This window comes from Cupressus sempervirens, chromosome 6, assembly GCF_028749045.1.
Source record: "Cupressus sempervirens isolate cs-2001-9-10 chromosome 6, ASM2874904v1, whole genome shotgun sequence".
NCBI classification, from domain to species: domain Eukaryota; kingdom Viridiplantae; phylum Streptophyta; class Pinopsida; order Cupressales; family Cupressaceae; genus Cupressus; species Cupressus sempervirens.
The window spans coordinates 531,141,009-531,213,097 of record NC_143123.1 but is presented as its reverse complement, the minus strand read 5'-3'; positions in this window follow the sequence as shown (position 1 = coordinate 531,213,097).

The following is a 72,089-nucleotide window of genomic DNA, read 5'->3' as shown; positions in this document are numbered from 1 at the left end:
TAAGGACACATTTTAGAGGGAACTACAACAGATGGTTGAGTCAAACCATATGTTTTATTTGCTTGAAGACTATTCATATCAACAAGAATTTCCCAATGAGGTCAAAGGCATCCAACTCAAAGAATGACAAAAGAGAAGGTAGGTGTTCAACACATAAAAAGAGAAATGAACAAGACATGGAAGAAGAAATATGAGAGTAGTACATCAAATGAAGAGATCACTTCACCTAACAAGTCAAGTGTTCACACTTCATCAAACTAAGCAAGAGAAGACATAAGGGACTGATTTACAAAGTTTTAACATACATCAATTCCTAGACAAGAAAGTACTAAAAAAGAATAGATCAGCATGATCAAAGATGCAAAGTTAAAAGTTCAAGATTTCACAAATGTTGTTCAGTTTCCCTCAAATGCTGAGTAAAAAATCTAGTACAAGCCAAGTTGGTAGAAGAAACCAAGTAAAGAAGAAATCTTAGTTGAAGCTGAGTAAGTAATACTCCTATGGAAGTTGAGTGGTGAAAAGACAATGGAAGCCAAGTAATGTTGAATCCTTTAGAAGTTGAGTGGATAGCTATAAATGCACTAAGCATTAAATGCAATGAAAATAGGGTATATTATCATATTTTCAATCATTTTTCTTCATCATGAATGAAGAGTAAAGATGAGAAAGAGTGTGGAGTGAATCAAAAGTAGAGAATCCAGTGCATAAGAAGATTTCAACAACATTCTAGCATAAGTCCATTGATTTCAAGGTATTTATGACTGTGTCAAGCTATGTAGTTTTGTGTTTTCTTCATGTTAAAACTCTAGGATTATAAAAATGGCCTCTAACTCTAGAAAAACATAGGAAAAGGAATCATTTGAAGTCCAGCTAGTGTTAAAAGAGGTCAGACAACTTGATTTTCATCCAATACCTAAAGTTATATATAAGAAATATCCAACTAGAGCCCTATCCATCATACCTCCTAAAGTTGTAATGGTTCACGATGTTAGGAAATTACTATAATTGCAAGATTGGAGCCATAGTTGACATGGAAATGAGGGAGGCATATGAGAAATTGTGTGAAAATGGAGTGTTGAAAGAAGAATACAAAATTGTTGAAAACAAGGGTTTAACATGTGCACTAGAATTCCCTATAGTATTCAAGATAGAATGGATTAGGCTAATGTTGAGCAGAATACATGATGGAAGCTTATGATTGGAGGATGGCCCTATAAAAATTACAAAGAGAATTGTACATAGAGTAATAGGGTACCCAACCCTAGATCAGTCGAAGACCCTTAGGAGTGATTCTAAGGAGGCAATTGAGAAAAACATAGGTGCTAAGTGGAATAAGAGAGGGATGACAATTGACACTATCGAAGATCCTCTAGTTGACTTTGTTGTTAGGGTCATTGCACACAAATTCTACCAATCCAGCAGACTCAACAGTGTGCCCTGCATTGTAGTAGATGTAGGATACAAATTGGTGAAGGATCACACATATGATCTTACAAAACTACAACTGCAATAGATCAATGAAAATCTAGTAGCAATCAGGAGAACAAAGGGAGCCCAATGCAAATTCGGTGTCATTGTGACATGTATTTTCTTTTATGTTCAGAATGAATTTCCTTGATTTTGAAAAATTACATGGAAAACTAATAGGACAATCATAGTTCAAGTCAATGAATACATAGAGTAGATGGGAGCTAATTTTGAGACCTTGATGACTAGTTATTTTGAGGACTTTAGGAAGACAGTGAAGAAAAGGCTCAAAATTCTAGTGTCATTAGTGGAGAAACATGTAAATGATGTTGAACAAATAAGTAAGATTGACAATTCAGTGTCAACACACTTACCATTTTCACTACACATGTTGAGTTATAGATAGTGCCGAGCAAACCAAAAGATGGTATGTGTCGAGCAAGTCATTGTAGGTGCCAAGCAGATGAGATCAATATGTGTCGAGTAACTCAGGATCCAACAGGTGTCGAGAAATGAAGAAAACTAATAGGTGTTGAGTAACACAGTAATTCTACTGGAGCCGAGTAATGTAAAAACATAGTGGATGTCAAGAAATCCAGAATAGATGATGTCGAGCATCAGTATTACTTCATGTGCCGAGCAATGCCAGATTAGCATAAGAGTTTGTGCCAATACAAACCATGATGTGAAATTGTTATGCATGACTCATGATAGGACAAAAGGATAAGATCAAATCATCACAACCACCTATGCAATCATCATGCATCCAATCAAAAAATTGGAGATTGCATGCAACCAATGGGTAAATTTTTAGGATTTGAGTAGGAACATTTTATCCAAGGATGCATAACGAACCACTAATCTTTATAAAGGAGTCTTGACACCATTGAATAGAGAAATGAGAAGTGCAAAAAGAAGAAGGAAAAGTAGAGCCTATTATTAAGGTCATTGCAGAACTTTTGGTGTCAAAGGTTAAGTGGAAAGGACAACATTTACACATCTATTTGATCATAACAGAACAAGGAACACAATCAACAGATCAGATCTAACAGAGATCAGTTATAGAAGAGCAAATCAAGAGCCTGAGATCAGCACTAGAGAGTGCATTAGATCAGGTGTATTATTCTAGTACTCTCTTACAATTGTATTAGGAATTTTGAAATCCTATTTAGTTAGGTGGGTTTAACAACCTTATGAAGATCCTTTAACAGGGTGGCATTCTAAGTTGAATGTTCTTTAGTCCTCTAACAAGGCACACTCCTAACAGGGTGTAGAAATCCTTTAATAGGGTCACATTTTACAGTGTGTAAAGCCTTTAACAGGGCAGGCCTTTAATAGGGCAAACAATCAAAAGTGGTTGAAATCAATTGCTGTAGTAATTTCATGGGTATCATCCCCACCCTAGTTTTACCGTCTTATTCCTGGAGGGTTTTTGGGTCACCAAATTCTCAAGTGTTATGTGGTGATGCATGTTTATTTCTCATGATTGTTTAATATTTATATGCATGCATGTTAATTTTAGTTATATGTTATTAAGGGTTTAAAAAGTAGTCAAAAGGCTAGTACTTCTAATTCACCCCCCCTCTAAGAAGCATTGTTCCCATTAAGACATTTCAACAATTGGTATAAGAGAGAAGTTCTCTCAAGAAGAAGCCTAATAGCTTGGAGGAAAAGATCTGAAGATGGAAGTCTTCAAGCTTGGGAAGGTCATTGAGAACCAAGTGATAGATGTGCATCTCGCTCTATACAAGGTAGAGGAAGCTAGAGAGGAATTAAGAAAATCCTTAAAAAGAAGGAAGGAAATAGCTATAGCCAAAAATGATATTCACTACAAGGAGATTGACACCACACAAGTATTTTCCAAAGGAGATTCCAAAGAATTTGATGCAGCAATAGTAGAACTGATGGAGAAAAATAGAGTTCAAGTAGAAGAGATAAGAACTCTTAAGATAGAGCATGAATCATAGGCCATGATGCTATGTGAAATCACTGAGCAAAAAAAAAGAGCAGTTGAGGATAGAGTCATGATGGAAGATGACAAAAGAAATCTTGCAAATAGACTTGAAGAAAAATGTACTGAATTAACAAGGATCTCAAACATGCAGATGGATACACTTGCCCAACTGATGATCCTTCATCATGAACTCAATATGAAAGATATTGAGATCTCTACTTTGAGGATGCAGAATGAATTAAAGAGAGAAAAAGAAATAGCTAAGAATCTCAACAAGTCAAGTGAATCCATCAAGTACTTCAACTAGTTGCTAAAATCCCCAAGACCAGCCAATGATACATCAGGACTTGGATACATCAGCACTGAAGTTGGGGAATCATCAAAGAGTGTTGAGAAAAGAAGTGACAAAGGTAAGGACTCTAAACCCACTTGTCATTACTATAATAAAAAGGGACATACTACTAATGTTTGTAGGAGTAGAAGGATCAATCAGCCAAACACACCCAAAAGAAAGGGTTACTGTCACAAGTGCAACATGCAAGGACATATGACACAAGACTACAGGTCTAAAGTCACAAGGACACAAAGATTTGATGGACACTGCCACAATTGCAAGAAGTATGGACATAAAGCCTTTGAATGCAGATCAAAGCCTATGTGGACACCAAATCAACATGTAAGAAGGGACAACTATGTACATCATTACAATTGGGACTACAATACAAGGAAAAGCTATCACTATTGTCAAGAATATGGACATATACCCCAAAACTGCATAAGAACACATTTCAAGGGGAACTATAAAAGATGGTTGAACCAAACTACTTGCTTTAGTTGCTTTAGTTGCTTGAAAACTAGACATGTTAGTAAGAATTGTCCAACAAAGGCCAAAGCATCCAAGACTGAAGTAAATAAAGGCAAAGAAAAAGTTGAGGAGGCACACATTAGAGCAGACATAAAGAAGACATGGCAGAAAAAGGATGGATCAGGTACATCCAATGGAGGGGTCACTTCACCCAAGAGCTCAAGTGATCATACCTCATCCAACTAATCACAAGATGAGCCTATGGGGCTAATACATATAAGGAAGTATCATACATTAGCCCTAAACCATGATGAAGCACTGTAAAGTACAAATTTGCATGAGATAAGATGCTAAGACAAAACTTGAATGATAATGCTGAGCTATCTTTAGTTGCTAAGTAAAACTACTTTGGATGTCGAGTTAAGAAGTTTAGTGGAAGCCAAGTAAAACTGTAGTGGTTGTCGAGTTACTACCAAAATTAGTAAATATCGAGTGAGAATAGCTGCCAAGTGAAATAGAACAGATGTTGAGTTGAAATTTTTTTGAAGCCAAGTGACTAGTGAATGTACAAAATGCATTAAATGCAAGGTTTTTAAGTTGCTTAAAAGTAAATATTGATTCATTTTGATCCATTCAAATGAAGAGCGATTACCAGGAGCACGACTAAGCAATTTTCAAGCATTCAACCAGTGATTTGCAGTGATTCAGCATCTACCCAAGCAATCTAAGTAGTTAACTAGGTATTTTCCTTCAGGTGTCGATTTGTATAGTTTGAGAAATTTATTTTAAATCGTAAAACCCTAGTTCATTTTAAAATGGCATCTAGTTCAAAGTTGACCCAAAGAAAAGAGAGCCATGAAATTCAACTTGTCAGCAATGAGGTTAAGCAACCCAAATTCAGGCCAATCCCAGAAGTTGCATATAAAAATGATCTAGGTAGTGCCCTATCTGCCATCCCTAAAAAAGTTGTTATGGTTCAGGATGTGTGAAAGTGTTATCACTGCAAGATTGGAGCCATAGGAGAAATGGAAATCTTTAATGCCTTTGACAAACTCTATAACAACAGTATATTGAAGGATGAGTTTTCAATCATAGAAAAGAAAGGTTTAACCAAAGCCCTAGTTTTTCCAATCATATTCAAAACTAAGTGGATATGCATAATACTTAGTAGAATTCATGATCGATCATTTTGGTTAGAGAAAGGACCAGTTAAAATTACCAAGAAAATGGTTCATAGGGTCACAGGTTTTCCAACTCTAGATCGGCCCAAGACTCTAAGAAGTGAAAAGAAGGAAACAATAGAGAAGAACACAGGTGCAAAATGGAATAATAGGGGAATGACAATTGACACATTAAAAGACCCCCTATTAGATTTTTCTATGAGGATCATATCACACAAATTTTATCAGTCTACCAAATTGAATAGCATGCCTTGTATAGCTATTGATGTTGCATACAAACTGATGAAGAAGGATCATACATATGACCTTGCAGAGCTCATGTTGCAACAAATTAATGAAAATCTTGGAGCTATTAGAAAGTCCAAGGGAGCACAATGTAAATTTGGGTCAGTACTAGTTTGTATATTCTTCTATGTCATGAAGGAATTCCCTTCATTTAGCAAAGTCAACTAGAGTCAGAACAAAACAATTGGTTATCAAATAAATGATTTCATTGCACAAATGGGAGATAGCTTTGATGATCAAATGTCTATCTATTTTGATGATTTCAAGAATGCAATGAAGAAAAGAATGAGGATACCAATTTCACTAGTAGAAAAGCATGTAAATGACATATGCTTTCTTTTTGAAATTGACTATACTTATATCCAAGTAATCCTTCCAAGAGTAAGATGGCATAGACCATTGGGATATGAGCTTGATGTTGACCAAGCTTCAGCAGCCATTACAACACTACTTGTAGAGGAAATGGAAAAAATTGCAAAGGCATTTGGAACCTATGATGTTGTCAAATCAAGGGTGGTAATAGACCTCAAGACTGCCATAGCAGTGAAGAAGAAGGACAAGTTGGTGAAGAAGATAAGGAAGAAATTTGGTGTTGAAGAAACAAGTGTTGCAAGAGAAGCAGAGGAGATTAGTGATGATGAAGAGGAAGGGAATGATGAGAAAGATGAAGATGAGCAAAAACAAGGGCCACTTGAATTGTCACAAGGCCAAGGTGAAGACAAAGATGAGAGTGCCAAGGAAGAAGGAGCCAAGGAAGCACCCATCAAAGGCAAAGTCATCAAAAGGAAAGCAAAAACATCTCCTGCTTCTCAGCCTACATCAAAGAAGCCAACAACCAGAGCTACAACAAGGGACACCACACAAAAAGCCAAAGAGGAAGCTACAAAGAAGAAGAAGATAGTCAAGAAGGCACAGGAAGAGCCAAGGAAAAGGAAAAGATATGTGGCTCAACCTGATACTAATGAGGAAGATCGGTCTGAAAAGGTAAGTCATCCTCCTAAGTCTTTAGTTGATATATTATGTGAAAAGATTAGAAATGGAGACTTAAGTGAAATGAAAAAGATTGATTTCAATAAGTTCACCAAAGAGGAACAAAACAAAATAGAAGAATCAGTTTATGCATTAATGTGATAGTTCAAGTATACACCTCTTGAACTAGATGGATAATTGCCAAAGGAATTGTCTAAAATTGTAGAAGATAGATGGCATTTCTATTTGAAAATGGAAAAGGAGATGAGAGAATCAACCCTAGCAAGCATACTACCTAATTTGACAAGGGAACAGATAACTAAAGTAGTCAAAAGGAATAACACTAGGTTTACACCTAAGTATAGGGTATTCTCCATTCTCCAAAACAAAATTGAAGAAGTTGTACAGAAAACCACAAGATTGTGGAAGAATTTGTATAAGAAAATTGAAGATGTCCTTGAAGAGGAATACAAAGAAGAAGCCACAGCTAAATCAAAAGAGAAAAGAAAGAGGAGAGAAGAGAAGACAGAAGTAGAGAAAAAGGTTGAAGAGGAAGAAAGCAAAGATATTGATGAGCAATAAAGTGTGAAAGACACACAACTTCCACCTCCTAGCCCTCTTCACTCTACTATCACACCTGTAGAAATCATAAAGATTAAGGATGTTGTTGACACCTCAAGTCAAAACATCAATCCACTAACTGCAGAGGATCTCACTAAGATCCTTGACCAAACAACTCTTCAAGCACAATTGTGTACGAGTCCCATATTGGTCAGTGTAGATGAGCTTCAAAAGTCAATAGATAAACTCAAAGAATCCAAGGTGTCACCACAAGAACCATCTCAGATCATTCAAACTATTGGACTTCTATTTCTACTATCTCCATCACCACCAAGAATAGCCATGCCAGCTCATCAGGAGCCGAGTGCAAAAGTAGGAGAAGTCATAGGTACATCAGTATAGATAACAAGTACACCCCCAGCCATAGTGATACAAGAAGAGGATAAGGAAAAAACACAGGATAAGGAGGAGTCTACAATAAAAACTTTGGTTGAACTACCAAAAATAGGAACTCCTACCAAACCTGTTCAGCATTCGAGTACTGAAAAGATGACCTTACACATTAGTACACCAAGCTCAAGTTCTACTAGGGTAGCCAGGACCATTCATTATGGTATTCCTAAGCTTGATGAAGAAATTAAAATACCTTATTATGATTCAAGAACTTTAACTGAAGAAAAGATGAATGAAATATAGAGTGCATTGGATAAGAGAAGGAGGCAAGAGGCATTGAGGAAAGACTACAAATACAAGCAAACAATGAATGAGATCAAACATATATTCATGGATGCATTCAACCTACAACCTCCATATTCAAGCAGGCCAATCCTTGAGAAACTATTTGATACAGTTGACCAAGTGAATAATGAAAACCATGATACAAATTTAAAATTCATGGAATGGTCAAAAAAGAAGTTTGTAGGCAAGGTCATCCAAAAGATAGTCAATAACATAATTTTAGGACAAGTTGACCTAGCCACAAAATTGGATAAGGTAAAGGTTGTACTAGGGAATATCTTTTCCCTTGATAGTAAATTGTGTATTTTTATAGGTTCACACAAGTAATAAATCCAAAAATTTTGAACCTTGATAGCAAACTAAAGCTCTCCAGCATGCAACTACCTTGAAATCCTGCACACAGTGAGAAGCATTTTACTCAAATGTTTCACACTTAGAGGGAATTAGCAGCATTATCAGTAGAAGAGGCCACTATTAAAGAAAATTTGATGCAAATAAAAGCCTCTATTACTCCTCATTTGGAGATATTGTACATAAGGAGAAAATGTATGCAGAAATAGTCCTAAATAAGGATCCAAATATTTCTACACATGAAGGACTTGTTGATCTAGCAGCAAAGCTTGCAATCCAAAACAAGTCATTGGATATTGTATTGAATAACTGGGATGTAGCTCTCAAAATACTCCTTATTTGGAGATGCAAATACAAGCCTCTATTACTCCTCATTTGGAGATATTAAATAAGGAGAAAATGTATGCAAAAATAGTACTAAAGAAGGATCCAAATATTTCTACACGTGAAGGACTTGTTGATCTAGCAGTAGAGCTTGCAATCCAACACAAGTCATTGGATATTGCATTGAATAACTAGGATGTAGCTCTCAAAATAAAATATTTTTAACCAAGCATGGCATTACTAGTTAGGACCCTTTGACATAAGTGTCAAAAAGGGGGAGAAAATATTCAAAAGGGGAGATAATGTAGGAGATTATATTCAAAGGGGCAGATATATTAAAAGAGGAGAAATGCATATAGTAAAATAAGGAGATAATAGGATTAGAAGGCAAGAACAAGTCAGAAATAGGTCAAAGAATAAAGTACACCAGGCATAATGGCATAAGACATCAGAATTCATGACATAATCAACTCAGGGGGAGTCATAAGGTATATTGTTGTTCACAATATATTTTCTTAATTTTTGCAAGAAAAGAATGTACATATAATGGTTGGATCATGAATGATCAATTAAGTGTATTTGACACTCATATCAAAGGGGGAGATTGTTGATCAAATAAATAAGATTGACAATTGTGTGTCAACACACTTAACCATTTTCACTACACATGCTGAGTTACAGATAGTGCCAAGTAGACCAGAAGATGGTATGTGTCGAGCAAGTCACAGTAGGTGTCGAGCAGATGAAACCAATATGTTCTGAGTAACTCAAGATCCAACAAGTTCCAAGCAATGAAGAAAACTAACAGGTGCCAAGTAACACAGTAATTCTATAGGAGCCGAGTAACGCAAAAACACAATGGATGCCGAGCAATCTAGAATAGATGATGTCGAGCATCAGTATTACTTCATGTGCCGAGCAATGCCAGATTAGCATAAGAGTTTGTGCCAATACAAACCATGATGTGAAACAGTTATGCATGACTCATGACAGGATAAAAGGATAAGATCAAATCCTCACAACCACCTCTACAATCCCCATGCAGCCAATCAAAAAATTGGAGATTGCATGCAGCCAATGGGTGAATTTTTAGGATTTGAGTAGGAACATTTTATCCAAGGATGCATAACGAACCACTAATCTTTATAAGGGATTCTTGACACCATTGAATAGAGAAATGAGAAGTGCAAAAAGAAGAAGGAAAAGCAGGGCCTATTATTAAGGTCATTACAGAACTTTTGGTGTCAAAGGTTAAGTGGAAAGGACAACATTTACACATCTATTTGATCATAACAGAATAAGGAACACAATCAACAGATCAGATCTAGCAGAGATCAGTTATAGAAGAGCAAATCAAGAGCCTGAGATCAGCACTAGAGAGTGCATTAGATCAGGTGTATTATTCTAGTACTCTCTTACAATTGTATTAGGAATTTTGAAATCTTATTTAGTTAGGTGGGTTTAATAGCTTTATGAAAATCCTTTAACAAGGTGGCATTCTAAGTTGAATGTTCTTAAGCCCTCTAACAAGGCACACTCCTAATAGGGTGTTGAAATCCTTTAACAAGGTCACATTTTACAGTGTGTAAAGCCTTTAATAGGGCAGGTCTTTAACAGGGCAAACCATCAGAAGTGGTTGAAATCAATTACTGCAGTAATTTTTTGGGTATCATCCCCACCCCAGTTTTACCTTCTTATTCTTGGAGGGTTTTTGGGTCACCAAAATCTCAAGTGTTATGTGGTGATGCATGTTTGTTTCTCATGATTTTTTAATGTTTATATGCATGCATGTTAATTTTAGTTATATGTTATTAAGGGTTTAAAAAATAGTCAAAAGGCTAGTACTTTTGATTCACCCCCTTCCCCCCCTCTCAGAAGCACTCTTCCCATTAACACATTCCAACAAATGATGTATGTTTTTGTGTAGATATAGACTATACATACATACAAGTTGCCATACCAAGAGTGAGATGGTTAAGACCTCTTGGGTATGAAATAAACATAGATGAAGCATCAACAACAATAACTGTATTATTAGTACAGGAAATTGATAAGGATGCACCACATTTTGTAACTTATGACATGGTGAGATCAAAAGTGGATATGGAGTCAAGAAGACTACCTCCACTTTGAAAAAGAAGGACAAGCTAGTTAAAAAGCTAAATGCTAAATTTTTGGAAGGTACTATAGAAGAAGAAGGTGAACATGACAAGGGTGATGAAGAAGAACAATATCAAGGGCCACTTGCCTTAACCCAAGGTATGGGAGAAGATGCAGATAAGGAGGCAAGTGTCGAGTAGGAAGCACCAAAGGCTGAGCCAAAGAAGAGAAGAGCTCAAAAATAGCCAACTACACAACCCAGAGGAAAGAAGAAACCAACAAAGCCAAGTCCAACTAAGCCAACTACAAGAGCTGACACCAAGGCTACAACTAAAAGGGAAAAAGAGTAGGATAAAAAGAAGGCAACAAAATAAGGAGGACCTATAGAGCAAAAGAAAAGGAGAATATATGTTGCACCTCCTAAATCAGACAAAGAAAGAATAGAGTCTGATGAAGATCAATTTAGATTGGTAAGCCATTCTACCACATCCAAATTGTAAGGAATTTGTAATAATATTAGAGATAATGTTGATTTAACTGGTCTATAGACCATTGAATTCAATAAGTTGTCAAAGGAACTACAAAATATAGTGGAAGAGTCCATCTACACTATGATGGAAAAGTTCATGACCACTCCACTTGAACTAGATAATTGAATGCGTAAGGAGCTAAGCTCATTAGTTGAGAATAAATGGCATTATTGTCTCAAAATGGAGAAAGAAATAAGGGAGTCTACATTGGCTCATGTAATGCCAGACCTTACTAAAGGTCAAATAACAAAGGCTAGTAAGAAGCATGGGAGCAAATTTGCACCCAAATACAAAGCCTTCAATATTTTGCAAAATAAAATAGATTTTGCGCAAAATTCCACGCAAATGTGGAAATTAATATATGGATTGGCAACTATGAAGGAAGGATAGGAAGACCCATTTGAGGGTAGAAATAATGGATAAGAAGAAAAGAATGAGAATGAAGAAGAAAGAGAGAAAGAAAAAGATGAAGGAGAGAAAGAAAAAGATGAGGTAGAGGAAAAAGAGACAGAAAAAGAGATAGTGGAGAAAACACATGGTGAAGAGGCAATAGCTGAAGAGCAGTAGACTGAACAGAGTGTCCAAGACACCCGACTACCTCCATTAAGCCCTCCACACATAAAACATGTAGATATAGTAATTGTAAAGGATGTTCTTGACACTTTAAGTCAAAAAATCAATCCTTTAACTACAAAGGATCTCAAAAGGATCCTTCACCAATCTACATTGCAAGCACAACTTTGTGCAAATCTAGTTTTGGTGAGTGTTGATGAGTTGTAGAGAGCTATAGTAGAGATAATAATGGAGAAAGAAAGCACACAAGAACAATCTACACAACCTCCCATAGCTATAGTAGATCAACCCAAAGAGCAAGAAGAACAAGACAAAATTGCTAAGGTTGATAGAGTTACAACAAAAACAAAAACTACTGAGGAGCAAGCAAAGGAACAAACAGGGCAAGATGTTCCTACTACATAAAGCCAAGGTGCACCGCCTCAAATTATCATTATAGATCAAGGTAGTAGAGAAGAGGAGAAAGAAGTAGAGAAAACTCATAAAGAGCAAGAGGCAATACAAACATTGGTGAACTTGCCTACCTTGAAGACTCCTAATAAGAAGTCGAGCACTAATGTAGTACCATTGTAGATTTCAACACCAAGCTCAAGCTCCACCAAGGTTGTAAGGGTACTTCACTATGGAGACCCTACACTTGATGAAGAAATAGTCATACCCAATTATGACTCAAAAAATATGAACCTACAATAGATAAATGAAGTGCAAGAGGTAATAGAAAGGAGGAAGAGACAAGAGATACTAAAAAATGAGTATAGACAAAAGAAAGCCCTAGTGGAAACCAAAGCAATATTTCTTGATGCATTCAGCTTGCAGGTACCTGATGAAACCCAGCCCATCATCGACCAATTGTCCAACATTGTGGACCAAGTATAGAATGAGGACCTAGAAACTAATGTTAAATTATTAGAATGGTCAGAAAAGAAGTTTTAGATGAAAGTGAATGAGAAAATATCAAGTGAAATAGCTCTTTCACAAGTTGAATTGGTGAAGAAGATTGAAAAATTGAGGAAAGTACTTGAGAATGTATTCTCATTGTATGCCAAGTTGTGTGATTCATCATATTTCACATAGGAAACTAGCCAAAGGATACTGAGCTTGGAACAAAATCTAAAGATTTCTAGCACTCAACTACCCAAAGATCTAGCTTAGAGTGAGAAGCATTTTTCAACTACAATCCACACACATAAAGAGTTAGTTGTGTTGACAACAGAAGAGACAAATATCAAGGCCAAATTGATCCAAATTCAATCTTCCATTACCCCACATCTAGAAGTACTCCATAAGGAATAGGCCTATGCAAAAAATGTTCTAAAGAAAGATCCTAATCTTTCTATTTTAGAAGGTCTTGTACATCTTGTAGCAGAGATAGCTATCTAGTACAAGTCATCGGAGATTGCTTTAGATAATTGGGATGCTTCTCTCAAGAGTGTTATGGAGGTAAATAAAACATTTTTGGCAAAGTATTCTATTCACCCTTAGGACCCTTTGACATAAGTGTCAAAAAAGGGGGAGATATAATGTTTTGGGGGAGATGTGAATAAAAATGGTTACATAATCCATTTTTTTATGGAAGCAATAAAGAAATGGGGAGATATTCACATTCACATTTTTTATGGAAGTAATAAAGCCAAAAGGATGTAAAACTACAAGAAGATGTGATAGGGAACAGATATAGAGTACAAGAAGAAAAAACATGGTACAAACAGATACAGAGTGTAGACAAGACAAAAAGTATTAGATATATTAGCATGAGACACATTCAGCATAAGAATTTTGGTTACAGGAATGGAAATGGTACATCATCTTAGGGGGAGTTACAAGACTTTGAGGTATACAAAATTTTGAATAATTTTTTGAAGTCTTGTACATATGCTGAATAGAATATGTAGTATACCCATAGAGATCAGATTTATAATGTTTAGTTAAGTATTTTTTCCACTCATGTCAAAGAGGGAGATTGTTGGTTTGAGATTGGTTTTGACAATTGAGTGTCAATGCACTGAACCAATTCTTCAATTGATGTTGAGTATAATATAGAAGCTGAGCTATACTGTATGTTGAGCCAAAAAATTCAATAGGTGTTGAGTGAACTTTAGGTGCCGAGAAAAGTTCAAGTGCATAGCAAAGTATAGATGTTGAGTCACTATAGATGTCAAGTGAAACATAATAGCTATAGGAGCTGAGTGAGGTAGTTTTCCTATATGTGTTGAGCATCAACAACTAGTATGTGCCAAGTAACACAGAATCAGCATATGAGTTTGTGCCTTCACAAACTTAGATGTAAACCATTTTTGGAGCCGACATGGAATGAATCTCAAAGGATCTTGAAGATAACATTGTATCTTTTGCATTACCTATGTAATCAGCATGTAGCCAATAAGAAAAATGGATAAGACATCCAACCAATAGGAATAGTGCAAAGAATGAGTGGTAAATGAAGATTTAATATTGATCATAGATTCATACCTAACCCTAAGTCTTCAAAATCTTTAAAAGGAGGACGAAACCCCATTATATGTGTGGATGAAAGAAGTGTATGGGTGAACTATAGAAAAATTTAGAAGGGAGTTTAAAAGACTTAGTGAAGAATAGTGCAACATAGCATAATTTAGTTGATCAAGAATAAAGTATCAAAACTTTGAAGAGTGACATATTAGATCAAGAAAGGATCAGAGCTAGTAGAGTAGAACAAGGATCTAGAATTAGCAATTGAAGATTGCAGAGCTATCAGGTCAAAGACTTTCTAATACTCTCTAGAAATTGTATTAGACAATGGAAATTCTATGGACTTAGGTTGGCCTAGCAGCCATTTGTAAATCCTTTAACAGGGTGGCATTCCAAGTGAATGTACAAAAGTCCTTTAACCAGGCTTACTTTTAGTAGAGTAGTGAAATCCTTTAACTAGGTGACTTTTAATAGGGTGTAAAGTCTTTAATAGGATAGGCCTTTCACAAGGCAGACCATTGGAAGTGGTCAAACATTGTAACCTTGAATAGTTACACGTTGTTGTAGTGATATTACCTTCTCATTTCAAAGGGTTTCTGGGTTACCAAATTTGTATGTTGTCTATTTTCATGCATGTCTTTACTTTCTTATTTATTAGATGAAATAGATGCATGTAAATGGTTTCAGTTAAAAGGATTTGAAAAGGATAAAGTTAGTTACTTCTGATTCACCCCCCCTCTCAGAAGTAAATATTCCCACTTGGTAATTCCAACATATATAAGCATGAATGATGATGATATTCCTATAGGGGAGTATCTTAACATTGCTAGAGAATTCAACAAACTGATATCATGACTATGTGTTGCATTCATGACTATGTTTTTCATTGATGTCAACATACTATGAATATTGGTAGAGTGTAAGATAGTATTTGAGATTGTATGAATCAAGGATTGAAGACGAGGTCAAATATAGAGGACATATTTTATTGTACGAATCAAGGATTGAAGATGAGGTCAAAATTCAAGACTGGTAAGACTTATGTGAGCTTTATAGAAGAAAAATTATAGATAGAGTTTGTGAGAAGTGGTTTATGGTATCTGCATTATATTTCCTCATAGGGATAGAATCTAGATGAGTGTAGTCAGATAGACCAAGAAGATATTATGATGATTACACCAAAAAGTGCATAAAGTCCAAGATCATACATATGAGAAGTTTTAATTATTGTGAGCCAACAATACTATGTAATTATGAAAATCAATATTTCAGTGTGTTATGTTAATGAGGCCCTATGGTAATTGATTGGGAAAGCCTCAAGGTAGACTCAATGAATTATTTTGAGGATTTGGTTTAAAGGAAATTTATTTTCCTTGTGATAAGGTGTGTAAGTGTGAATTGTGAAAGTTATATGTGAATTAAGTAAATGTGAGTAAGAAATCAAAGGGATCATCATGATGTGGGTTTATAGATTTGATTTTGAGATATGGGATGTGTTTTATACAAAAGAGGCATGGTAAGAGGTGAGAGAAAGAGTTGAGTTGCTGATATTAGTTGCACTTATATTATTCTAAAGAAATAATATAGAGGCCAGTTGGACAATAGTTTGATGGTGTTTCCCCTAAATTTGTTTGGAAAATTTGTTCTTCTACCTTCTATAACTCCTAATTGTTGGAAACTACAATTGTAAAAATTGTTATGTAGTCATTGATGTCAAACCTACTAAAGAGACATGTTTATATCTGATCTAAATGTCATATCTATTTTATTGATGAAGAGGATTTGAGAATTTTCTCATAACAAAAGAGCCTAAAGGAAGGGTTGAGCTATGAAAAGGAAGCTTTAATGGATGATTGATTAGTTAGACTTCAACAAGATAATTTAATTGTTTATATTATGAAGACATGAGAAGAGACTGATAGATTGTATAAACTTGACCAAGGAATATAACTAAAGATTGAGAAACTTTAAGTTCATATCGAGGGATGCTACTATCGACCGAGTGCTAGAACGAGGAAAGTCAAGTGACAGTACAAGCTAAGTGAAACTTAATGTTGACTAAGCATCAATTTCGAATGAGTAATCCAATGATGACCAAGTGCTAGAACCAAGTAATGATCGAGTGTTAGAATCAAGTGATAACATTTTTAATGAGTATAATAAATCATGATTTCTACCCAACTCAACTGATTTCTTGGGATATGGAATGCATGTTATTGACATATTGGATCATTTAATTCCAAGAGAGGATTAGGTAAATAATCTAAGAGATAAATTAAAGGATAATTTTCTAGAAGAGAAAAATAGATTTAAAAAATGACGATTAGATGCGATGAATATGTTGGATCAGATTGCAAACCCTAAGATCTACAGTGATTGTGAGAAATAAAAAAAGATTAGAACTGCATATTGAAGGAGGCACAATAGTTAACTTTGAAGAGGAGACGGAGGGACAGAGGTAAGGACAAAGAGAGAGAGAGAGAGAGAGAGAGAGAGAGAGAGAGAGAGAGAGAGAGAGAGAGAGGAGGGGGGGGTGTGTTCTTATTTACAGAGCATGATCAAGGAGTGTTCAATAATATCCAAGTGCAAAGATTGTATGCAAATGAGAATAATTTCTAATGAGATGAAATAAAGATATTGAGGACAATAAGTGAATCTAAGAAGAGGTCTTAAGTTTATTGTGAAGATAATGGTGTTTTCCTCAAGAGTTTCCAAGAAAATCAAGGAAAGAGGTGACAAGGAAGACTTACTAAGGAATCAACACATGAATTGAATAGAGATCTAAAATTGTAAAGTGAATTGTAATGATACAAATCAAACCCTATTATTTTCTTTCTAATCACTAAAAATAGTTTGTATTTAAATTCTTTTAATCAAGGTTGACCTAATCGTCATTAAGGACTTAATAGTTTATGTAAATCCTTTAACCAAGTGGCATTCTTAACGAATGTTCTAAAGTCCTCTGACAAGGCCACTTCCAACATGGTGATTAAATTATTTAACTAGGTCACATTTAACAATGTGTATTATAAGGTCTTTAATGGGGTTGGGTCCTAACAAGGCTCACTTCAAAATAGAGAAAAAGTGGTGACATGTTGATGGTGGTTTTTCCCAAATTGCATTTCCACATTAAATCTTAGTGTCAAATTTGTGTTGAATGTTTTTATGGTATTTTTCATTTTCATGTTTACATTTTGCAAGTCTATTATATTAGGAAAAGTGAGCTACTAGTTAATATTGTTATTCAAATTATAGTAGAGAATGAGAAACAAGATAAGCATAACATAAAAGTGTTTAATTGTTTGATTGTTCAATTGGTACATATGGACCTTCAGTAACTAACTCACCCTTCCCTCCCTCCCCCCCTCCTAGTTATTCTAAAAATTATAACAATTGGTATGAAAGAATTGGTGTTTATAAAGAGATGTTTGAATGTACTCAAATGTAAAGATCATGACTCACAAAAGGGAGGTACCAAAGTTGAACAAGGAGAACTTTCCTACATGGAAATTTTTGATGAGGTTATATCTATCAAATATTGGTGATGCTACAATAAATTTTATGGACAATGAATATGTGAAGATAAAAATTTTCCATCTAAATGTGCTCAACAACTGAAAGAAAATCAATAACATAATCAGGCAATGTTGGAGATTACTTCAGCCCTAAGCTATGCCAAGTTTGATGACATAAAAGATTGTGATAGTGCAAATATATGTGGAAAAAACTAAACACCATATATGGAGGAGATGACAATGTTGTAAGAGCCAAATCTGATAGCTTAAGAGGAAATTTTGAAGATATGAGAATGATAGGTGAGAACATAGTGTAGTATTGCACAAGAATCAAGGGAGTTGTCAATGTTATTTGAGGTGCAAATAGAATGATTAAGGATCAAATAGTGATAAGAAAGGTATTGAGGACTCTACATCTTGTATATTCCATTAGATTTTCTATAATACAAGAGATGAGATGCACTCCAAGTAACAATCTGACTATAGAAGGTGTAATTGCTAGACTTACTACCTTTGAGATGTCTAATTTTAATAACTAAACACCTACTACCATTGAATATTCTTTAATTCACAATTTCTTCTTCGCAAAATAAAAGGCAGACATGTGAAGAGTGATAGTGACACTTCTAATGATGAACTTGATGAACTTGAAGTACTTTTTAAAAAAATATTTGGAAGAGGTAAAGATAAATTCAAAGGTAAATTAGCCATAATTTATTTTTCATGCAACAAGGTTGGCCATATTGCTGCAATATGTCGTGACATAGAAGACAAGGATGAGAGAAAGGAAAGCAAGTACAAAGGAAGGATAGATGACCAAGATTTAAAAAATAAAAAGCATGAAAAGATAAGAACTTTTGTTATAATCTTGAAGAAGAAATTAACACTAAATCATAAAGTAATGATAATGAAGTTCTCTATTTTTTTATGATTAAAGAAGATTCTGATGAAGATGAGAAAATTGACTTAATTTCATATGTGAACAAAATTTATAGATGGATAATTGATAATGGTTGCTCTAATCATATGACTAGTGATAGAAATAAATTTGTGGACATTGGGCCATACAAAGGTGGTTATGTTAAATTTTCTAATGATATCCCATGTATTGTGAAAGGTAAAGTGACTATTCAATTGATTCAAAAAATCAAGTGTGACAATGTTTACTAGGTGGAAGGACTTAACTATAATTTGTTGAGATTTTAATATTAAAAAAAAAAAAGGGTATAGAGTTGAATTCCATTACAAAAAGGCCAAGATATATGATGTTGATGGAAAGCTTATTGGAAGTGGTGACCAGACAAGAGATAACTTGTTTTATCTGGATCTATCTGATGAGACATGCTTTTTTGCACATCAAGAAGATATCTGGTTATGGAACAAAAGGTTATGTCATGTTAACTTTGAAAATTTGGATAACATTAGTAAAATGAAGAAAGTAAGAGGGTTGCAAAAACTAAAGAAGCCTAACAATGCTATATATAAACAATGTCAATTGGGAAAAATGACAAAATCTAGTTTCAAGAGGAAAAAATAAATATCTAGTGATATTTTGGAATTGGTTCATACTGACCTATGTGCACCTATTGATGTTCAAAACTATTGTAGAGATAAGTATTTCATTTTATTTTTTGATAACTACTCTAGGATGATGATCATGATGTTTCTCAAAGCTAAATCTAATGATTTTCAATTATTTAAGTTGTATTTGCAAGAGTGGAAAAGGAAACAAGGAAGAGTCAAAAGTGTTTGAGATTTGATAGAGGTGGTGAATTAATTTCCAATGAGTTCAACACATTTTGCAATGATAGATGAATTAAAAGATAGATGATTGCACCAAGGAACCCTCCTCAAAAAGGGATGGTTGAAAGGAGAAACAGATCAATAATGGACTATGCTAGAACATTAATGATGGAGAAGAATGTATCTTAGAAATATGGGAGAGAAGATATTAGTATTGTTGTCTACACCTTGAAAAAAGTGAGAGTCAAGAAAGGTGCAAATGCTACACCTTTTGAACTATGGTGTGGTTATGATCCTAATGTGAAATATTTCAAAATATTTGGAAGTAAATGCTACATATTTAAAGATAACATGAAAGGAAAAATTGATTCTAAGAGTGATGAAGTATATTTCTAGGATATTCCACCTAGATTAAAGCTTACAAGTGTTTAAACTTTAACACTAACAAAGTTGTGGAAAATTCAAATATGAAATTTAATGAATTTGTAGAAAGAAATGATGTTGAATGTAAGAAAGAACCTGGAGATTATAGTACATTTGTATATGTGGATGATAGTGCTCCCAACACTCCTACTAAACAAGAGAACAAAGATGAAATTTTTGAGTAGACATAGAATTCCAAGGGGCAACAATAGGTTGGGAGAGCAATAAACATTAGGTATTGAACAACAGGTAGAAGATGTCAAGTCATAGATAGATAATGTTAATGATTAGGTAGACAATGTCTAGCATGCAAAACTAGAACTAGAACCTAAACAAGAAAGAGATAAGGAGCCTAAGATTATTTTCCAAGATGAAGCTATTGACAAATAGAGAAAGATAACACCTATACTTAGGATTTTTCAAAATTGTGTTAACCCTCATAAAAATCCTAAGGAAATTTTTTATGTGTTATATCAATTGAAGTTCATTCAAAAATTGACTTGCATTTTAAATTAAGGATATATGAAATTTATTTTCTTATATCTTTATATCCCTAAGTTTTGGAGCCAATGTCACTTTATACTTCATGATCTTTTATATTCTTTAAGTTGCGACATCGTAAAATCTCTTTAATCACAACATCGTCACCCTTTGATCAATAACCTTGTTGAAGGTTGCAAAGGAGTGAAGTTGGATTTTCTCAACTCAATGTAGTTTCATAGAAATTATTGGTAATATTCATGTTAAAGGTGTGAAGGGGGAAAAAAGAAGTGCAAGATTACAAGTTAGTGGAGGTTTAAGGTGTTTCAAGTCATGTTGCTACAAATCAAAGGAAACAATTAAGTTCTACAGTTTTCGCATGATCATGGGCTATTCATGACTTAAAGGTTTTTAAGTTGTAATGGCGCACATTGAAAGAAAATAGTCAATTTTATGGACATTGCAACATCACTGGGTCAAAGGGCATATTAGACTTTGCAAATATGAGACTATGAAATGAGGAAAAGGGTTAACTTCAAATAGTCATCAAAAGGTTGCAGGTAGTCAAAAAAACTATGAAGATAGAGCTATGAGGATGTGAAGAGGTAGTAGTGGTTAATTTTTAAGACTAGCACACCTTCAAAAGTGGTTAAAGGAAACCTCATCTTGAAGTAGCAAAGCTAAAAAAGCTTGTGATCATTCCTTTGCAGGGTTACTAGTTGAGTTAAGAATCTAAGTTGTGAAGTGGCGATTGGAAGAACACAGTCAAGTTAAGGGGTTATTGCCTGATCTCATGGTTAATCCATGAAGAAGTATTATGATTTGTGAACCTATAAAAGACATTAAATAGTCAGAAGAAATTCTTATTACTCTCTTGCAATGGTTTGAAGCAAACTAGTGATAGATTAAGTTGCAACATGGAGTGATCAAATGATTAAGAAGTTAAGTTTTAGACCGTACAAACCTTGCAAGGAGTAAAGATTAAATCAGAGTCAAGGCTATGAAGTGGTGAATGCTTTAGATCACATTATTGCAAGGGCTAGTTGTAGTTATAATGTTAAAGTTGTGAGCTTGTGAATAGCCAAGGGTTATAGTTAAAGATAGAAATCACATCTTTGCATGGTTTTGTTAGTTGTTAATGTCTTGAGTTGTAAAGTGGTGAAAGAATGATAATTTCACGTTCACAAGTTTTCAAAGGAAGTTTGAATATTGAGTTGTGATGTTTCAAAGGATGAAGTGATGGTTAATTGAAATGATTAGTGCAACATGACATGATTAAAAATTTTATCATACCTGGAAGTTATGAGGGAGTGATAAGGTAAAAATATAAAGCATCACAACATTGCAAGTAGGAAAGATGTTAGGAGTCAAACCATGATGAAGGTGTGAAGTAATGAATAAAGTGTTGGAATTACAAGTAGGAAAGTAGTAAACTTTTGAGGGGGTGGGGGGTGTGAATTAGGAGTTTAAACTTGGACCCATAAAACTTTCACCATTCATACCTCACATGCATTAATTTAATGAAATATCATATAAAGCATATGCATTAATCATGTAAACAAACACACACACTTAACACCAAATATGATTACCCAGAAACCCTCCAAATGAGAAGTAAAACTAGGGTGGGGATGACACCCACAAATCTTTACTACTGCAATTGTAAAGTGTAGCCAATTAAGGTTACAGTGGTTTGACCATGAATCATGATTTGCCCTATGAATGGCCTACCTTGTTAAAGGCTTAAAAAGGATATTAAATCCCTCTTTGTTAGAGGATTTCAACACCCGATTATAAGTGTGCCTAGTTAGAAGAATTTAGGTCATTCACATGCAATGCCACCCTATTAAAGGATTTGGTAAAGCTTGTTAGGACTACTCCATACAGGAGATTTAACTAAAATCACCTACTAGAATGTTTTAGCATAGATCTTGTGATTGGCACTTACTTGCTTGATAACATATCAACTTTACACAATGTCCTTCTTGATCCTATATGATCAAATGTATCAATGTCATATCCTCTATCCTCTGTTCTTCACTTAACTAATTTTGCAATTCACTCTTGCTGCTAAGTCACCTTGAATGCTTTGCAAACTATTTTGTTCGCTCTTCCAATTCAATCACCTTTGCAATGCTCTCAACATTGTTAAAAATTTAGGGCTTTGTCCTCCTTAAGAAGACTTAGGTGGCTTAGGGTTAGGTATGAACCTACGGCTAAGATTCATCCATTTTGTTGCTTAAACCTTCCCATTTTCTAATTGGTTGCATGTAATTACATAGGGAATCTGCATATAGATTCATCCTTATCGTCAAAAGATCGTAATCTATCCTTACGTTGACTAAAAAACATTTTGCATAGTTGTTTGTGCCATTACAAACAAATATGTCCAATCTTTGTTACTCAACATATGAAGTTACTAATGCTTGGCATACACTATAATTCTACTTCTAACTCAGCACCTAAAATTCTCAGCATCTACTATTTACTCAGAACTTGAATCACTCAACATGGTCTATTTGCTCGACCCTTGAGTGACTTGACACATGAGTGACTCAACACTCATTTCAACTCAACATGGTCTAATATTTACATGTTGTACTCAATATGCATTACTAGTTTAGCATGAACTAAGTAAATCACTTAAGTATGTTGATGCTTACTTGTCAAAACTAATCTAAGATCATTAATCTCCCCCTTTGACATGAGTGTCAGAAACACTTGAATATACGTAATCAAACTAATCTTCTTGAGTATAACATATCCATGACTCGACTTATTTACAAAACTTCAAAATTCCAAAATTTTGCAATAACTTATGTACCTCAAAATTTATAACTCCCCATGAGTTAATATGTTTGTTCTGTATCCAAAATTTGTTCTCCATTCTAAGTAGATTTGTCTCTATTGATACTCTTTGACTTCAATGCACTTATACTCTTTGTGCCACTCTATTTCTATCTCTACATTTTATTGCTCTCCAATTTTTTAATCTTTCCCTCCATTTCTTTAATCCTTCCCTTTTTGCTATCTCCCCCTTTTCTATCTCCCCCATAGGATATTCTCCCCCTTATATTCTATCCCTTATATTCTATCTCTCCCTTTTTGACACTTATGTGAAATGGGCTATACATAGATAGTATGTTTGTCCAAAATTGATTTATGGACCCGCATTATGATTTTTAGAGTGGCATCCCAGTTGTCACATTCAACATCTAGTGAGTTGATTTGGATAGCAAGCTTGGTAGCAAGGTGTATTAGGCCATCTAGAGTAGAAATATTGGGGTATTTCTTCAGTAGAGTTTCTACATAGCCTAATTCCTTGTACAATATTTCTATGTGAGGGGTGAGAGAAACTTGTATATTTTTTAATTTGGCTCTTATGTTAGCCTCTTCTATAATTAACACAACTAATTGACTTTGTGTTTGAAGCAATATATGAAAGTGCTTCTTACTCTTAGCTAGGTTTAGAGGTAGCCTGGTACTTGATATGTTGAGATTTCTCTCCAGGCTCAAAATATGATGTTTGGTCTCTTGGGTGAAGAGTGTAGGGTCACACAATTTAGTGTACAATGAGAATATATTCTCAAGTACCTTCTTCACATCCTTAACATTTTTTTCCAATGCAACTTGAGTTAGTGTTATCTAACAAGATATCTTCTCATTGACCTTGCTCTATAATTTCTTTTCTAACCACTCTAAAAGTTTTGCACTTATATCAATGTCTTCATTGTTGACCTTTTCCACTATGTTTGAAAATTGTTCTAGTAGTGGCTTGGTCTCTTTAGGAGTAGGCAAGCTAAATGCATCTAAAAGGATGTCTTTAATTTCTTGCAATGCTTGCTTTTTCCTATATTCTTTCCTTAGCATTTCATGATTCTTCTTCTTCTCTAAAGCTTGTTGTAAAATGCTTATTTGATCTGTTGTCATTGTATCATAGTCAAATTTAGGAATAACTATCTCTTCATCTAAAGTGATATCACCATAGTGAATTACCTTTTCAGCTTTTGAAGAGCTTGAGCCTGGCACTAAGATCTGTAATGAAATAGCTTATGTGCTCAGCTTCTAAAGAAATTTTGTAGGAGAAGTGTCAGATGTTGGTGGTGTTATGAGTACTTGGATAGCTTCTTGCTCCTTTACCTTAGGTGTTTTTTTACATTCTTTAGATTGGCTCTTGTCTAATCCAATGACTTGAATAGCACTTTCTCCTTGTGTTTCAGGTATAGATGAATCTATCTATCCTATTTCCTATTGAACATTTGTATTTTTTTCTTCTTCCTACTTCTTGTCAAGAGTAACAACTTTCACAAGTGTATCAACCTTAGTAGGTGTATCTATTGTAGTTTGAAACAAAGGTTGCACTTGAGTAACTAAAGGGATAGCAAAAGGTGGTTCTTGTGGTTTCACCTTGTCCCTTTTGATGTTAGTTAATACCTTTTGGAGATCATCTACACTAACCAAAATTGGATTTTGACATAATTTTTGCTCGTAGTGTAGATTGGTCCAATATTTTCTTCAAGTCATCTGTAGTGAATGGATTGATGTTTTGAGCTAATGCATCAAGAACATCCTTGACAATAATAGCTTTTTTTGACTTGACTATGTCATGTGGGGGACTAATACTCAACACTTGTGTGTCATGTACAGTCTGTTCATCTTGCTATTGTTTAGTTGTAGCCATGTCATCATATTTCTTTTGTATTTCTTCCCCAACTGTATTATCTTTATCCTTGTCTTCCTTATCATCTTCTTGTTTGTCATCATCTTCTTTTTCATCTTCATCTTTGTTATCATCTTTACCCTCAAAGGGGTCCTCTTTTCCTTGTTTCATAGTTACCAATCTATAGATAAGCTTCCACATTTGGGTTGACTTCTTCACAACATCTTTAATATTGCTTTGAAGAATGCTGAAAGCTCTATACATAGGTGTAAACCTAACTCCATATTTCTTGTTTTCCTTAGCAATCTGCCCTTTTGTTAGTTCTAGCATTACCTAGGCTAGAGTTGATTCTCTAATCTATTTTTCCAAATTTAAATAGTAATGGCACTTATGTTCCACAAAGTTATATAAGATTTTTGGTATAGCATTATAAATTTCTAGTGGAGTACTTTTGAATTTAAACATTGTAGCACACAATGCTTCTTCTACTAGAATCTTTTCTTCTTTTCCAACTTTCTCAAAATCAATATTCTTCCAACCAGATAAATCTACATTATTTTTGACATTTTCACACACATTTTCAATATCATAAAGTGGTATGTGACTTACCATTTTTAATTGACTCAAATCATCTAATTCAGTCTTTTCTTCATCTGAGTTAAGTTGTGCAACATATTTTCTTCTCTATTTCTTTTGTACTTCCCCTTCTTTTTTTTGTAGCCTTAGTCTTCTCCTTGGCCTTCTATGTACTAACACATGTGCTGGATCTAGTGGTAGGAGTTGTAGGCTTGGCTAGGCTAGGTTTGACAACTTTCTTTGCCATAGCCATAGGCTATGCCTTGGACTTTCTCTTCTTTGGCTCAGCTTGTGTGGGTGCTTCCTCAACTTCTTCTTCCTTGTCCTCTCCCATGCCTTGGGTTAATGCAAGAGGTCCTTGTGCTTGTTCTTGATCTTCCTTTTCATCATCTTCATCTTCTTCCTCTTCTTCCTCACCTACACTTTTACCAAATTTAGCCTTTAGATTCTTTACCAGTTTATCTTTCTTTTTAAGTGTGGAGGTAGTTTTCAACTCCATTTCAATCTTTGATATCATCACATCATAATTTTCAAATATTTTAGCAATTTTTTCAATTTCCTCTACTAGGAGTGCAATGATTTCCACTGATGCTTCATCAACATTAATCTCATACCCAAGTAGCCTTAACCATCTGACCCTTTGTATGGTAGCTTGCACATATGTATAGTCAGCATCAACAAGAAAACATATATCATTGTAATGTTGCTCAACCAAAGAAACTAGTATCCTCATTCTTTCTTTCATGGATTTCTTAAAATCTTCAAAATAACTAGTCATCAATGTTTTAAAATTGTCACCCATATGATCAATAAATTCATTGATCTACACTGCTATTGATCTATTTTTCTTCTAGCTTATTGTGCCAAAGGAGGGAAAAAGTATTTTGTACATAGAACAATATATAGACAAGTATTGCACCAAACTTGCATTGTGCACTTTTGGTTTTCCTTATAGCTCCAAGGTTCTCCATCAATTGTTGTAGCTAAAGTTCTGCCACATCATATGTATGATCTTTCTTTACAATTTTGTAGCCAACATCCACTGCAATATAGGGTACACTATTCAATCTACTAGATTGATAAAACTTGTGAGAAAGAACCCTTACTACAAATTTTATCAGTGGATCATTTATAGTGTCTATTGTCATTCCTCTTTTATTCCATTTTTCTCTGTATTCTTCTCTATTACCTCTTTGGAGTCACTTTACAAAGTCTTGGGCCGATCTAGGGTTGGAAAACTAGTAACCCTATGGATTATTTGTTTGGTAATCTTTATTGGTCCTTCTTCTAGCCACAAGGATCCATCATGTATTCAGCTCAATACAATCTTAATCCATTTAGTTTTGAATACAATTGGAAAATCTAGGGCACACATTAAACCCTTCCTTTCAAAGATTTTGAACTCTTCCTTTAGAACACCATTTTCACATAATCTATCATAGGCTTCTCTAATTTCCATATCTCCTATTCCTCCTATTTTATAATTATAGAACTTCCTAACATCTTGCACCATATTGACTTTTGGCAGGATCATGGATAGTGCACCAAAAGGATCTTGTTTATAGGCTATTTCTAGAATTTCCTTGAATATTGGCTATTTTACTTCATCACTAACTAGTTGAACATTCAAAACTGTTTTCCCTTCTACATTCTTTGAGCTAGATGTCATTCTATCAAACTAGGGTTTATGAAAATTTTTAACTATGTAACTTGGCTTGTGATAAATACCTTGAAAATCTAGTAGAGCTGGTATGAAATCATCACTGAGATCTTTGTGAATGTTGTGAACAATTTTTTCAGTCATGTTCTACTCCACTTGCTCTTGTTTGAATTAGAAATGATGAAAAATGAGTGAACATGACTATATACCCTTCAAAACCCTTACATTTAATGCTTAGTGCTTGTACAATTGTAAACTCAATATCAATTAATATCACCATCACTTGGCAGCTTCTATAGAGTTGACATTAACTAGATAGTTTGGTAGCTCAGCATCAATTAGCATTCCACTCAGCATCCATTGAAAACTTTCCATGTTCAACAACAACATGAAAACTTAAAGATTTAATCTTGAATTTTCAACAACATCTTGCATCTTCACTCATGCTAATGTTGTCCTTTTAGTGCTAGATTCTTTTGGAGCTGATGTATGATATAACACTTTAGATATCAATTCCTCATACCTTTTTTTTGCCTAGTTTGATGAGGTGTGATCACCTGACCCATTGGGTGAAGTAATCCCTTCTAGATTTGATGTGCTGAAAGCATCTTTCTTTTTCCATGTCTTGTTCATCTCATCTCTAATGTGTTGAACATTTGCCTTGCCTTTGATTTTATCAAATTCACAACTTGGTGCCTTTGACCTAGTTGGACAATGCTTGCTGATATGACCAGTCTTTAAATAGTTGAAACATGTGGTTTGACTCAACCATATTTTATAGTTGCCATTTAAGTGTGTCCTAATATAGATCTCAAGGATATGTCCATATTCTTGACAATAATGATAGCTTTGTCTTGTGTTATAATCCCAATTCTAAAAATTTCCATTGTTTCTTACCTTTTCTTACCTATTTGATGACCACATGGGTTTGGATCTGCATTCAAAATCTCTATGTCCATACATCTAACAATTGCAGCAATATCCTTCAAATCTTGGTGCATGCATGGTTTTGGTTTTGCATTCATGTGCCTAATGACCTTGTTTGTTGCATTTATGAGAATGAGTCATGTTCTTAGGCTTAGCATTCTTATTTGTATTCTTGCTCCTACACACATTAGTAGTATGCCCTTTCTTACCACAAAAGTAACAAGTAGGTTTGGAGTTATTACCTTTGATGTTCTTTTCTTTAGCAACTTTTGATGATTCTCCTTCTTTAGTGCTTGTGTAGCTTAATCCTGCTACATCATTGTTGGATCTAGGGGATTTCATTAATTGTTCAAAGTACTTGATGGCTTCATTTGGATCGTTGAAACTTTCAAAAATTTCTCTTTCTCTTTTTAGATCATGTTGTAGTTGTTCATTCTACAACTTCAATGTGGTTATCTCAATGTCTTTGACATTCATCTCATGATGAGAATTCACCATTTGGCTTAAGGTATCCAATTGCATGTTTTAGATTCTGGTTAGCTCTATAGACTTCTCTTTATTGGTGTAAATTAGTATTCACTATTTACACTTACTTAAGTTTACTTAGGTTAATGCATTATTTAATCATTTTGCATTATTTTTATTTGTGAGACACTTAGGAGTTTGTGCACTCTTGTGAGTTGTCATGATGACATCATAGGGGTTTGCACCTCTTTTAAGCACATGTTGTCTATAACACAGGAATCTTTTACATGCATATGACACTTTTTCATTCTTATCCATTCATGTAGAATGTTGGATAAGTGTTTAGTTGTCTTATCTCTTGGTTGTTTCTAGAGACATTCTAAGTGTTGCTTGAGAGGCCTTTATATAAAAGCACTCCTAGTGTACTCTCATCATGACATATTGAATATATCATCATTCTAATCATACTCTCTCTCTCTCTAGTCTATTGTGTGCTTGTGTTTGAGTTCTTAGTTCCTAGGTAAATTTTTCCCTTAGGCAAATTCTTACATAATGGGTCTCGGCTACTAGGCCATGTTAGGTACCCATGTACATAATGAAGATGCAATCTCTCATAAAGCAACGAAAGAGGGAAAACCACATGGGAAAAACCCTCCCCCAAAAAGAGAGATAAATAGGGATGCATCGATAGATGCAGTAATCAAGACCCCCCCATTATGACATACATCCAGTATATACATAAGAGAAGAATGAGAGAAGGAAGAGAGATAGAATAGGCTACCCCCAAAAAGAAGAATGTCGACAAGTGAAAACTAATTTGATGAAGAAGCTGGTCCAAGAATGTAGAATATTGTACCTCCCCTTAGGAAGAAACAAAAGAAAAGGTACAATCCTAAAGATGTATGGTGGCCCTAAAACCTGCTCAAGTATCCTTATGCTGATGCTGATGCTCACCCCTTCCAACTATGTTGAAAAGAATGAATGCAAATCTATCAAGGATGTCTATTGAACCTATTCCACTGAACCATCTATCTCCTCAACTAACAAAGAGACCTCCACTAATTGCTATTCATAAGGATCCACAATCATGCCAACCTGTGAAGATTGATCATGTAGAGAATGGACATGAGGGTCAGAGTGAGCCCTCGCAACAACTGTAGAAGGATAATCATCATCAATGAGAAGATGTAAGTCCTCAAGTTTGTCTCCCAAGTCATCTGAAGCTAGAGTTAGAAGATGAGATGTACCATGTTGTGATGGAGCTTTCACTATGGCAATGTAAGCATGTGGACTAGATTGATGTGACCTCTCACTACAACTGTCAATAGAACCCCATGTGTCTGAACTTGTTGAACTACTATCACATGTGTCACTATTAGTTTCCACTATGTATGATGTGTGGAGACAAGTAGAGGATAAGTTGGGTGAACTTTCCTCAAAGTGAACATCCTTCTCCACAAAAATTTGATGAGTCTCTAGATCCATAAGTTTGTAAGCCTTTGCATTGTCTTCATAACCGATGAAAGTAAAAGGCCTAAGTGCTGGTGCCTTGCAATTCTTGGAAAAAAGGTTTGCTAATGCTAGACAACTGAAGACTCTAAAGTGACTCACAACTAGTTTTCTATTGCACCATGCTTCAAAAGAATTATTTATCTCTAAGATATTATGAGGAGACCTATTAAGTATGTGAGTAGAATTGCTAATGGTTTCAACTTCAAGTGTAGGATCAAGAGACTTGGCCTTAATCATGCAACTTGCCATGGTCTTGAGATTCCTAATCCTCATTGCTATAACATCTATCTTGTGCAAACTAAATGTTGGTGAGTTTGGAAGATCAATCCCCTCAATTTTGTAAAAGTTCTCAGGTCTTCTATCTATATATCTATTCTCATTGTCCACCCTTAGTACCTTGACATCTTTCCTTGAATTGTGTTCACCATGAGTCTTGAAGTCATGAAGCTTATGAACCAATTCATTCTTGTGATGAAGGAAGTAGACCCAAGTGAATCTTGAAAAGTCATCAAAAAATGTGAGTATGTAGTGGCCTTGGCTGATTGAAGTCACTACAAAGGGTCCTACTAAAACCATGTGAACTAGCTTAAGAAAAACTGGAGCTCGAGAAGACTTCCCTTTATCATACTTCTCCTTGAGATTCATATCCACTGAACAAGATGAACTTTCTCCCTTAGAAAAGTTGATATTTGGTAGACCTTTGACCACATGTTTAGAGAAAATTTGCTGAAGAGAGAGGAAGTCGAGGTGACCAAATCACTCATGCCATAAGTTAATGTTTGAAGTAAAGTGATTCAACAAGGCTTGAGAAGGAAACTTAGGCACAAAGTGGGAGAAGGAATAAAGCCTCTTGTCATCATTGACTTTCCTCACTACATCTAATGAATCATCTCTTAGACTTCGCACCATCACTAAATCTGGAAGGAACTCAACTTTGTGACCATCTCCAAGGTGAGTAATTTGGTAAACTAATAGGAGATTGGAGCTAAGGTTTGGAACATAGAGAACATCTTTGAATTCCCCATTTTCCATTTCCACATTTCATTTCCCTTCAACTTCAATCTTAGTATCATCTCCCACGAAGATGTGTGGTACCTTAGAATGCTTCAATGAAGAGAAGTCTTACTTTGAACAACCCATGTGGTAAGAGGCACCCGAGTCAAGTATCCATTCCAAAGAAGAACTTGTATTTTCCATAAGTGCTTGATCTTTACCCTTTGAAGAGGTTGGAGTTGAATGCTTGGAAGTACCTAGCACTTGAATCTTTTTCTTCCTTAGTAGGTTTTCTAACTCATCGATTCTTTTTGTCTTGCAATGATGCTCATCATGATTTGGCTTCTTGAAATATGCACAAAAGATTTTTTCCTTCTTTTCATTACTTCCCTTCTTGTTTGAAGAAGAATTGGCTTGTTGAGAGGAGAATTTTTGTGTCTTAGATTGTGTTTTCTGCTTCCACTACTTCTTCTTCTTCTTTCTTTTCCCTCCTTGACTTGATTTGTGATCATCACTAGCCACCAAGGCTTTGGTCTTTGATGACTTGAGAAGTCCAAAATCCATCAAGTGAGATTGTTCAACAATCAAAATCTCTACAAATGCATCAAAGGAAGGCTTGTGGTAAGTAGATCCCATTGTCAACCTATGACTATTAAAACTCAAAACAAAGTTAGCGACTTAGAAGGTAGTCTCTTTAGGATGTGATGAATCAACCTGTCATCCTTCATGGGATTTCCACAATCTTTAAGAAGTTCCATATACTCATTGACTTTAATGATGAAATCCTAAATTGTGTCAAAATTCTTAGGATCCAAGAGAAGTAGATTGTCTTCAATCTAGAACCCCTTTTATTTATCCACTTTACCATATAACTATTCAAGTTTATCCCAAGCTTCTTTAGAGTTTGAAAAATTTTTAATGTGAAAGAGAAGATCCCCATGTACACAACTCTTGATAGCTCCTAAAGCCTTTCGGTCTTGAGCTTTCCAATCAATGATTTCTTTAGCATTAGTAGGTTTAGGAATTGTACCATAAACATAAAGACTATATCCTTTTTCCATTAATCTAGTCCATGCAATATCTTTCCATGTAGAATAGTTGCATGAAGTTAGAGGAGGACATTTAAAACCCATGATGCAAAAATAAAAAGAGCACAAAATAGAGACACAAGAACATAGTACACACCTCCCTTTTCACTCAATCAAAATACCTCACCAAAAAAGATGTTGTTGGCACTTTATAATTAGTGCATTTATAATAGGCCACTTGTCAAAATGAACAAAGTGGACTTTCTGATTTTGCTTTTACAACTGCCTTATGAGGCTTAAATCTATCACTTAACCACTGTAGCTCAGAAGTACAATAATTCTAAAAAAGAATCAAAGGTTTACAATGTCAAAAAGGCCTAATTCTAAAAGTGATAAATTTGTCCACACAACCCTAGCACTTGAATTTAAATTTGGAAAGTAGACAAAATAATAAATACTTTCAAAAAAAATGGAACCTTAAAAATGACTAGATGTGCCTATACAGAGTGTTTGAAGTTGTAAAACACAGGATTATACAAGTACAATCACTAAAAAATGAAATTTTCACAAAATCTATGCACCAAAACTAGAAAAAAACACCGCCATTGGAAAAATTTAGGAAATTTTACCCAATTTTTAAAAAAATTGCACCTAAATCAGAGTCTGAATGTCTAAGTTATGGGCTCATGAAGTCAAGCTGCCAAACTGAAAACCAATCTGAAGAGGGGTCTAGAGAAAAAATTGCAAATCTAAATTTGACAATCAAACAGTCATTGCTACAGTTGTAAATCACCTAGTTTTGATAGTCAAATGGTTGTTAATTTTAACATAGTTAAAAAGTGACGTCAGCAAAAAAGGCAAGCCTTCGGATGATGTGGTAGGTTGAATCAGCATTCGTACTATATAATAAAGTACACATGGAAGTCATACTACTTATGTGGCACTACAATCCAAGTTCCATGGGTGATGTGGTATTCCTAGATGAGTTGTCAAAGTCATTACACAATTGCCAGGTGACTGGTATAATTGGTGGACAGTGTGTCATGGAACAGTCCACGTGTCCAAGATGTTGACAATGCACAAGAATTATCAATCTGCATGGCATGGATACATTTCTTGAGAAGTTTGACCATTGACTAGAAAATATTGCTGATGTCAAAATTGCATGCAGGTGGTGCTAGAATTTTTCACTGCATTGTCGAGTTTAACCACTACAAGGGTGGGAGAACCCTACCAGATTATTTAAAATAGTGGGCGAGAGATAGAAATGGTCATAGATTGTTGGAAATATGTGAGTCACTGGAAATATCAACGCAATTGCCAATACCATGCCCAGAAAAGAGGTTGAATGCCACTGAAAACTAGCAAAGCCAGTGGTCAGCAATGGGATTTAATCCCATATGGCTTGCGTAGAAATGCTATGCGTTGTTTATATTGAAAAAGATGCAGCTTTTGTGCAATGAGAAAGCTCATTGGTGGAGGTTTTGGAGGTGTTTGGGAGGCCAGTCCTGGGGACTTAGATGTCAGATTTATTCATCGATATTGGGGAGCAATATCTGCCACTAAATCTGCAGATTTGTACAACACAACTTTAGTATAAATATGCCCACCAAATGCCTACAATTAAAATAAATATACCTCCAAAAATTGTAGATCAGGGGTGTCACTGCCCAGGTCTGCTAAAAAAAATTTCTCTACCGAAAAATAAATTCTAAAATATTCCAAAAAGATGCAAAGAAAAAAATAATTATAGACTTGAAAATTAAATTGCATATCTAAAAATAATGACCATACCCGAACAGCAAATTGGGGCCTCAAGGGTCTGATTTGCAAAAAAAAAATTGCCTCACAGTCGACTTTGGGCCAAGGTAGCTAAGTTTATAGTAATTTTAACCGAATCAATGTTCCAAACACAATGGCGAGGTCAAATCTGGCTCTAGATGCTCCTAATTTCTATAGTACTCTAGATTCAGGCTGAGATGCTAAAGCAAGCGTGGTCTCAAATGGCTATGCGATGAGAAAGTCTCCAAGTTGCTCTGATACCATGTAAGAATTTTCCTAAGGGAAAAATTCACCCAAGAACTAAGAACTCAAACACAAGCACACAGTAGACTAGAGAGAGAGAGAGAGAGTATGATCAAAATGATGATATATTCAATATGTCATGATGAGACTACACTAGGAGTGCATGTATATAAAGGCTTCTCAGGAAGCACCTAGAATGTCTCTAGAAACAACTAGGAGATAAGACAACTAAGCACCTTATCCAACATTCTAGATGAATGAATAAGAATGAAAAAGTGTCATATGTGTGTAGAAGATTCCTATGTTGTAGAAAACATGTGCTTAAAAGAGGTGTGGACCCCCGTAATGTCATCGTGACAACTCACAAGAGTGCACAAACTCCTAAGTATATCACAAATAAAAATAATGCAAAATAATTAAATAATGCACTAACCTAAGTAAACTTAACTAAGTGTAAATAGTGAATACTAATTTACACCAACACTCTTCCAATCTATTGTTTAAGATTATTTTCTCTTCCTCAATCATGGCCTTATATTCCATAGCTTTCTTCTTCTATTCTATCACCTCACATAGCATCATGGCTTGAGATTCTTGTTTTTGCTTGAGATTTCTAATTTCCTCAACTTGTGCTCTATTCTTTTCCATTAGATCTACAATTGCTACATCAAATTCACTAGAGTTACCATCTACAAATAGCTTGGTAGTGTCAATCTTTTTGTATAATGTGTCATTCTCTACAATATAAATTTATTTCCTTCTCTTCAAGGAACTCTTCAAAGCATCTCTAGCCTCATTTAGTTGATGTAGTATAATTTATTTCAATCTCCTAGTTCTCAATAGTCTTTCCCAACTTGTAGACTTCCATTTCAAGATCTTTCCTCTAAGCTACAAAGCTTCTCCTTCTGAGAACTCAGCCTTGATACCAATTATTGGAATTACAAGTGGGAAAGGAGTAAACTTCATTGGGGGGGGGGGGGGCAGGGGTGTGGGTGTGGTGAATTAGGATTTTAAACTTGGACCCATAAAAATTCACCATTCATACCTCACATGCATTAATATAATGAAATATCATATAAAGCATATGTATCAATCATGTAAAAATGTAATCAAACATACACACTTAACACCAAATATGATTACCTAGAAACCCTCCAAATGAGAAGGTAAAACTGGGGTGGGGATGACACCCATAGATCTTTACTACTATAGTTGTAAAGTGTAGCTAATTAAGGTTACAATGGTTCGACCATGAATCATGATCTGCCCTGTGAAAGGCCTACCCTATTAAAGGCTTACAAAGACTATTAAGTCCCACCTTGTTAGAGGATTTCAACACCCTAATAGAATTTTTCCTGGTTAGAGGACATTAGGTCATTCACTTGGAATGCCACCCTATTAAAGGATTTGGTAAAGCCTACACCTAAGAGATTTAACTAAAATCACCTACTAGAATGTCATAGCATAGATCTTGTGATTGGTACTTGCTTTCCTAAAAATAGATCAACTTTGCACAATGTCCTTCTTGATCCTGTATGATCAGATGTATCAATGTTGTATCCTCTATCCTCTATTCTTCACTTAACTAATTTTGCAACTCACTCTTGTTGCTAAGTCACATTGAATGCTCTACAAACTATCTTATTTGCTCTTCCAATTTGATCATTCACCCTTTTTCAATGCTCTCAACATCGTTAAAAATTTAGGGCTTTTTCCTCCTTAAGAATACTTAGGTGGCTTACAGTTAGGTATGAATCTACAGCTAAGATTCATCCATTTTGTTGCTTAAACCTTCCTTATTTATGATTGGTTGCATGTAATTGCATAGGAAATTTGAATATAGATTCATCTTTATCTTCAAAAGATCGTAATCTATCCTTAGGTTGGCTAAATAATGTTTTACATAGTTATTTGTGCCATTACAAACAAATATGTCCAATCTATGTTACTTGGCATATGAAGTTACTGATGCTCGGCATGCATTGTAATTCTACTTTTGACTTGGCACCTGAAATGGTTGCCATCTACTATTCACTTGGCACTTAAATCACCCAACATGGTCTATCTACTTGGCACTTGAGTGACATGGCACATGAGTGACTCGACACTCATTACAACTCAACATGGTCTAATATTTACATATTGTACTCAGCAAGCATTACTAGTTCAACATGAACTAAGTAAATGACTTAAGTGTGTTGACACTCACTTGTCAAAACCAATCTGAGATCAACATAAAGAGCTCATTGCCAAGTCACAGTGGTTAAAGAAGTAAAGTGAGATGAAGTTGCGAAGGTGTGAATAAAGTAAATCACATCCTTGTAGGTCAGGCATAGTGGTTAAGGAAAATAGATGTGAGGTTGTGAGATAGTGAAGTTAACCCTATTTGCATGGTTGCAACAAGAAACAAGAAGAGAGAAGAAACTATGGTGAAGGAGTAATAAAGTGGTCATCACAACTCTTAGTTGTGAAAGCATAAAAAAGATTTTCAATGACCATGTCTAAGTTCGATAAAAGGGGGATGAGCTAGATGTACAAAATGTGGAAAAGCATAAATTTTGCCAGTTCTTTGAGAATTTATAGGTTTTGAAGTGTGCCAATTTTAAATGCCATTAATACCATGCTCTTATTGTAGAGATAGATAAATTCTTAAAGACTATGAATTTTTCATTATCAGTTCATAGTTGTTTGAGTTATTTAAGAAAATTTTGAGTTATAGAGAGATTTTTGGTAACTATTTAGCATATAGTGTACAAAATTGATTGAATTATCTAAAGAAATGGCTCAAAAAGAAGGAGAGTTGATTGCACAAGTAGTAATTGAAGAATCAGCTTCACAAACAAAAATCCCTAGCTCATTTAATGAAGAATGGATACACATTCATCCTAGTTCTAGTAATGCACAAGACGTGAATGACCATGATTTCGAGGATCCATATATCTTTTGTAGAGATGCAAAGGTTTTTGATGAGAAATGGATATAAATTGTTTTAGTTCTTCTACAAGAACAAAGAAGAGAAAGCTACATTCTACAACCCTTGGGTCAGAAACTTGGGCATCTTGATCATGCCAGAGGTATTTCTAGATGTTGACTTGGTGAAGGCTCTAGTCAAATACTACAATCTAGTAAGAAAATAATTCCACTAGAGAGACAAAAGCATCTTCCTGGCCCTAGATAAAGAAACATTTATAGAGGCCTAATGGCATTGCCGATTCATGTGGATGAGCTAACTGAGAATTTTAAGTAACATAAGAATTTTTACATGGGTAGGGAAATGACAAGACATGTACCTTTGTTTCATAAAGAGAAGGGAGAGATTCCAAAGAAGAAGGAAGTGGAAAATATTGTGCCTCTTGAATTCTTCAAAGGTACTTCCAAAACACCATCTTTGACCTAAACAAGGTCTTAGGTTCAAATGGAACTATGAATTCCCTTAAAGTACATTATGTTATGGCTTTGAACATTCAAGACCACAACACCAATGTTGGGTATGATTATGTAGCGTACATAATTGATACGATACATGAGGAGATCACCATTTCTTAGCAAGGACAATTGGATAATTTCATATTCCCACATTATTCAATGATTATGCATCTAATCCTGTTCAAAAATGTTGATGCATTTGATCAAAGTTTCTTTGAGTCCACATAAGAATGGGGAGAAAGATTACTAGTACAAAGGGGAACAAGGGTATGGAAAAATTCTCGCCCCTATTCAAATGTCATTTCTTTTTATAATGATTTTGTTCATCCTATTTTAAAGATGATAGGCCTAGTTAATGAAAGAATTCCTAGAAGAGTTAGAAAAGTTGTTAAATCTAATATGTGGTTTGATGTTGGTAAATAACTAACACATGACTAGGGAAGTTTCTTTTTTCTTGAGGAATATATTTTATTAGAATTTTTGGATGCCCTAAGCCACCCCACATTTTTCCAAAGTATATTTCTAAGAGATTAGGGTTTGTAGAAGTATTCTGGCAGTTGATTTCAATGAATAGGAAATATCTAGGTAAGCTTGTCAAGAAAGGAACATTCTTGTGCAAATGCACCAAAGTAGGAGACTTTGAGATAGGTAAGAATTCCATTGAGGAAACTAATGCCTATTTGAGAGCATATAAATTTTCAACTAGACTAGCCAGGACAAATGACCCCTATAATGTAATCAAGAATGCTTTGAAAAATATGAGAGGGTACAAATTGTCCCTTACAAAACCTATGTAGGATAAAGATTTCATTGGTGGCAGGTTGAATGAAGATGTCTATAGGGAGAGGATGATACAATATAGAGATTTTGTTAGTTTTCAATAGGAGATGAAAAAATTTGATCCATCCTTCAAGGGATTCTACCCTGAGGAAGAATAGTGGTCTAAATTGGACAAGTATGTAGACAATTTTGATGAGATAGAAACACAAGTTCCTAAATCAATAAGGAAAATGATTGGGTGACTATCAAATTCCAAGCCTACATGTGAGGCTCATGTTGGCATCCACTGAATATTCTAAAACCCAACCCTACAACCTAAACTATTTAGTTGTGACACACTCAACAAATTATAGTTAAGTCCTTCAACATAATAAGCATTGTCACATAAAATCTTTTCTATGAGTTTGATAGAACCTTTTCCTTTTATCAGATAGGGTGCATCATTATCAAACCTTACCCTATTTCCATCATAATAATTGAAGGTAATGAACTTACTTTTATCTTTAGTCATGCGATGTGAACACCCACTATCAATGATCCACCTGTCATTCATGTTCACACAAGACACTAGAGCAGTTGCCTCATCCTCATCAGAATCATCCTTCATTGCAACATACACCACGTCATCATCATGATCATCAGATCCATCATTAGTTTACTATTCATCAATTTAGCAAGAATTCTTGCCTCTATCTTTGTAATCTTTGTTGTCTTCATCTCTTCTACTTTTGAACTAGTCTCCACCTCTATAATTCTTCTGTAGACATCTAGGAGCAATATGACCAACCTCATTTCAATTTAAACATATGATAGGTAACTTACCTTTGAATTTTCATTTACCTCTATGAAATCTCCTTGCTAGTAGTGTGTCAAGTTTTTCTACATCCTCCTCATCTATATCACTATCATTGGAAACATATTTTACTTTTTTCTTCTACTTTTCAATAGGTTCCTTCACTGACAACTTATCTTTGAAAGAAGATTCAACATTGTTAGATTTGAAGTTATCAAAATTAGATAGCTCAAAAGCATTGAACCTACCTACCAGACCTTCAAGAGTTAGATTGAAATAGTGTTCTCAAAAAATTTCTTAGTATAGTCTTATCATCTATCTTACTAGAGGCTCCTCTTATTGCATTAACAACATCTTTTATCATAGAGAAGTATTGAGCAACATTCTCACCTTCTTTCATTCTCATATCATCGAACTTGCCTCTAAGAATTTTGGATATGGCTCTCAAAACATTTGGATCACCTCCACAAATGGTGTGAAGTGCATCTAACATTTTCTTTATGCTATCATAACCCTTGATTAACATAGCTTAGGGAAGAGGTAATCTACAAAATTGTCTAGTTGTGTTCTTTCTTCTTTTTCAAATCTTCAGCAGTTAGGGGTCTAGTAGGATCAACATGCTCTGTAGCTATGGTAGATTATGCATAATCTCCAAGGACTCCTAGGTGTAGCTTCATCAAAATTTTCCATGGAGGGAAGTTATCTCTATTAAGATTGGGTACCTCTCTTTTTGACATCTTGATCTTTTTCTTCTAGTACCTTTAAACTAGTCCTCTTAAGCAGATGGCTCTAATACTAATTGTTGTGATTCTTTAGAATAACTAAGAGGGTGGGGGATGAATCACTTATCTAAAGTCCAGATGTACAAATAAAACTTTTCACATCTTATTGAACCCATATCCATAAAACATATTCTTTATGCATGCATCCATTAGATCATACAATCACTTAAACTTTGTAGGTTACTATCAAATCAACTTTGGAGAAATGTAAGTATGAAACATAATAGATTTGATAACACATTTGGCACAATGTTTTTACATGGAAACAAAATTTGAGAAAACCCACCAATAACATGCTCCTCATTCTCACTTTTCTAAAGTGATGCCTTGTGAAAGGCTAACATCTTTAAAGGTTTCAATGCACACTATTAAATGTGACCTAGTTAGAGGATTTCAATCACCCTATTATGAGTGAACTTTGTTAGAAGACTTTAGATCATTCACTTAGAATGTCACCTAGTTAAAGGATTTACAAGTGACTGTTTGGCCAACCTTAATCTAAAGGATTTACCCTAAACTGATACAATGATTAGAAAGTAATAGTAAGTCTTGATCTGATAACAACTTACAACTTATATTATAGATTATAGATCTTTATTTTATCCTCCACTATTCTTGGCTTTCACACATTTCAGTTCTAATAGCTTGTCCACTCTTCGAGCATCCATAACCTTAAGCCTTCTTTCTTTTCTTTCCAATAGAAGTCTCTTCTCTTTGGTCAGTGAATAAAGCAATACCTTAGACTCCTTTTCTTCCTTAGGTTCTTGCACATGAAATCCTTTGCTTCTAGCTAGCCATCTCTATATATAGAAAACTTAGAATTTTTTTGTCATTCATCCTCTATTGTCCATTTTTGGATTAGGTTAAATTAGGTAAGATTCAATGAATCTAGCCATCTTTTCATTTTATTCCCTTCTAGAAGCTTCTCCTTCAATCCTCTTTGAATTTGCCTCAAAATGGTTCATCTTGAATTATGTGCCATCAACTCATCAAGATTATCTTCCACATGGTTCATACAATCCAAGAAATCAATCTTGTTGGCCAAGATTCATCAAATTCACGATCTTGCTCATAACGTTGTCACTTTGTATTAAATTTCTTTTGATGCTCGACACATACTACGTTGCTTGACATCCAATATCAAATCACTCAGCACAAACTAAAATTTATTGTTGCTTGACATCAACTAAACTTTACTTGGCTAACATTGTATCACTTGGCATACACTAAAATTTGACTTTTCTTAGCTCCAACTAATTTTATGCTCAGATTACACTAACTTTTCTTGTCACCTATTGTGTAGATTGTTAAGCTTGGTAGACATAATTGATTTTACTTGTTCTTCTAAACTTAATCAGTGTATACTTCCTTGACAACCTTAAGTACATAGTCAATGGACTATAATTTCACTATCTTAATTGATCTTTGTACTCCTTTTCCATATCATAACTCAACCTTTCCTCTAGGTGCTATTGTTACCTCATTTGATCAAATCCTCCACATCAATCAAACAAATGATAGTACTCAAAGCATCTAAGAAATTGTCTTACCAGTAAGTAGCAGGTTTTGTGGGGCCCATTTGCCGTTGCACCAAAAGCCATGACTGTTAGTGAACATGGAACACCACATAATTAACCACCTGTGGGCAGGGGAGCGCGTCGCATCACCCAACAATCTCCCCCTCGACGCCCATACCAAGTGCTTATGCAGGTCGGGAAGGCACCGGGGAGATTTGAACCCATGACCAAGCCAAAACCAGGCTCTGATACCAATTGTGGGGCCCATTTTCCGTTGCACCAAAAGCCATGACTGTTAGTGAACATGGAACACCACATAATTAACCACCTGTGGGCAGGGGAGCGCGTCACATCACCCAATAGGTTTGACATCAGTGACAAAATAATGAATTCAAAACAAATTCATCATACTTGTATCAATCTTTTTTCAACAATATCTATCTTTGATATTAATGGAAAACCAAAATTAATTAGTACAACCAACAGTAATACCAAAAATAAAATAATTCCTTGTATTGAAGTCTCTCCCTCTATTAGCAACTTTCATATTCTATATAGGGTACAAAATTTTGTTATGATTAATAGATAATCAATCAACTCATCCTTATGACTCCCTTTTGATTACTTCTTATATCTCCCTTAGCACTATCTCCCTCTGAGTAGATATTATATATTTATTTATTTATTATTATTATTTTTTTCTCTCTCTTTTTTTGTCTTTCTCCTTATTTAACAACAATGCCAAATACTTGTCATCTTAATGTGTAGATATGAAGATTTTCAATTTCTCTCTTTGTCACCTAGCTTGTGATTGATTTGTAGCTCCATCTCTTTGATTACTTTAGCCATCTCCTATAGTAAGATCCACTGCATCAATGTGTAACATATGTCAATCATCATGTTTGATGTAGGGAACTTCTCTTGCTACTTAAATAGCCTTGGATAGGGGTATCACCCCTAGTTTACCTCTTATATACTCATGAGCATCCTTAGGTGATGCTTTTGTGAAGATATCAACTATTTTCTCTTTTGTGTTAACATATTCCATCTTTAGCTCTTTATCTTGAACTAACTCTCTCAAGTAATTATACTTGATTGCAATGTCATTAGTTTTTGTATGAATCACATGATTCTTTGATATATTTATAGAACTTGTATTGTCATAACAAACTATCACAAGCTCGGTGATTTCCTCATCTATACCTTTGAGTAGATGTTTGGTCCATACAATAGTTGTATAATTTACTATAGTAGCAACATATTTAGCTTCAATAGTAGATTGAGATATACAATTTTGTTTCTTGCTAGTCCATGTAACCAACCTTTTTCCTAAGAAAAATGCTCCTCCATTAGTGTTGTTTTTGTCATCAATATTTCCATCTCAATTAGCATCAATGTAGGCTCTCAATTCAAATTTCTCATTTTTCTTATAATATAGGCCATAATATTTTGTGCCTTTCAGATATCTCATAATGACCATCAAATGATTCTCCTTGGGATTAGCAGAGAATCTTGCAACTATCCCAATAGATAACACAATTTTAGGTCTATTGTGTACTACATATTGTAATTTTCCAATCATAAACATGTACAATGTTTGATTCACCTTAGCTAAATCGTCATTCGTTGACAATTTATGTCCTATCACCATAGGTGGGCTTACTGGCTTGGAATCTTCAAATCCAAAAAAATTTAGTATCTCCTTTACATATCTTAATCGATTGATTTATATAACATATTTCATCTGATGTACTTGTAAACCCACAAAAAACTTGATCTCTGCAAACATAGACATTTTTAATTCTTTCTTCATTTCATTTGCAAAAGCTTTACATAAAGTATCTTGACCTCCAAATATGATATCATCAAAAAAAAAATAAGATATTAAAATACCTTTTCCTTTCTTTTTCTTTAAGTACAGATTGTTGTTATCATCAATCCTCTCAAAACCAATTTTCACAAGATAATTGTGAAGCCTTTCTTACCATTCTCTTGGTTCTTTCTTCAAACCATATAAAGCTTTGTGTAGTCTACATACCATGTTTTTGTTGTTAGCATTAAAAGATCCTTTTGGCTATTTTATGTAAACCTCCTCTTCCAATATACCATTTAGAAATGTAGATTTTACATCTATTTGATAAACTTTGAAACCTTTATATGCAGAGTAAGCAAGCAGAGTTCTTGCTCCTTCCAATCTTACAATGGGAGAAAATATTTCTCCATAGTCTATCCCTTCTTCTTGTGCATATCCTTTACAAACTAATCTTTCTTTGTTCCTTGTGACTTCACCATTTTTATCTAACTTGATTCTATACACCCACTTGGTGCCATTCACATTTTAATCTTCTAGTCTAGGAACTAGAGTCCATGTCTTATTTTTCTCAACTTGTTCAATCTCTTCTTTCATGGCTTTACTCCAGTCCACATCTTCTAAGACATCTTTCTCTTTTTTAGTTTCATGCATTTTAAGAAAACATGTGTCATTTCTCAACTTGTTCCTTGTCATTGGTCTTTCATCTTTATCTCCAATGATTTATGTTGCAGGGTGATGTCTCTTGACATACTTTGACAATCTTGGTTCTACTCTATTTTCCTCATTTGGTCTCTCAATTTTTGAATCACTATGTACATCTCTATCAAGTAGTTCAATATCTCTTTTATGTACACTAATCTTAGAATTAGAATGTGCCTCAACTTCATTCTGTAACTCGGCACCTAAATGTAGCTTGGTTCCTAAATGCAACTCATTATTCATAGTATGTGACTCGGCAATCATTGAAACTTATTGTTGATTTGCAACTTGATTTATAGCATCTTCATTAGTAGGCATACCTTCATAAAAATATACAAATGATTTGTATTCCTTTAGTTCCTTCATAGGTTAAGCCTCATGTACTTCTATATATTCATCAAAATTTACATTTCCACTTTCCAAAACCTTGTTAGTGTTAGCATTTAAACACTTATAAGATTTACTTCTTGTGGAATAGCCAAGGAATATACCTTCTTCACTTTTTGCATCTAATTTAACATTCTTTAAATCCTTAAGAATATAAAACGTTCTTCCAAGTATCTTAAAATATTTTATATTGGGTGAGTATCCATACCATAGTTTAAGAGGTGTTGAATGAGTACCTTTCTTGAATTGAACAAGGTTCAAGGTATAGAAAGCTATACTTATAACTTTTTTCTAGTATTTCAAAGCAACATTTTCTCCATCATACAGATTTATTCCTCCTTTCAAGTATTCAATTTTGTGAAGGGGTTCTAGGGGTAGATGTTTATCTTTTAATTCCTTTGTTATTACAAAACATCTCAAACTCATTTGATGTAAGTTCTCCTCCTCTGTTAGATCTCAAACATTTTAGACTTTTACCTATTTTCTTCTCAACTCTTGCTAAGTACCACTTAAACATTTGGAAAGCATCAAATTTCTATTTCAAAAACACAACTATAATCATCTAGAATAATCATCAAAAAATAGCATATTATACTTATCTCCTTTGTAGATTTGCACATCAATTGGTCCACACAAGTTAGTATGACAATCTCTAATATTTCTTTAGAGGTATGAGTCTTACTCTTAAAACTTGACTTTGTCATTTTGCCTAACTAATTTTTTTGCAAATTATATTGTCAAGTTTCTTCAACTTAGGAAAACCTCTGACTCTTCTCATGTTATTGATACTAGCCAAGCTATCAAAAATAACATGACATAACCTCTTATATCATAGCAACACATTATCAAATTCTATAATTAAATAAGTAGCATCATCCATATAAATTTAGAATAGATTACCTCTAGTTTGATCACCTTTTCCAATTATTTTTCCATCAATATCATATATCTTAGCAATCTTGTTCTCAAACTCAACCTTATAACTTGAACTATTTAGTTGTGACACACTCAAAAAATTATAGTTAAGTCCTTCAACATAATAAGCATTGTCACATTAAATATTTTCTATGTGTTTGATGAACCTTTTCCTTTTATTAGATAGGGTGTATCATTACCCAACCTTACACTATTTCCATCATAATAATTCAAGGTAATGAACTTACTTTTATCTCTAGTCATGTGATGTGAATAGCCACTATCAATGATCCACTCGTTAGAATCATCCTTTATTGCAACATACACCACTTCATCATCATGATCATCAGATCCATCTTTAGTTTTCTCTTCAGCAATGTAGCAAGACTTTTTGCCTTTGCCTTTGTAATATTTTTTGTCTTCATCTCTTCTACTTTTGTACTTATCACCACCTCTTTAATTATTCTTCTCTAGACATCTAGCAATAATATGACCAACCTCATTGCAACTAAAACACATGATAGGTAACTTATCTTGTACTTTGCCTTTACCTCTATGAAATCTCCTTGCTAGTAGTGCTTCAAGTTGTTCTACATCCTCCTCATCTATATTAGTATCACTGGAAACATATTTAACCTTTTTCTTCTTCTTTTTATTAGGTTTCTTCAATGACAGCTTGTCTTTGAAAGTAGATTCAACATTGTTAGATTTGAAGTTATCAAAATTAGATAGCTCAAAAGTAGTGAACCCACCTACCAAATCTTCAAGAGTCAAATTAGAACTTGGTACACATCTTAGTTCTTGTATCAAGCATAAACTCTAATAGCACAAATGGGTAGTAGTGTTCTAAAAACTTTTCTTAGTACAGCCTCATCATCTATCTTACTAGTAGCTCCTCTTATTGCATTAACAACATCTTTTATCCTAAAGTAGTATTGAGTAACATTCTCACCTTCTTACATTCTCATATCATTGAACTTACCTCTAAGACTTTTATATTTGGCTCTTAAAACATTTGGATCACCTTCATAGATGGTGTGAAGAGAATCCCACATTTTCTTTGCACCATGACAACCCTTGATATCATCAAACTTGGCCTAGCTTAGGGAAGAGGAAATCTCCAACATTGCCTCATTGTGTTCTTTCTTTTTTTTTAAATCTTTAGCAATTAGGGCTCTATTAGGATCAACATTCTCAGTAGCTATGGTAGATTATGCATGATCTCCAAGACCTCCTAGGTGTAGCTTCATCGTACTTTTCCATTTAGGGAAGTGATCTCTATTAAGCTTGGGTACCTCTCTTTTTGACATCAAGTGATATTTTCCTTCTAGTACCTTCAAACTAGTCCTCTTAAGTAGATGGAGCTCTAATACCAACTATTTTAATTATTTATAATAACTGGGGGGGGTCGGGGGGTGTGAATCAGTTATCCAAGGTCCAGATGTACAAATAAAACTTTTCAGAACGTAGTGAACCCATATCCATAAAACATATTCATCATGCATGCATCCATTAGATCATACAATCTCTTAAACTTTGTAGGTTACTATTAAATCAGTTTTACATAAATGTAAGCATGAAACATAATAGATTCAATAACACATTTGACACAATGATTTTACATGGAAACCTAATTTGGGAGAAACCACTAGTAACATGCTAGTCTTTCTCACTTTTCTAAAGTGATGCCATGTGAAATGCCAAACCTATTAAAGGTTATGCATATTGTTAAATGTGACCTAGTTAGAAGATTTCAATCACCCTGTTATCAGTGAGCCTTGTTAGAGGACTTTAGATCATTCACTTGGAATGTCACCTAGTTAAAGGATTTACAAATGACTATTAGGTCAACCTTAATCTAAAAAGAATTTACCCTAGACTAATACAATGATTAGAAAGTAATAGTAAGGCTTGATCTAATAACAACTTATAGCTTCCATTATAGATTATAGATCTTTGTTCCAATCCTCTATTCTTCTTTACTTTCACACATTTCAACTCTAATAGCTTGTCCCCCCTTTAAGCATCTATATCCTTAATCTTTCTTGCCTTTCTTGCCAATACAAGTCTCTTCTCTTTGGTCACTAAATGAAGAAATACCTTATACTCCTTGTTGTCCTTAGGTTCTCTCACATGACAACGTTTGCTTCTAACCAGCTATCTCTATATATTGAAAATTTAGATCTTTTTTTCATTCATTTTAGGGTTTGGTTTGTTTAGATAGGATTCAATGAATATCATCCATTTTAGGGTTTGGTTTGTTTAGATAGGATTCAATGAATCTACCCATCTTTTCATTTTATTCCCTTCTAGAAACTTCTCCTTCAATCCTCTTTGAATTCACCTCAAAATGGTTCATTTTGAATTCTGTGTCACCTGCTCATCAAGCTTATCTTCCACATTGCTCACACAATCCAAGAAATCAATATTGTTGGCTTAGATTCATTGAATTCATGATCTTGCACATAATATTGTCACTTAGCATTAACTTTCTTCTAATGCTCAATACATATTGCATTTCTCAGCATCCACTATCAAATCACTTGACACAAACTAAAGTTTACTAGTGCTCGACATCAACTAAACTTTACTTGGCTAACACTGTATCACTCGGCATACAATTTAATTTGACTTTTCTTGGCTCCAACTAATCTTTTTCTTGGCTTACACTAACTTTTCTTGGCACTTACTATGTAGATTTTTAAGCTTGATAAACACAATTTGTTTTACTTGTTCTTCTAAACTTAATCAATGTATCCATCCTTTGCAACCTTAAGTAGATAATCAATGCACTATAATTTCATTTTCTTAACTAATCTTTGTGCTCATTTTCCATATCATAAATCAACCTTTCATCTAGGTACTATTGTTGCCTTATTTGATCAAATCATCTACATCAATCAAACAAATGATAGTACTCAAATCATCTAAGCAATTGTCTTACTAGCAAGTATCAGGTTTGACATCAATGATAAAATAATGATTGAAACACATTCTCATACTTGTATCAATCTTTTTTCAACAATGCACACCTTAGTGGCTCTATTGGGTAAGAATAAGATGGATATCCTTCAAGCATGGCTAGAGGGAGCTTATGAGAGGTTTATTAGAACTAAGAGTAGCTATGAGGAAGAAATGAAGAAGACCTATGTTCTAAAGTAGAAGACCCTCAAGATGGAGAATGAAATAGAAACATTAAATAATATTGTTAGATCAGTTATAGAAGTGAAGGATCAAGCTATCTAAATAGAGGGTTATGTACCTAAAATAGGGGAAGCATTAGGACAAGCAATGGTGATAGATGACGAAGACTTGGAATCAAGCAAGGAGACATAAATTAGAACAATTAACAACTTTCTGATTCATAAAATAAGTGCATTAAAACTAGTCTCACAAAATGTACACAACAACTACCTTGTATTGCAAGGAGCAAAGCATATATGTTTAGAGGTAGTTGTCCTATTATCTCCTCTCTTTATCACATGGTGGTTGTATGCTCCATTTGTTGATAATTTGGTACCTATACTGGCATAGAAGAAAGATCTTCCAAAGGTAGTGATCATAAACACTAGAAAGATAATAACTAAGCTAAGGGACTTGAATGGTTTCTTCAATGGTAGGATACGACTAATACAAAATAAGATGAAGGCAATTATTGCAAGAACACCTAGTTTTGTGCCCACAATTTTGAATAGTGATGGAAAGATTAAAACTTAGGTAGAATGGTCATCTTCTTTTGATAATATCCTAGATCATCCCAAGTTCTTGGTATATTGCAATAATGAAGCAGGTGTAGCAGTTGTATATGATATGATTGATATGCTTTACAAGATAGAGGCAGACATGTCAAAAATAACTGCTGAAATTAAGGTAGTAACAAATACCAGGTGGAACAAATGCCTAGAAGAATTAAATATAGCAAGGGATGTAACTTGGCCAAATATAGATACAGATGTTACCATCTAGGAGGTTATTGTAGACATCAAGGCTCTACTATCAGTTGATAGTGACTAGGAAAGTTAGAGATGCAATTAAGGGCAAAGAAAGTGATAGAAAGTTGAAGACTAATAGAATTTTTTCAAAGACGCCTACATGAAGTACCATCTACCAATTTTGTAACTACATCAGAAGTTTTGATCCAAATACAAAGAATTTCTGAATGTAACTAAATATAAAATATACTTGTATTTGTTTTTCGTTAAAATTTTGACAAGTGTCCTCCCATTTGAAGCTTCTTGCAAATCCTTCCTATAAAAGGATTTCCAGGATGTGAAGTTGAGGTCTGAAATCTATGTAATTTTTAGTGTTATGTTATTTTGTATTCGGTCCATTCAAGTCTTTGTGTAATTAGTGTGTGATGTATTTATTTTGCAAAATCTGAGGATACAAGTGAACATAGAATGTTGGTTTGTCATATCTTGAGTTATGTTTGAGTATTACACAAGTGTTGTATGATTTTCAAGGATAATTAATACAAGAGGAATGTTCTACAATATCTGTTTATCTAAATTTTGTCTCCAATTTTATGTGTTGGTTATCTTGGGATTGAATGAGAAAGGTGCATACAATTTAATGCAACTAGGATAGCTTGTATATCAATTTTTTGTTTATTTTAATTCAAGGAATTAAGTGGTTCAATAAATTGATAGGATTTCCATTCACATAAGAAGAATATTCATAAGAATGGGGTTTAGGGTTTACTATTGATAATTTAATTATAAGGCAATTAAATAGGTTGAGTTTTGCTTAGTAGACTTTTTGTGACAATGGATAAGACAATAATCATCAGTTTAGATGCATACTGAAGAAACCACATGGTTTCCGAAAGCACAAATATAATTCAACTAAACTTTTACTTTAATGTATGAATAAATAATTTTTGGTCAGCACTTATTTATAATAATTCGATGTGTATCATAGTTAGCTGCTATAATCAAGAATCATTTACAAAGTTAAGAAGGATTGTGACCATTTCTTCTATAGGGGATAGAATTGAAAAAATAATATCAATGAGTGAATTGGGAAGATACTATCAAGTATCCATTCTTGTTAGTCCCTAAGGTGCACCTACCTAGGCCCTACAGAGCTTGAAGTGTAGAGAATTCATGAGATTATGTTAATGTTGGTCTAGATCTAAAGAATTTTTAGTTACATAGAGGAAGTAGCAATTATGTAAATTGTTTTTATCTTCTGAACCCAAGTATTATGTCATTTTTTGCCTAGTAGTTTTCAAACACCAACAAGATCTAGGAAATTAATGAAGAAGTTGAACAAATTGAGAAGAACGACACCTAGATCCTAGTACCTAGACCAAAGGAAAAAATGTTATTGGAAAAAAGTAGTTTTTCATGAATAAGCTAAATGAAAAAGGTGAAGTTACAAGGAGAAAGACTAGATTGGTATACAAGGAATATGCTCAAGAAGAAGGAGATGAATATGGATAAACATTCGCTCCTATAGCAAGACTAGAAGGAGTTAGGAATATGATTGCATACTCAGCCTACAAAAACTTTAAGGTATATGAAATGGATGTCAAATCCACATTTCTAAATGGGATACTTGAGGAAGAAGTCTACATAGAACAACTTGAAGGATTTATGGATCTAGACAAGAAGAATATAGTGTATATGTTTGAAATCTAATTGAAAATATCATTATGAGAAGAAGATTGATCAAAGAGGGAGATTGTTGCAAAGAAGGAAGTTGGTTGATAAAGAATTTTTTCAATCATTGTTTTTTCATTGATGTCAAATCTACTATTTGATGGAATGAAAATTTCTTATAAGATCCAAGTACTATCACTTAGTTGATTGATGAAGAGGATTTAATCAACAAGATGTAACAAGAATACGTAAGGGAAAGGTTGAGTTATGATTTTGTAATGAAGTGCAAGGATTAGTTAAGACAATGGTTAAATGATGTATTGGTAACATACTTGAAGATACAGAGGTTGGTCACACTTAGAAACATTAGAAGTACAAGTTGTAACAAGGTTGATTGCAAAGCTTAAACTAAGCTCATTAGTAGGTGTCGAGCAAGCTAGTTCAAGCCGAGCAAGTTTTCAGTTAGGTCTGAGAAAATGAAAATCTAGTGTGTGCCGAGTGAACTTTAGGTGCCAAGTGAAGTTCAAGTGTTGAGTCATATAGAAGGAGTCAAGAAAATAGAAAACTTAGTGGATGTTGAGTAAATCCATAGTAGGTGCCAAGCATTAGTAAAACATAGTTGATGCTGAGCAACTCAGTATGTGCTAAGCACCAGAATTTCAACAGTGTCAAGCTGCTACATTATTAAAAATGTCAAAGATTCCCCAGATCTAAGCTAACAGAGTTGTTAACTTGAATTTTGTGAACTAGTTGGAGGATAAGGATGATGAGCTGGTGGCACAGAATTTTATGTAAACTATTTTTGAGCAAATTCAAGAGGATTCTTCATGATTTTTCTAAAAGGAACAAAATATGGGTTGGATTCAATTAATCCTACCTGACCCATTCAAATAGAAATTAAAGGAGGGAAGAATTGAGCAGGAAAAGAAATTCTAGACTTCTATTTAAGGAGTCCTAGACCAAGAAGCAAGAGCTACTGGTGTGCCAAATTGCAAAGTGGTTGAAGGATGTCAAGGGGAAGGCATCTAGGAGAAGGAAGAATAGAGCACTAAGACTCTACTTTGATAAGTGGTTAGAGAGAGATGATTGCACTAGTACATTGAGAATAGAAACTCAAGGAGACAAGACTTGAGAGGAGGGTAAGCTATCAGAATTGCAGAGATTGAAAGCTAGGCAATTTATGAGCTGAAGAAGTGATCTAAAATCTACAAGATAAGTTGTATTCTATAATCAAATCAAAACCCCTTATTGTTACTCTCTAGAAATTGTATCAGTTAGGGTAAAAGAAAAATCCTATGGACTTAGGTTGGTTTGATAGCCATTTGTAAATCCTTTAATAGGGTAGCATTCCTAGTGAATGTTCTAAAGTCCTCTAACTAGGCCCACTTCTAATAGGGTGGTTGAATCCTTTAACCAGGTCACATTTAACAGACTGTTGTAGCCTTTAACAAGGCAAGCCTTTCATAGGGCATCACTTTAGAAGAGTGAGAATTGAGTAGCATGTTACGATTTTTTTTTTTTGTAAATTGGGTTTCCATGTAAATCACTATGTTGTGTGTTAATTCTTCATGTGTTATGCTTGCATGTTGATTTATAGTAACTTGTTGAATAGGAATGTTTAAGCTTGGATGAGTTAATAGTTTGATGGGCACACTACACTTAGTGAAAAAGTTTGAATTAGACATTTGGACCTTGAATAACTAATTCACCCCCCACCCCTCTCTCAGTTATTCTAAAGCATTTCTAACAATTGGTATCAGAGCCATCTAATGATTTAGTTTCAAGGTCCTAGAAGTAGGAAGATCAAGATGTCCAAGAGAGAAGTTCTCAAGCTTAACAAAGACAACTTTTTTGCATGGTAGAGCCTGATGAAATTGCACCTTGGATCAATAGGTGATTATGCAAAAACCTCAATTGGAGTGGAGCATGTAGACCCAGCTAGACCCCTATCTACAGATGATTTGAACAAAAGGAAGGATCACAATCAAGCAATGTTGGAGATTGCCTTTGCACTCAACTATGTTGGATTTGGTGACATCAAAGGTTATGACATTGCATTCAAGATGTGGAAAGTCCTATCAAATATCTATGGAGGAGATTAGAATGTTTAGAGACCAAAGAGAGAAAGCCTCAGAGAAAAGTTTGATGACATGAAAATGGAGGAAGGTGAAAATGTTGCTCAATATGCTACTAGAATGAAAGAAGTGGTAAGTGCAATAAGAAGTCATAGTGGTCAACTATAAGAAGATACTATCAATAGAAAATACTTAAGGACCCTACTCCCTATCTATGCTATTAGAGTTTTAGTCATCCAAGAGCTAAGGTATGTAGAAGGAAACACACTAGCCTTTGAAAGAATAGTGGGAATACTCATTGCATTTGAACTATCCAACTTTGACAACTATAGACCTGAGAACCTTGAATCTACTTTCAAGGCCAAGCTAACATTGAAAGATAGTGAGGAGGTGAAATCAAAGAAGATGAGTAGAAAAGGAAAACATGCATCCAATGATAGCAGTACAAATGAGGAAGATGTAGAATAGTTGGAAGCACTAATGGCTAGAAGATTCCATAGAGGCAAAGGTAAATTCAAAGGTAAGCTCCCTATCATTTGTTTTAATTGTAATGAAGTAGGTAATATTGTTGCAAGGTGTACAGAGAAGAAAAACTACAAAGAAGGAAACAAGTACAAGAACAAAGAGAAGATGATAGCAAAGATTATAATGACAAAGGCAAAAGATGCAACATTGTTGAAGAATATTCTGATGAGAATGATGATGAAGTAGTCTACATGGCCATGAAGGATGAAATAGATGAAGATGAAGCAACAACACTAGTAACATGACAAGAGATAAAAGTAAGTTCATTACCTTTACTCAATATGATGGAAATAGTGTTAGATTTGGTAATGATGTTCCATTTCAAATCAAAAGAAAAGGCTCCATTAAACTTACAGAGAAAATTTAATGTGATAATGCATACTATGTTGAAGGATTGAACTACAATTTTTTGAGTTTATCATAGTTAAGCAATGTAGGTTGCAAAGTAGAATTTGGAAACAAATCTACCAAAATCTATGGTATTGTTGGAAATTTGATAGGAAAAGGTGAACAAACTAAAAGTAACTTGTTTTATCTAGATATGGAGGATGCAACATGTCTTGTTGTTAGACTTGATGATGTGTGGTTATGGCATAAAAGACTATGTCATGTTAACTTTGACAATCTGATTAACATCAGCAAAAAGAAGAAAGTTAGAGGTTTGCCCAAGTTGAAGAAACCTAAAAACATAATGTGTAAACAATGTCAACTAGGAAAGATGACTAAATCTAGTTTCAAAATAAAAACCTATACTTTCAAAGAAGTACTAGAGCTAGTCCATACATACTTATGTGGTCCAATAGAAGTACAAAGCTAACAAGGAGATAGATACATTATGCTATTTGTGGATGACTACTCTAGAATGATGATTGCCATGTTCTTGAAGAAAAAATCTAATGCATTTCAAATGTTTAAGTGGTATTTGGATAGAGTTGAGAAGGAAATAGGTAAGATTCTGAAGTGCCTAAGGTTAGATAGAGGAGGAGACTTTACATCAAAAGAATTTGAGATATTTTGCAATGATAAAAGAATCAAGAGACAAACATTAGCACCAAGAACTCCACCATAGAATGGAATTGTTGAAAGAAGGAATAGATCAGTGATAGACCGTGTCAAAACCATGATGATAGAGAAAAATGTTGCTCTAAATTATCGGAGAGAAGTTGTAAGTGCTACTATTTACACTTTGAATAGAGTTCAAGTCAAGAAAGGAACAAATGCAACACCTCTTGAGCTATGGTATGGCCACTCACCTAATGTAAAACATTTCAAAGTCTTTGGTTGTAAATGTTATATTATTAAAGATACTAGAAATGACAAGTTTGATGCAAAAAGAAATCAAGGCATTTTCCTTGGATACTCCACTAGTAAGGCATATAAGTGTTTGAATACTAACACTAACAAGATAGTGGAAAGTGCAAATATAAACTTTGATGAGCATGCAAAAGTCCAAGTTGATGAATCTAAGGATTCAAAAGAATATAGATCGTTTGTATACTTCTATGAAGGAATGACTGTTGAAGATAATACTACCAATCAAGTTGGGAATCAGTAACAAATTTTAGTATCATCTGAGTCACAGCTAGTGAATGCTAAGATGCATTAAGAAGCTGAGTTGCAGAATGAAGAAAATGCACATTCTAATTCTAAAACTAGTACACATAGAAGAGATGATGAAATACCAAATGAAGAAGAGAAAAATGACTCTAAAGCTAAAGGATCAAACATGGAAAAAAGGATAGAACCAAGACTAGCTAAGCATATAAGAAGACAACACCCGACAAATCAAATCATTGGTGACAAGGATGCCAGACCTATGACAAGAAATAGACTAAGGAATGAATTATGTCTGTTGAGAAGGATTGAGCCTAAAATAGTAAAAGATGCACTAAAAGAACAAATTTATGACATATTCACTAAAGCCTTACCTAAATATTCTCATGAATATCTTAGAGCTAAACTAGGAGTTATTTCCCTAAGAAAATTAATTTAAGGAAATATTGTGTTATGTATCAAATATGCTAATCAAAATACCTTACGCATTGATGTAGATGGTTCTAATTTAGGAGGTGCCTAAGGTAGTCAATTAAATTAAATAAAAAGAAGAACATATTAGTCATATATAGATGATAGATGAATAATTTAGCCTTGACATGTAATTATCTACATAATCAAGATGTATGAAGAAAATTCAGCCAAGAGAGATAGTGCCTTTTTAATTGTTGTCAAATAGGGAGAGTATGAAAATGAGATGTAAATGGAAGATTTTGAAAATGTAGATTGGTAAAAATTTCTATGACAAATGGAATCTAAACTTAGAACTTAGAGGGAGTCTCTGAGATTTCATGGATGAAAATCAGAATAAAACTAAGGATATTAGTTACTCATGGAAATGAAATTTTTTGGATTGCATGGTAATTAATAGGGAGATTGTATTTGTATTTGAGGTTTTTCTATCAGTGCAAAAGAGGGAAATTATTAGAAACTATAACTGAAACAATTTTTATATTATCATAGATGTCAAATCTACTAATGAGACATGTTTCTATCTAATCTAAATGTCATATCTATTTGATTGATGAAGAGGATTTGACAAGTTGCTCATAACAAAAGCACCTAGAGGAAAGGTTGAGTTATGAAAATAAAGCTAAAATGGATATTTGATTAGTTAGACTTTGACAAGATAATTTCATTGTTTTCTTTATGAAGACATGACAAGAGACTAATATATTGAATAAGCTTAACCAAGGAAAACAATTGAAGATTAAAAAACTTGAAGTTCATGCCAAGAGATGCTAGTGTTGACCGAGTGCTAGAATAGAGTAAGCTAAGTGCCACAATCCAAGTGAAACTTAAAATTAATTAAGCATCAATTTTGACTAAGTGATATAATGATTACTGAGTGACAACATTTATAATGCATATGAGAAATCATAATTTACTGTCAAGACTCAATTGATTTCTTGTGATATGGAATGTGTTGAAGATAAGGATTGACATGTTGGATCATTTAATTCTGGAAGAGCGTTAAGTAAACAATCTAAGGGATAAATTGAAGGAGAATTTTATAGAAGAGAAAAAGAGATAAACAAAATGTCGATTATATGCGATGAATCTGTTGGAGCAGATTGCAAATCATAAGATCTATAATGATTGTGAGAAATGAAAAATGAGCACAACTACCTATTTAAGGAGGCACAAAGGAGAACTTTGAAGAGTAATGTGAAAACAAAGAAAGAGAGAGAGTGTGTGTGTGTGGATTTATGTAGATGATATATAGTTAGAACATAAAGTTATTTGTAGAGGATGATCAAGGAGTAATCAAGAATATCCAAGTGCAAAGATTGTATGCACATGAGAATGATTTCTAGTGAGATGGAACAAAGTTGCTGAGGTTGATAAGAAAATATAGGAAGAAGGATTAAGTTTTTTGTAGAGAGAAGGGTATTTTCTTGAAGGGTTGCTAAGAAAATCAAGGACAAAGGTGACAAGGAAGACTTAGTAGGGAATCAACACATGAATTGAATTAAGATCTGAAACTACTAAGTTTTTAATCATACAAATCAAACCCTATTGTTTTCTTTGTAATCATTGTAAACATTTTTTATTGAAATCCTTTTAATCAAGGTTGACCTAGCAGTCATTAAGGAGTTAATAGTCTATGTAAATCCTTTAATTGGGTGGCATTGTAAAGGATTTTTCAAAAGTCTTCTGAAAAGGCCACTCCTAATAAGGTGATTAAATCCTTTAACTAGGTCACATTTAATAGTGTGTATTGTAACCTTTAATAGGGTTGGCTCCTAACATGGCTCACTTTAGAAGAGTGAAAATATGGTGGCATGTTGTTGGTGGTTTTTCCCAAATTAGGTTTCTACATTAAATCATAGGGTCAAAATCAAGTATTGAATGTTTTTATGGTGTTTTGCATTTTCATGTTTACATTTTGAAAGTCTATTATATTTGGACAAGTGAACTACTAGTTAATATTCCTATTCAGATTACAACAGAGACTAGGCAGTAGGATAAGCAGAATAGAAAAATGTTTAATTATTTGATTTTTTAATTGGTAAATAAGGAACTTGATTAATTGATTCAACCGCCCTCCCCCCCCCCCCCAAATTATTCTAAATATTCTAACACTAGAAGGGTTGGCTCAACTCCTAATAGGGTTGGAATCTCCTTATAGTGATTTAAACTCTACTAACAGGGATTGATATATATTAAATGTATTCAATTGGCTCTTAACAAACTTCATTCTATTACAAGGAACTTATCTACTAGCTCATAATTTATTGGGTACCATCCCCACTAGGGTTTTCCTTCTTATCAAGGGTTTCACTAGTTAATATATCTAGTGTTATTGTGTATGTGTATCTTCTTATAGTTTTTATTTATTGTATTGCATAAAAATGTAATAAATGGAATAAACACTAAGCAACTAATGCATATTCCTACATGATCATGCAAACCTCAAAATATGCAAGAGAACATGTCACTAAGAATGACATGAAATAAAAAAAATCTTAATCTACTAATGCAAACCTCATGAAATCACCAAGTGGAGATGATTTCACATTATGGGATGTGGTATCTCACTATTCCTATAGCATAACAATGAGGTAGATGGTAGATGTGGAAATGAGGAGAGGGCTCTCCTTTTATAGGAAATGAGATGCAACAGGCAGTGAGATTAAAGGTAGGATGAAGGGCTAGGATCTCGTAGTATCAATGAGGTGTCCATGAGGTGGAAGCCAAGTAGACTCCATGTGGATTAGGGTTTTTGACCATTCAAAGGGGGGAAAATGCTCACACATGTGTGAGCAACCTTTGATGGTGACATGATCAATGACAAGTGGAAGAGGCATGAGAAACATGGCTTCTCACACGTGTGAGACAACTTGATTCTCATGCAAGAGGACAAGTGTGCAAGAGGCATGGAAGGCATGAGGGGTGAGGAAACTATGAACATCTCTCACACATCTGTGAGGATTCCTCACACATGTGTGGGCACACACTTAGGATTAAAAGGTAATTAGCAAGATGATTAGGAAAAGAAAGCATGATTAAGGAAGTGGGTAGGTTTAGCATGATGGGTTAGGTTAGGAGTAGTGAGGTTAGGTGAGGGTTAAAGGTAGGAGCCATGTGCTCAAATAGGATTAAATTTAATATTTAATTCCAAGGGGTATTAGGCAAGGATTAATTAAGTAAATAAAGTACTTAATTAAAGTGAATGGGTTAGGATTTAAATAAACCTTAGTTTATTTAAATCAAGGAAAGGTGAACATAATTAAATAAATGTAAATTTATTTAATTAAATGTAGGGTAATTAAATAAATAATAAATATCTATTTAATTGGCTAGGAAATGGGTATTTGGAAAAATTTAGGTGTCTACATTTTGCCCCTCTTTGATATAGCATTAGTAATGTTATATCAAAAAAGACTAAAATATAGTGGTTGGGAGGATAAGACTAGTAGCATGATGGCCCAGTCATGAAAGGATGACGAAGGATGGCGAAGGTGGAAATGTATGCCCCCTCGAGAGGACATGCAGGTTAGGAGAACATAGATGTTCTCTTGAAATGGATGGGAGTGGAAAATGATAAGAGTTATGTTGCAATGGTGTGAACAACATAAGTTTGATATTGTACTCAACATTATGCACCAAGGTATGAGGAACCAAGATGACAATATGTCAAGTACATGAAAACACGACTCTAATATAACCAAACGCCTTGTGAAACCATGATATGGAGGGCCATGATTCCTGGGACAATAGGATGCAAAGACCATAATAAATGCAAAAAATACTAATGTAGACAAGTAACTATCAATCATGTACAAAAAACCAAAATCAAACCAAAACTTTGCCCTTGGTCAAGCTGAAAACCCATTAATGGATTGATTGATGATGATTGATTAAGGATAGCAAAGATAATGATAAGCGTAATGCACATCCAAGGATTGGGAAGGAATCATCCCACGATAATGTTTGAATATGGTTAATGGATTATCAACTGATTGGATCAAATTGATGAATTGATTAAGGATTGATGTACAAGATTGCAAGATTAGATTGATTGGATTAGTATTGATTGCATAGTGAGATTTTTATTTTTATTTTATTTTATTTTATGGTGGATAGATGAAATTGAAATGCAAGTAGAAGAATGAACGTGGATGAGATTGGAAGAATAACGTTGATAGGATGAAGAAAGATGAGAGTAGAATAGAAACTGATTTGATGTGAAAGAATTAGAAGAAAGGAAAATTGATTGAATTAGAGGATAAATGAATGTGGTTGAAGTGAGTGGAAGAATTAGATTGAATGAAGGTGGGATAGAATGGATTGGGACCAATGACAAGGGAGAGCCAAGGCATGGTAAAAGGAGGAAAAGCAACATGAGTTGGTGGATGAAAGGAATGGTGGAAGGATATGAGTGGCCAAATGATATGGTGTTGGAAAATGCGGAGCCAAGGACCATGTTTTGAAGGAGTCCAAATGTCCAATACCAAGGATAGGAAAATGGAAGGAAATATGGTGGGAAAGGATGCATGAAAATGGAAAGATGGTGTGAAGGCTAGCGTATGGAGAGAGAGAAGGGATGTGTTCTTCCAAAGCATGTATGAACATTTTTTTATTGTGCCTCTAATAGTGATCATGAGCATGGGTATGAAAGTGGAATGAAAGTGGAATGAATAAGGGATATGGGAGGGAGGGTATGGAAAAGGGGTAATGATATGGAGAGTATGGATGACATGTGGGATATGAACTGGATGAAATGGTAGGGATAACCAAGATCAAGGACATATGAAAGGGGGATGAAAATGTGTAGCAGTATGGATGGAAAATGGATGAATGAACATGATAAGGACTATGCAATGCAAGAGATGGAGAACATGTCAAGATCAAATATATGGAAGAATTATGGATGTATATAGGATAATGTATGGATAATGTGCAAGGGATATGGAAAGTGAAAGTCAAGATCAAAGAATGTAGATGGAAGTATGGAAGATATGTATGAAATTTTGGTATGGATGGAGCTTGCCCCCACTGTGGAGTACAAGTGGAAGAGGAAAAGTGAATGGATGGATAAGTGGAAGTGGAAGGCAATGGATACATGATAGTAAAATGAAGGGAGGACTCAAGCGTCTAGATATATGGATGGTATCCCTTGATATATTTTTTTTCTTATTATTTTCAAGGAATTTTGGCTATTTTCTCATAGATGTTGGTAGGATATTTTCTCATATTTTTCTTTTCTTGGACATGTCTTTTAGAGGGGACATGTTGATCCTTGGGCTTTTGTGGATTTTTTTCTTTATTCACTTTTTCTATGGCATCCAATTTTCTTCCATTGGCATGGTATGGGTGCATGAAGGAGAGCGTATGGATGGTGGACATTGGAAGGAATTCAAGGACGTGTGCTTTTGTTGATCTTTACTAGGACCATGAGGGGATGAAGTGGAAAACATGGATATGGTGGATGGATGTATGTAAGGACCCAAAATGGATGGAAGGGATGAAGGGTTTGGATGTGGAACATAAGGACCTAGAATGTATGGAAGGAAGGAATGGGAATATGGATATAAGGTCCTAAAATGGACTTGGAATATGAAGGATGAAAACATTTAGGTTTGGATGGAGGAATTTTAGGTTTGGAAGGAGTGGAAGGTGTACCAACATCTTGAGCCATGTTTTCTTCAATGGGATACTTATTATTTTCAACACAAGATGCAAGTCCATGTATATGGGGTTCATGAGTGGATTGGATAGGAGTGATAGGATCATGTGGAGGATTAGGATCATGAGGGGAGTTATGAGGGATAATAGGATTTTGAGATGGAGTGGGATCATGAAATGTAAATGGAGGGGTGCTTTGATCTTGACTTAAAAGAGGATCGTGTAGTGGAACGAGTGGATCATGAGATGGAGTGATTTGATCTTGACATGGAGGAGTATTAGTGGATGGAGTGGAAGGAACTTCTTCATGAAGTGGAGGATCTATGGAGGCTAACTCTTGAGATGGAATGGAATTGGTGGTACATGGAATTCCTTGATCTTGATTATGAAGGGAATCGTGAGCTAGACTAAGAGGGATGAATGGATCATGAGGGATAGGGAAACAATGGGATGAAGAAATGCTCGAATCTAGAGGAGAAGAGGAATCTATAATGTCATGCTTTAGAGATAAGAGATAATGCTTTAGTTGCTCCATTTCCATGGCAAGGGTATTTGTGTTTGAGGAATCCTGTGGGCTATGAATGGAATCGTATATGGTGTAAGGATAATGAGGTGGATTTCCCTTGTCAAAGGTAGTGTTGGGACTAAAAATTGCATGGTCAATTTTGAGAACCATTGAAAAAATCAAGCCCTTAAATGCTTTTAAATGAGATTGTACTTGGTTGTCAGTCTGAAGCCTAAGAGGTGTTTAATGTTTCTAACACCTTTCTTTTAGTGCACCTATGTGTTCTTTAAAGTTAAACTGACATTTTGAACCATTTTGCAAAGTCCCATTTTGAGCTAGTGTCAAAATTTGCAATTCTACCCAAGTGTCAAATAGCGATCAGAGGCCCAGTTTGCATCTGAATATTTTTTACCCAGTAATGTGTCATGACTAGCCACTTTGGATATGTTTAGTATGCATAACAAAGAACCTATGTTTCAATTTTAAAGTCATTTTGAATCCGTTTGACTAGGTTTTGCACCTCGCAAAGTTGGTCAGTTACTGTTTTGTGCATTTAACTAGTTCAAAATTTTGGGAAGCCTTGTTCGACCAATCATATCTTTGACCCAGTTGACCCAAATGAAAAAATTACTTTTGCATTGTGTTCCAGGGGTTAGACGCTTCATATGTTCCAATTTTGAGATCATGAAAAATCCATTTGATCAATTTGCTAACATGATTAAAAACCCAGTTTATACTATTTTGTTACGGCTAAGGTATCCTGATTGATACGTACCCCTGTTCGGCACATTATAACTTTGATCGTGTGATTGGTGAGCCTAAATGGATTACATCATTGTGTTTTCTCCTAAAAATCCTTCAAGTATGCCAATTCTCAAGTCATGACAAATCCATTTGCATACTTTCTTATGTCCGTACATTTGCCAAAAATTACTTTGACACATTTCTCAGTTAAAATTTCCAAAGTGCCTATTTTCGGAAATTTTCCAAATGTGCCCTATGATTCGTCATGAGCCCAAAACATGGAATTATATTCTCTCCATGGCAAAGAACTTATATCCTAATTTTTAAAACCCCAAGTGATCAATAACCCAGTTTATAATGCCAAACCCGAGCCCAGTTTATGTTTTTTAACACTGTTTGCTTGCAGGTTAATTGAAGTATGGATGTTTGGCAATTAAAATCTTTTGACTAGAGATTCTTCATGGGCTAAAAATTTGAAGTGTGATAAAGTATGCAGGATTGAACACTCATGCCAATTTTTATGGCCTGGTTAATTGATTGAGTCAGTTTTTAAGGCCAACTGGCAGGCCTCCAGACACAAATTTACAATTTTCAGATTTGATTAAAATTTTCTCAAATACAGAGAGGGATTCAAATGAAGACAAATTGGGATAAATGGAGACACATCATGAAGGAAATATGAATCAAGGAAGGCAAAAAATTCTTGATAAATTTTATTACGTTATGAATGATAAGAGGCAAATTGATTAAAAAGCTCATGCTAAATTTGAAAAAGTAAAATCAAAGCATATAGAGCTATTCTTCTTCTTATGCTCGAACAACAAGCGGAGTGTTAAGATCTTTTAATCAAGAATTAGATGTTCCATGGATACAAGAGAGCAGTAGAGAATGGCTAAAAGTTGACCTTGGGAAATTGTTTAAACAATTGTAAGGGAGATGCCATATGAAAATAAGACGGCAAACGAAGGAGAATGTTGTAACCAGCTAATAAGGAAGAGCATTCCATGACAAATGATTTGGCTGCTAATTAGAATACAATGGGAGTAAGATTGTATTATAAGTTTGCTAAGTTTTTCATTTTTTTAAATACGTGAGGCAAATAAAACAAGTTGCAGCAAGAGTAGACCAAGAAAAAGTTCAAAACAACCCACGTTTTGGGGCATCCACATGTTGCAAGGCATCCAAAGAGCAGAACAAATTTTATAAGGGGAAATGCCACTTTCCAAGGTAGCAAAAAATGCAGCAATCCATGTTTTTAGTAAAATGAACAAATTTGCTGCTGAAACAAAGCTCAAGGAAGCATGTATCCATGTTTTTGAAGCCCATGGCTTCCTCCAGCAATAGTATCACATTTTTTAGAAGGGGGGAACTTATTTTAAATGGCCATGTGCATAAGAAATGACCATTACAATGAAAATCTTGTAGATTCATAGCAAAAAATGACCAACAGGATGGAGCTTCACATTTAGAATAAGAAACTCATGCCAAAGGAGCTGGAACAACTCACACATGTGCAGCAAAAGAAAACCCATGCATTTAGCAATCATAGCAAACATAAAGAGGGAAAACCATTGAGGAACATTATCCCCCATTGAGCAGGTGGAGAGTATTTTTAGTCTTTATATACTTTTGCACTCAAACATATAGTGTCAACAAGACAAAGCATTTTGAAAAGGCAAGGTAGGTGCACATGGGTCCCAGTCGGCCAGAAGGAGTAAAGTAAATTTTGAAAGAAAATGCATGCCCAAATGATGACATCAGCAGATTACAGACAGCTAGAAAAGTAAAAAATCTGGTAGGTCGCTATGGCGCTTGTCGAAAAATCTCAAAAAATTCGGCTAGCAACTTAGCGAGTCGCCGAAAAAATTTAGAAATTCGATGAAAGATGGATGAGTTCAGATAAAAGGGAATTGCAACATGTGGATAATCTGAGGGTGGTCATTAACTCGCTATGAGAGAGATGCTCATGCAATAGCATAGCGAGTTAACGAGAAAATGACACGTGGCAATGGGTCCAGTGTTCGATGATGTGGCGTTGTGATGGTCAGAGCAAGTCAGAGGTTGACAAGTGGCATTGTCTGATTATCTGGAGGGTAAAAGGAAATTTTTAATTCAAAAATATTCCCATGTGTGCATGTTGAATCAATCAAACTTGAAAAAAAAAAATTAGTTCTTAAATATTCTATAGTTCAAACTATAGATTATTTTTAATTTTTCAATTTTGGCAAATAATGTGCAAACCTATGAATGGAAGCCTGATTTTCAGAGGGACATAACTGGGGCTATTTTAATCCAAAATAGGCACTCCAATATACCGTTGAAATTGAGAAGAGCTGAATTTTCTATTTCTGGAGTCAGATTATGCACAAGTGTTCATTGATTCACATTGCAAGCCAATTTGTGAAATCTGAGGTATTGGCAACATAATAATCAGATTTAATCTTTGAGCATCTGAATCAGTTACAGGGCAGTTTTGAAGACCTTTTGGAACCCAAATGTGAAGAAAATAATCCTTAAGCAGTTTTCTTACATTCTAGAAGTTACATTGAACTAGATTTTCACTTTTACAGTGAATTAATTTTAGTATCAAGAATCAATTACATCCTTTCATCATTACATTTTGAGATATTTTATCAGCCAAAATGAAAGGATTTGATTTTCAGTTATAGAGAGGAGGTAGAGAGAAGCTTTTAGTTATCTTGGGAAGGAATTCTGAGGGTATACTTGTTGACTACAAATTCAATCCGAGAATTTCCCTCTCCATACATATTCTTTCTTCTTCTTTGAAATAGGTTGTTGGTGGGTTTTTCATTTTTCAGTTCTTGGAGCTCTGCTCAGGCTGTGAAAGCCACACACCTAGCATTTCTCTATTGTATTGAACAACATTTTATGTTATATGTAGGTAGTTCTCGTCCGTTAGGTGATTTATGGGTTATTTTTTGTACATTTCAAATATTTGGTTTCAAGGAAAGCAAATAAAGTGCAGCAAAGGTTTGAAGTTCAATCTGAATCTTGTCTCCTGATTATGGATCTATTATTTCTTCTAATTTGTGATCAAAGAGCATGAATTAGATTGCATTTCATTTTGAAATGTATGTGATTAAAATGTCTTGCTTATGGAACAAAGAGCCATGTAATTGCTTGGTGTTTGTCACAGGGTTTGCAGATTTCATGATAGGATGTTCTGAGTATGAGATTCATGTTGTAGCAAATGTATGTTCACAAAGTGAAGGATAGATCAAGGATCTTGATATAGGAATTATGTCACAGATTTTTGAAAGATGTATGGTTATAATTCATGTAATTACCCAATAGATAAGGCACTTCTTAGAGATAGGATCATTAAGTTCTACTGCTCATACTTGGCTCTTGATGTTATCAACATATTAAATCATTTTTCCCTTTTATGTTGAAAGCTATTCAATGCTAACCCACACTTAGCTTGCTAGTTTCATGAAGTATGTCCTTAGCTATTTCATGCTTGTGATTCCTGGTTGAGTATAGAAGATTTAGGGGTTTTTATCTGCTTCATATTAGATTCAATGTATGCTTTGACAACTGGTACCATATAAAGAATCTATAGGTCCACCTGCCTAGGTTTTGCAGAGCCTGAAGTGTAGAAGGAGTATAGCCTTATAGTTGGCCTAGGTTCTTGGTGAAGTGTGTCCATTATTGGAGATAGCTGCCCATAGATGCATTCTTTCCTTGCATACTTGGTTGTTCAAATTCTGTTAAATTAGGAGCCAACAGGTAGAAGAATAATGAACATGAGATAAATTAGAGTTGGATATGAAGTTTTGAGGATGGATTTGATATGCTAGTTGAACAAGAGGTATAACTCCATATTGTCTTTGAAGATCATCAACCATTTGATTAAGAAAATTCAGATCCATAGATGTTAGAAGAAGAGTGACAAAAGATTCGATGATGGATGGAATATGAACTTGGAACTAGGAGAAATTTTGGACTTTGACTTGATTTGATTGAATTTGATATAGATTGGATTTGATTTGATGATAGATTTGATTTGATTTTATATTGATTGGATAATGGTTTGACCTAATTTGCTAAAAACCTTAACCAAGTGAATGTGAGATTTGAATGAAAGTCCAATGGTGATGACAATGCTCCTATGTGCAAAGTAGAAGATGTGATGCAAAGTTGAATTAGAAGAAGACATGAATGAAATTAGAAAGATTGATTATGGATGAAGATGTAAATGGATCAAATTAAGAATTGATTAGAAATGACTAAATTTGACAAAGAATTGGATTAGAAGAATGATGATGCGAAGGATTGAATTAAGGATGAATTATGAGAGTGGCGGAGGAAATGGAATCTAGATGATGATGAATCATGACTAGGATGAAGATTATGGATGAGATTGAATGATTAAGAAGACAAGGAAATGATTTGGATGAATAGAGATGATTAAGATGTCAAGCAATGGTTTGAATGATGAAGACAAGAGATAAATGAGGGTGAATGATATGTGATGGAAAGAAGAAGTGAGGTGGAATTGATGTGGACAACTTGACTAAGAGGACTGAAACCAAGACTTGTTTTTGTTGTTTTTGAAATTTTTAGATTTTTTTGGATTTTTAAACTTTTACGATGTTTTTGGAGTTTTAAGTTTTATGATGTTTTTGGGTTTTTCAAATTTGGAATACAAAATCAAACAAGGAAATATATACAAGACAAGCTTAGATAGTGTTTGTCCCCTTCGAATGGGGAGGTTTTTGAACATTCAAACACATCAAACACACCAAAAATCCTACAAGGTTTCAACTAGGATGTACAAGGATCAACTAAAGGGCATCCTTGATATAAGCAAGGTACGTGAGGCCCAAATCTATAGATGAAAGAAAATAATGCCACATAGCTGGGGGGAGATGGTAACCCAAATCTCCTCCTTCACTTCCCAAAGGTATAAAGTTCTTTGGGGCTTAGCCAAGAGTGACAAGATTTTACTTCCAAGAGAGGTGTCTTTCAATTCACCTCCTGATATTTATACTCCACCAAAACACTTGAGTTGAGGTCATCCCAAGGGGTGATGAAATCCCCACGCAGGCCTCCTAAAAAAGAAAAAGAAAACCACTTATTTCTTGTGCATCCAAGATCACTTGAAGATGTGAGGGGAGAGAATACATAAGTAGCCTCGGCATTCAAAAGACACATGTTCTTTCCCGATGAAACTTTAGGTTTTGTAATCTACTTGAAGACACACATGATTAAAACATACAATGTTCTTTCCAACTTGACAATATCATACAAATCAAGAGTTCACCAACATAAGTAAATCGAGCATCATCAACATAAGAAAATTTGATAAGGAAAGATCAATTCTATTTATGCATTCAAGATTGAGTGATGGTTCATTTTAAGCACCAAAACAAAATGTTTATTGCAATGTTCATTAATCCTTAGACATACAAGATTATGTTGTCATTCATTCCAAAGAAAATGTGTTCAATTAACCGTGCATTCAAGATTGAGTTAGATTGTGTTAATGTTTAACCATGCATTCAAAGATGAGTGTTTAAGCATACAAGTTCATTCCCAAAACAACTTAAAGCAAAACTTGCAAAAAGTATGGTTAGTGAGAAAATATCCCTGCAAAAACACAAATTAGGGTATTGAAAATGTAGGACAAATGTGAAACAACCCTACAATGAAAAAGTTAGCACAAAGTTTGGTCTTTGACAAAGAAAATAGACATCTAAATAGCATCAAAATCTCACAAAACTAGCACCATGATGACAGGCTTGGAATCAGATTTTTGGCGGTATTTCATTTTTTTTAAATGTAATTTATATGCTCAAGTTATGAGCAAAAAACAAAAGGCTACTCCTTATGGCCTAGAGGGGCATGTGGATTTCTAATGCAGTGATGATGTCAACAACCTATGAGATTAAATTTAATGGTTAGGTGCATGTCAAGCAAAAGAAAAAATTGTTTTTTTGCGAAAAGAAAATTTGCATGAATTAGTGGTGATGTCGATGAACATTTATAAGATTCCAGAATACCTTTCAACCAAAAGTATTTCATGTGGCTACATGATACCATTTTCTTTTTGTATTCCAAGTCTCAACATCAATCAAATAATATGGATTATTATTCTCATCCAAACATATCCACGTGTATTGAAGCATAGATACCAATTGGAAAAGATATGACCAAGATGGATCTATTCACAATGCATGCTTCGAAAGACACCTCACTTTGAATATATTTATTAAAAAAGAAAAATATTTTTTTTTTAATGAAAAAGAAAGCAATAATTATAACTTGAGTCCAAATATATAAAAAAAATTTAAAAAATGAAAACTATGGTGTTTCGCAGGAGTTGCAGGTTGAGGGTTGTGTAGCAGCAATTGCGGGTTGTGAAGATCCTGATAGCAGAGTAGGGTTTTGGAGTTGCAGGTGGTTAGCGGGGTGGAGAGGTGGGAGAACCAAAGGTAGTGGAGCAGGGAGGTAGTGGAGGGAGGGATGGCAGAGGCAGAGCTAAACAAAGAGGTGGTGGCATTGAGGTCGCAGGGAGGGCAGAGCGTGGCGAGGGAGTGGCAGAGGGGGCTGTAGCTCATGGTTGCATGGTGGGAGGAGGCCATGGAGAAGGTTTGAAGTGGTGGATCATGTGGGAGTTAGCATCTTTTGGTGGGAGTTGGTTGTAAATACTAGCAAAGGGGAAGCAGTGGTGTGTGGGTTTGTTGCAATGGGCAGAGGAGTTTAGGGGTGATCATGCAAACCTCAAAATATGCAAGAGAACGTGTAACTAAGAATGACATGAAGTAACAAAAATCTTAATCTACTAATGCAAACCTCATGAAATCACCAAGTGGAGATGATTTCACATATGGGATGTGGTTTCTCGCTATTCTTGAAGCATAATAATGAGGTAGATGGTAGATGTGGAAATGACGAGAGAGCTCTCCTTTTATAGGAAATGAGATGCAATGGACAACTGAGATTAAAGGCAAGATGAAGGGCTAGGATCTCTCAGGATCGATGAGGTGTCCATGAGGTGGAGGCCAAGTAGACTCCATGTGGATTAGGGTTTTTGACCATTCAAAGGGGGGAAAATTCTCACACATGTGTGAGCAACCTTTAATGGTGACATGATCAATGACAAGTGGAAGAGGTGTGAGAAGCATGGCTTCTCACACATGTGTGAGACAACTTGATTCTCATGCAAGAGAAAAAGTGTGCAAGAAGCATGGACGGCATGAGGGGTGAGGAAAGTATGAACATCCCTCACACATGTGTGGGCACACACTTAGGATTACAAGGTAATTAGCAAGATGATTAGGAAAAGCAAGCATGATTAAGGAAGTGGGTAGGTTTAGCATGATGGGTTAGGTTAGGAGTAGTGAGGTTAGGTGAGGGTTAAAGGTAGGAGCCATGTGTTCAAATAGGATTAAATGTAATATTTAATTCCAAGGGGGATTAGGCAAGGATTAAGTAAGTAAATGAAGTACTTAATTAAAGTGAATGGATTAGGATTTAAATAAACCTTAGTTTATTTAAATAAAGGAAAGGCTAGGATTTAGATAAACCTTAGTTTATTTAAATCAAGGAAAGGTGAACATAATTAAATAAATGTAAATTTATTTAATTAAATGTAGGGTAATTAAATAAATAATAAATATCTATTTAATTGGCTAGGAAATGGGTATTTGGACAAATATAGGTGTCTACATTTATATTAATCACATATTTGAAGTTTAATAAGGTTGATAAAATTAATATTGATCTTATTACTAATTCACCCCCTCCCCCCATCTCACTTATCTTGGTGGACATTACTTTCTAATAATTGGTACTAGAGCATTAGGTCCTTGAAAGAAAATCTTAATAGCTTAATAAGATCAATGGTGGGTCATTTCAAAAAAGAAAATCCTAAGTTTGATGGAGTTAACTGTGACAACTAGAAAGAGAAGATGAAGACACATCTATTGTGCATGGGTCAAGGATAATGGATAATCACAAAAAATGGGAATACTATTGTGGAAGAAAGAAAACTTGATGAGTGCACTAAAAATGAAAGAGGTTTGTTCATATGTAACCTAGTTTCCAGGGAGGCACTTTTGTCAACTCTTCTTGAAAATGAGTAGAGTTGGCTAAAATCTTTGAGATTTTCTCATGAAATTTGGAAAGCTTTGGGAACTAATTTTGAAGGAGATAAACATGTTAAAATGGTTAAATTGAAAAATTGGATATGTCTATTTCAAGAGGTTAAAATGATAGAAGATGAATTTGTAAGATGTTATATTGGTAGAATATTAGAAATTATTACAAGAATTAAGGCTTGTAAAGAAACTAAAGAAGAAGATGAGACCATATGGAAGATCTTGAAAACATTAACACCACCATTCAAGTAGACACTACTACATTTGAGTTTGAATTGCAATGGCCGCCCATTATCAAAGAAATGGTAGCACAAATTGGCCCCCATCAGACAAGTCTCAGACTTTTGTTGTCACAAATTGTGATGGTAAGCTAGTCTATCACAATTGGGATGCCTAAAGCTATTGCAATTTGAAAAAAAGGAAGGGGAAGAATACCACTTCACATTATTGTAGTTTGGATAGTTGACTGTCTCAATTACGATGGCCTACATTTTCATTTTGTTGTCGCACTTGTGACTGAGTTGCTACAGGCCTGACGGGCATCAATCGAATGGGACATCACAATGGCGATGAAATATGACAACAATTTTGTTGGAGTGACAACCATCTAGTGGAAGTTATCTTTGTAGGTGTGATGATGTGTGATGACAATACTGTTAGAGTGAAGGCTTCTTGTCGAACAAGATATTGAAATTGTGAAGGCTCGCTATATTATCAAAAAAAATTGTAGTTTCGATATTCTATTGTTAGCTCCTACATGGAAGAGAACTCTAGAGGCATAGGCATCCCGAGGCATTTGTAACCATGTAGGCTTCTTGTTGAACAAGATATTGAAATTGTGAAGGCTCGCTATATTATCAAAAATAATTTTAGTTTCGATATTCTATTGTTAGCTCCTACATGGAAGAGAACTCTAGAGGCATAGGCATCCCGAGGCATTTGTAACCATGTTTTCATTTTTTACCTTTAAATAAATTTTTCTTGCATATCATTTTAGCTAAATTCCCCAAATTGACACAATCATCTTCAATATACTACCACATGAGTTCAATTTCCTATTTCATCTATCATCGTGGACTTCACTTGTAAATTTTTGCTAGCTACAAAATGAAGAATGTGGTAGAAAAATTGTAAAAAACATGTGTGCAACATATGTAGATCACTCACTTAAAATGTCTTCTTTCCATTCTAGTTATAGTAGGAACAAGGTACTAGATTGTTTGATAAAGTTTCCTGTGAGTAGTTATTTCAGATGCAAGGTAAAATTGTAGGAAAGTGCACAAAGTGAATAATTTGTATCATACCACCTCTTACATTTTCTCCACCTTGGTTGAGGTCCCCATGCACACAAACACACCATAAATCTTGTTTTGACTCATGGGCTAGATGACTATTGAAACAATTGACTAATTGTGTATTA